Below are 72,089 nucleotides of genomic sequence, written 5' to 3' on the forward strand. Positions count from 1 at the left end.
CACGGATGCCCCACTCCTCCAGCCTTCGCAATGATCTTTGCACCTGCTCAATAGATACTTTAGCCAGACACAACTAGTGGACACGTGTGGCACTGCTTTTAGAAGAAAGAACGAAATTCAAAGTGGATGAACAACAGAGAAATCTAAATCAGATCAAAAGTTCAACAAACAGCCCCAATTCTTCTAGCTACAAAGTCAGGAGGATCATACTCAGTGTATGAGTAACCAATTATACCAAATATATAGGTTGAAACACAGCCATTAACTAAAACCGCCGTGTAGGAGGCATAAAACTAGGTAACAAACAGCCCAACTTTGCTACAAAGATGCAGTTGTGGAAGACATTTTCATGTCACAGATCATACACCATGGCAAGACTGAGCACAACAGCTAGACACTAGGTAGTTATATTGCATTAGTAAGGTCTCGCTAATGCAAAAATTTCAAAACAGACTCGGGTTCTGATTTGTGCTGTTCAAGCTTTTTTGATGAAGCACCAAAAAGTGGGCAACATGCAGTGGTCAGCCAAGGAAACTTACTGCAGCAGATGAAAGACACATCGCTCTTCCCTTTTAAATTGGTAGATGTCCATAGATGTCTGGCCAGGAGTGTTCTTCATGGAAGAATTTTGGCCAAAAACCCATTCCTTCAGTATAGAAACAAAGCCAAATGACTCAACTGTGCAAGAAAACATAGGAACCAAGGTGCAGAAAAATGGCAATAGTATCACGAGTAGGTCAGGTGTAGCAGACAGTCATCCCGGATCCGGCTGTAGAAGGGCATTGCATTTAGCTCTACATTTTTGCATTTCTGTTATGGAGTGATATCCTTCTCCCTCTAGGACCCAACAGTTACCTTCACCTTCTGCTGCTATTTAACACACCTTAAGTTGGGTGCTGGTATTAGCTCACTTTCCTTCTGTCTTGTTGGAAGAGCTAGCAGTTGGCTAGTGTCTTCTTGGAGCCTCATGGAGGATTGTGGGCGTGATATCTCAGTGGTCTTCTCAAGCTAAGTGTAATCCCTCATTTGTCCACCCTCTCTGTCTTTAGTTGTAGTGGGGGCTAACAAGCGCTCACCCTATCTCCTCCCTATCCAGGGCCTATTGCTAGGGTCAGACAGGGATCAGGTTCCTGCTCAGCGATAGGTGCGGAAACTATTTAGGGACATTTAAGGCAGACAGAGTGTTGTTAAATCTGCCTAGGGGTCTCCACTCATCCCTTCCCTAGTGTTTGGGCTTACCTCTCCCTCTCCCTGCTGTTGTGCACCTTACTTCTCCCTTACCCAGCATAACAAGTAGGTGCTCTGGACTGATGAGTCAAAATGTCAAATAGAAAGATGTTTGTTCACCAAGAGGCTTTGCTTAATAGTTTTGCACGGTTCTTCTGGAGTTTACCTCACCATCCGCTTCTCTCAGTTGGCTAATCATCTCTTCAGCTAATTCCTGCTTCCTCATCATATACTTTCATTTGCTTCCTAGCTCAGACATGCAGATGCCAGTTTGCTTACATTTATTGTTTAAGTAAAATTATCTCTGGTGCTGCTCCTTCAAGCAATTATGCAGTTTGTCTGTTCAATACTTCTGCCTGTGGTTAACTATTAGCTTGCTGATTGCCAATGTCTCTGCTATTGGCTATCTGTCTCCTGATAGCATGAAACTCTGTGATTAACCATTTGTCTGCTGCAAGTCCTGAAAGAACTTCCTTCAGTTCTTGTGTAAATCCATAATTTTGGCTCTGTGTCTTCTGGCATATCCTGCTTCACTTGTTTGCTTGCCATCCTGCATAGCTTGCTATCTTGGTCATGGTTTTCCATGTGCCGTCCAGCAAGTTTAGTCCATTGTGCCTCACCCTGACCTCCCACCAAGAGAATCTGCCTCACAGAAAAAAAATGATACTAGTGACTCTCCTCTGTACTCTGCATTGAGTCCCCTCATACTACAGCTGCTATTCCAGCCTTCACATTCTGAGAAATTGTTTTTTTCTGGCCTCAACAGAATGTGAAGACTGCAACCGATCAGGGACACTACAGCTGTCATGTAATTTTCCCTATGAAAAGAAGAAGCCAGAAGATTGGCTGGAGAGAGAGTGTGGTGTATGGAAGAGCAGTGCCCATCTGGTGGGTGAAAATAACTTATCTTGCCACCACCCATAGCCAATTTAGAAAGTGTTCGAAAAATAGTGGATAAATCGTTTAAAGTGAAATATTGATTGAAATCCATTCAAATCTAAAGCAACCAGTACGTAGAAGAGACATCCAAGTGATTGAAATATACAAAAAGTGAATCTGTCACCTGTTCTATGCTGCCATATTTATGCTCTGTGGCATATTATGCCACAGAGCATAAAATTGGTGACAAACCCTGATTCAGGCGCTGTGGATAGCATGTAACAGATCTGATAATATCTGATAAAGCCATAATAAATCATTATGATTTATTTGTGATCTATATCTACACTAAATAATTCTGATATGAAGCCATCAGCTGCAGTCACTATAAAATGATGTCAATTACAAGCAAAATAATCTGTATAGGTTTCTTCAACGTCGAAAAATCATGGTCACCTTAAAGAATTTTTACTAACACGGCAATAAGTGCCGTATTTTTATATACTGTCCTGGAACTTCTGAATGATTGGCAACCCTGACTCCCACTCTCCTGATGCTAATTGACAACTTTCTACCTATACAGAACATAGAAGTATAGTAAGAAAATTGTTAATTAGCCACAGAGGTAGAGGAACCTTGGTTTTAAAGGGTAAAACTTGAAATCGTGAAACCTTCTCATAGAGAAGTATTATTGTCTTTTGGCTATAGATTGGCCCTATTTTCAATCCTTGCTCTCACTTTATTAACCTATTTAAAAGGGAAATTAAATTGACAGAAATCAAGGGATGAGTGAAGGTTGTAAGAAAAATACTTGTATAGTAGATGGAATGCCTACTTTATGTTGCAGCTGCAATATTTCCCTTTTTCAGCTTCCCAACTCCAAACAATACATGTGAAGAGTCATCAATATTTATGTATGTCAGAAATATACTTTGGTCATGAATGTAGTGAAGGACACTTGTATATAACAAATCAGGTGATCAGATGGTTGTAGGGTTGTTTTATTATTATTGGGTTCTCTGAAGTACCTCTCTACTTACTGCTACTTTAATGCTATTTTTACATCTAAAGTTTCCAAGTCTACTACTTTTCTCTCAACCATTATCCATGTTTTCTTTGTTTTCCTGACTAATCAACCTTAATGTTTATTACAAGGTGTGGAGACACGAGGGTCAATAGGTGCTCTTGTTAGGAAGATCACATGGACCAGGGCTTATCCCACTGAACGTCCGCACTTCTTACGTACGAGCAGAATACTACTCAGACAACACAGGGTGAGGGTAACACACCACAATAGTAATTTGTTGGATCACCAACAGTCAACAACCTATATAGTACAGTCCAAGCAAGTACATAAGATGGTGCAAATTACAAAGTCTTACCCTTCCCATGGCTCGATGGAAATAAGCAAACATCTGTGACTTCGGGGCTTCCAGGGCCGACCACCCCAACCAGTGGCACAAAGTACATTGATGTATGTTGCCAGGTGACCTGATTGTCCCAATCTGTATTCTCCAAACATCTTTGAGGGTTCAGTGATGGTCAATGGAGCAGATTTGCATTCCTCCAGCCGTGGTCCCTTAAGCTGAAATTCTGTAGAGTGTCACATCTGTATTCTTCCGATTGGAGCCATAGTGTCTTGGTTACTATCATTAAGAGTCTCAAATCTGTATTCCTCTGGTTGGAGTCATGGTTCCCTTGCTGCTGTTCTGTAAAGTATTCCTGCAGAAGTATAGAGGTCCCTTTTTATACCCACAGGTATCCTCCAAGCCATCATCCACAGGTCACGGGGATGGTGAGATGAGGTCAACTCTCATTGTTTGAGTACTCAATAAATCTGCATAGTTTGTCCTTCACTGTTTGCAGGGCAACCAGCTGCATGGACTGATGCAATGGGTAATCAACACATTAGCAAACATTGATTTTTCAATTACCCTGCAACTCTGTTTTCCAAGGATAGCAGCACAATAAGTTGCAACAAATATTAATTCAAAAGTCATCGTTCAGGCGCATATCAACAATGGCTTAGGTCTCTTGACCTACTAGAAAATACATCTGGCATAATTATGAATAAATGTTGTGTCGTCACACAGGAATGCCCCGTAATATAGCCTAGTAAGGGGAACCTCCATACTTCCTCCTATTATAATATATTTAATCCTGGCTCCTCCAGGAGCATTTACTTTTTCCGGCACATCCATGCCTCCTCTGCACTGCGACACCTGCAACAGCAGTAGAGTGAAGAGGTCACAGCATGATGACCTCATCGTGCTTCTGCACGTTGGGGAGGGGGCTGATGAGCGCTCCTCTGCTCTGTCCCTATCCAAGCACCGAAGTGTTTATCTGTGCTCAGGTCTGAAGGATGCAAATACAGCTGTAAAGGAAATGTGAAGGAGTCACACCTCACCACCCCGCCTGACATTAATATTACATTAGCGGGATCATATGGCAAGTTCTTCCCATTTGTACCAACATGACATTCCGCATGCTCTAGGGACACGTAAGGTCAGCCTGGCACAGTTTTACACAGATACCACCCTGTCCTCACGGGCACAGGGTGGCATGGGGAGTGATAGAAGGTGGCCCACACAGTCAACGATGTGGCACCACACTCACCCACAACCCTGACAGGCTGAGAGGCCCCTTTCACTAGTCCCAGTGAAACAGAACCTTATCAACCCAGTAGGTCTGCCACCAGTTCCTTGTTCAATATATGGCTGGTCCGTTAACAGGGTTATATTGGGCCAGGGACCAGCTTCCAGTAGCATGTGAGATTAAGCCAAGAAATGGACTTGTGGATTCATGGATCAAGACAAAAGAGCAGCCTTTGATTAAATTATATATTTAATAGCCTTAAGGGTACACTAGACAGTACATTATATATACATGTACAGCACCATGGAATCAATGGTGCTATATAAATAAATAATAATAATAATAATATACACAATGGTTATAAATATATAATGGTCCGATATACACATACAATAGAGGTAGGACAAAGGGTGTAAACCGAACCTAAAATCAGTTACCAGTTAGATGAAAGGCCTGGCTAGTGGGGAGGGGCTTCCACATGGGTGGCTTGTGTTCCCCTCAGTGTGTGATTTGTCCTCACATGATGTCCTTGTGACCTCTCAGAGAAAAAGCAATAGGAAATGTAGCACACAAGCATTTAAACCTGTGGGTCACTCCCCTTCTGCACTCTGGGCTGAACCTAAATATTCTCCCCTGGAGCTTTGAAGATAAATCTCCCAAAACCTATAAAAGATTATAACTAATTTCTGGGCAGTCCTAGGGCAGAGGGCCTTTTTACTCATAGAGACTAAACACAATTTTGCTACCTAGCTGCTGGTGGCTTTTCTATATATCTCCCTTCACGTGCGTGTTAGATTTACTCAAGACCCAGACAGGCACTTGCCCTGGTCTGGGGTTCTTGGAAATATATACAATGTACAGCAAGGATGTATAGTATTCCCATAAGTCCTTTATGAAATCCTAGCTGGCTGAAAAAAGGACTCAGGCAGCATGGCCTGGATCCACAGGGGGTCTTCCTGTAGAAGGTTGCCCAGCTAGCTAGGTGGGGGGGATGACAGGGCCGAAACTACAACCGGGGAAGCCAGGGCACTGCCCCAGGGTCCCAACCACCCAAGGGGCCCCAAACTGATGGTAAAAAATTGTATTTTAATACTTTAATTTCTCATAAAATACCCAGGTCCTATATTCCTGTCAGACAATGTCACCCGGAGGACAGGAGAGACTATCATTTCAATAATTTCCAGGAGCTCTGCCAGCTGTCAATGAAAGGAAACTTGCACTGGCCTGGAGAGTCTCATAGCACAAGATTTGTAACAATATCTTAGTCTGGAGATCACAGAGAGTTGGAAAGGCAGGCACAGTGCAGTTACCAATTTGGTAATGTTTAAGTAATGTTATGTTTAACCCCTTCATGACCTTGGGATTTTTCGTTTTTCTGTATTCGTTTTTCACTCCCCTCCTTCCCAGAGCCATAACTTTTTTATTTTTCCATCAATTTGGCCATATGAGGGCTTATTTTTTGCGGGACGAGTTTTACTTTTGAACGACATCATTGGTTTTACCATGTCGTGTACTAGAAAACGGGAAAAGAATTCCAAGTGCGGTGAAATTGCAAAAAAAGTGCGATCCCACACTGGTTTTTGCTTGGCTTTTTTGCTAGGTTCACTAAATGCTAAAACTGACCTGCCATTACGATTCTCCAGGTCACTATGAGTTCATAGACACCTAACATGACTAGGTTATTTTTTACCTAAGTGGTAAAAAAAAATTCCAAACTTTGCTAAAAAAAAAATTGCGCCATTTTCCGATACCCGTAGCGTCTCCATTTTTCATGATCTGGGGTCGTTTGAGGGCTTATTTTTTGCGTGCCGAGCTGGCTCTTTTAATGATTCCAATTCGGTGCAGATATGTTCTTTTGATCGCCCGTTATTGCATTTTAATGCAATGTCATGGCGACCAAAAAAACTTAATTCTGGCGTTTCGATTTTTTTTCTCGTTACACCATTTAGCGATCAGGTTAATGCTTTTTTTTATTGATAGATCGGGCGATTCTGAACATGGCGATACCAAATATGTGTAGGTTTGATTTTTTTTTTATTGATTTATTTTGATTGGGGCGAAAGGGGGGTGATTTAAACTTTTATTTTTTTTTATTTTTTTCACATTTTTTTAACTTTTTTTAAAAACTTTTGCCATGCTTCAATAGCCTCCATGGGAGGCTAGAAGCTGGCACAACACGATCGGCTCTGCTACATAGCAGCGATCTGATATTCGCTGCTATGTAGCAGAAATGCAGGTGTGCTGTGAGCGCCGACCACAGGGTGGCGCTCACAGCTATCCGGGATCAGTAACCATAGAGGTCTCAATGACCTCTATGGTTACAATGGAGAAGCATCGCCGACCTCCGATCATGTGACGGGGGTCAGCGATGCGCTCATTTCCGGCCGCCTGGCCGGATGCGGTAGTTAAATGCCGCTGTCTGCGTTTGACAGCGGCATTTAACTAGTTAATAGAGGCGGGTGAATCGCGATTTCACCCGCCGCTATTGCGGGCACATGTCAGCTGTTCAAAACAGCTGACATGTCCCGGCTTTGATGCGGGCTAACCGCGGAGCCCTGCATCAAAGCAGGGGAGCTGACCTCGGACGTACTATCCCGTCCGAGGTTAGTAAGGGGTTAAGTGAACAAAGTTTAAATATATACTGTTTAAAACTACTTAATATTTAATAAACATATACAGTTATTGGAAAATTGTGCAATATTTGGAATTATTCACCTTATTAATTTTCCAAACAAATTCACTGAATATTTAACTTCTAAAACTTGCATTATAAACAAAATCTATTAAAGGACTTGCGGAACGTGGTGAAGCCTGTGTGTTGTATACAACAATGCGCAGCAGGCTTCACCACGTTCCGCACAACCTCTAGTGATTGAAATGTTGAGGGGCCAACTATGAAGTTTTGCCCGAGGCCCCGAAGTTTATAGTTACGGCACTGGAGGATGAATCCTTTGTCTGATTGAATCAGGTGTCATATTACCACAGCAAGTGCTGAAGGATATTTTACAATTCCATGCCCAATAGTATACAGATAATTGACCTGGAATTGCATCTCCAATATTTTTCACAACAGCTTAAAACAGGAAGATGAGTACGGGAGTCTACCGATTCTCTGCAGGCCGCAAAACATCCCTCGGTGGGTTGCATGCAGCCCACGGGCCATATGTTGTGCAGGTCTAGTTTATTACTTCTTATTATTTTTTTTTAAACCTCTTTTTATCCCTCAGAGGTTCTGAAATGTTACTCTTGTTGATGGATATCTCATCAGCTACTGAAATCCACTAATGGACATGATAGGGCTAACTCTACTACTTAAAATCAAAATGACTTTAATTTTTTTTCATATCTTGAGATAGAATTTTACCATTGACATAACTCAAGTGACAAGAATAAAAGCAGAAACAAAATGGATTTATATTGTCAGAAAAGTCTTAAAGTTTATAAGACTTCTGAAGACCCAATCAAAAGATGGGAAACACTACTCATGTGGATTCCAAGTGTTGTAGTTCAAAGAACTTTGATGTAAACCACTTCTTGCCACAATTGTTTATTTTTTTCATCTCTGTGTTCCTACTGTATTTCTTCCTATAACTTTATATTTTTGCACAGTCATTGTTTTTTGTGGGACAAGTTCCAGTACAATTAGTTTGTCACATAATATATTGATGAATGGAAAGAGAATCTTTACAGTGTAAAATGGAATAAAAATTGCAATTCTGCTCTTGTTTTTGGGTTTCGCTTTGGCAGGTAGAAGACACATGTTGAGTTGACTTTATTTAAGCAATATTATATATATATATATACTGTATATATATATATATATATATATATATATATATATATATATATTATGTTCTGCTAATGTTACAACGTAAGAGAAACATAAAAAAAAATTGGTTTGGTTTGTATTGCCGAATTCTGAGACCCCAAACTTTTTGTTTTTCCATCGTTGGAACCGTGCAAGGCTGTAATGCCAGTGTCCCTGCATGCTACCTCTTCGCCTTCCCAACAGGTATACCATTATGCTCACCACCCCGGCCAATCAGCCACATCCTCTGCTCCATCTCCCATGTCCCAGGGCCTGTGCATGCCAAACAGGTCTCCTGGCAGTGCACTCAGGGTGCACGATCGCTGACTCCTAAAGAGACAGCGCACACTACTGATTTCTCCTCAGCCAATAGCTGGGAGGTACTTAGTACTTAAGGCACCTTCACCTATTGGAAGGTTCCTGAGCAACTTTAGTACATTTGTAAGGGTGGTGGACTGTTCTGCTGTGTTCCCACCCTTGAAGACAACAAGGAGTGTGATGCACCCCATACCTTACAGCACACTGGGACTCTGTTTTCCACTAAAGTGCAAGAGGGTGACCGGACAGCAGCTCAGTCATGACTACCACTCTTGGCAGCTTTACACATTGTAGGTTTGTACTTGCTTCCTTGTTGTTAGGTCCCTGAGACCTTCCTGCCTGAACCTTATCCTGTACCGTCCTGTCTGAACCTGTTCCTGTACCTGACCTTCCAGCATCTAGTCCCAAACCAGAAACTGTCTTGCCTGGTCCTGTCTTGAATCCAGAAGCTGCACAGTCTGAACTCGTACCAGTGGTCATTTTGTCTTGTACCTAGAAACCACACTGTCTGCACCTTCACTATTTTCCAGTCCTGCCTGGGACTCTGAATCTGAATTAGCATACCTTACCCTTGGGGTCAGCTGTAACAGTTCCAGACACTGCCCTTGAGTGGTACCTGGTGGCTACCTGCAGCCCAAGCCTGATCGCACCATCACAGGCTCCAGTGAAAACCAGGTTGTCACTTAGTTACACACCTCCAGGGTAAGCCCGGCCCGTAGCGCAGTGGGTTCATGATCCACCAAGGGCTTGTTTTTTTGGAAGAACGAGAAATATATTTTACTTCTATCATTTTGTCATTTTAGAATATTTGCAGCTTCATAACTGCTTTTGTTTCAATTTCTTTGACAAGTAAGGTAACCATAAAACAGCAATTTAGCCTTTTTATACCTATTACCTGGCACGATAAATAATATGACAGTATAATAGTTCAGACTTTTACAGATGTGATAATACTAATTATGTATATGTTTTATTATTTATATTTTTTTGACTAATGCTAAAATGGGAGGATTTAAGCTTTTACACTGTGTATTACATTTTTTTTATCTCAATGAGATGCTCAAGTATGTGATTGCTTGGCTGTTAGTACAATACACTGAAATACTTCTGTAGTGCAGTGTATTGTCCTGTGAACATTCTCCTGGTAAACTCTGGCAGAAATAAGGACTGCCATGGCTGTTATAACTTGATTAGGTCCCCAGATAGCCTGCCAATTCATTAATGTCCTGCAATTATGTTGTCAAAGAAAGCACTGATGTGACAAAGGAACCCTTTCTGTATATCCACTTAGATTCCATAGTCATTATTGAGGTGCTCAGTTTCTAGATTCACTTCACACAACTCCTTCAGTATAGGGTTAATCATATATTAAAGGGCTATACATTTTTTAAGGTTATATAATTTATATTACACTTCCTATTGAACATTACAAGCAAGACCAACAGTGGCTGTATGTGGAGTTTACACAATGTACAAATGACCTCCAACAGGAACACATTCTCAATGCGATAGTTATCCTGTACATAACCAGAAACCGAAATACATCTGTAACCAATGAAATCCCTGTAGAGTTCATTGAATCCATATTGAGTTTAACTTGGGCCTTTGCTAAAATTGGATTTTAAATCTTAGGTAGGAAAAAAGGGATAGGTCATCATCCTACTCATATATACATTACCGGTATTTCATGTGACGGTGTTGTAATAATAGATGTCACAAAATACAGGTCACATGGTACCCTGAGCTACTGAACTTTACAGGATATATGATCCGCTGGTCATGTGTGAACTGAATACCATTCTATAGATCTGTGTGAAATATCAGGAGTAATCATCAAGTGACCAAGAAACTGATGAAGTTTTACCATTCTATCATAATGCCAAAAGTATAAATGAAATTTGAGTTTTCATACACACCTGAAATAACAGGATATGCTATTTTTTATAATGACAATATTAGGCTTCTGTATTTTGATAACAGATTAATCTTTATAATAGAAAAGGGCAATGGTAGAAACGAGTAAAACACAGCTATTGAAGAAAATGGGCACCTTAAGAAATTCCTCTAACAGACTATATCCAAGTTGTAGGAAGAAACCTTAGATTTAAGAACTTTTAGGACTGTAATATCCAAGCACAGCTCCAAGAAGTTTATGTTTCCTATGGAAGAGAATAAATACAGCTTGTATTGAGCAATAATTGTCTAAAGCAGTAACATGTTCCATGACCTGAGTCTTCTATATTGCACTTAAAGAGAATCTAGGATCAACTGCCCTAAGCCATCTATATGGGCATGTAGATCATAGAAAGCTGAATAAAATGATACCTTTATATCTGTGATCCTATGTCTTATACCAGAATAATTCATGTTTTCTTAATATGTAAATGAGCTGTTAAGATCCATGGGCCGTACATAGATCTCCCAGAGAATCTGCCCCCAGAGTTTATTTTAAATGAAAGGAGGCATTACCAGTGTGAGACATGTAATGACTGACAGTCTGCTCTCCTGATCTACATGCTATCGAGGGAGATTCTCGGGAAGATCTATGTTCATCCTATAGATCTTAACAGCTTCCCTTTAATAGAAAGGTCCTTAAACAGTTAAATCCTTCACTTGAACTGAAGGGAGTAGTTAAATGACTGTGTATTAGGAGAGCATATAAGATAACTTCTTTGTACTATGCCAGTTTTACAGTTTGGGGGTTTCTTTCTTGCATTCAATTACTTTTCTTCTTTTTTTAATCTCTGAGGTGTCTGCTGTTTAATCCTCTCTTTATGGGTTGCATACATCTTTATTTATTACTTTGAGTGCACAAGGGTGTGCTGTTATGAAAAGGCACTTTTGCTCCAAGCACCATTAAAGCTTTTATTAGAACCGATGATCTACATTTATGTATGAAAAGGTAAAAGATAAGAGCTGAGCAAATCTCCTAAAGTTTGGTTTTGGCATATTCGCTCAATCCAGGGGGATAAATACATTTGCTGTGAATTGAGTCTGCAGGAAATGGGTAAAATATGTACTCGCCTCCCCATACCTGTCCCTACACCTCCAGGTGCTCTGATTGTTCTTCTTCTTATCAGCTTCCATCTTCTGGTTCTTCCTGCAGGAACCACAGCTGAATAGGACTCACACAGCCACATGGAACACAACAATACACATCATTGACTTCAGAAGACTCAAAAGAAAAAGGAGTCCAAAAAGGAGAAAACGAGAAATCAGAGGAATAAAGGACCAAAGAATCTGGCAGCAGCAGGTCAAGGATGGGTAGGAAAGAGGGGAAGTGGGATTAATAGGTTGGTCTTTAAATCCTTCACAGCCCTCAGAATCTAGTAAAATGGTAACCACTCGGTCGCAATTTTCCTAGAATCACCCTCTGACCTTTCCCGGCGCCTGCACACTGCAGTACTTTGCTCTGACCTCAACAGGGCAGATAATTACGCCTGCGCATGAGCACGATGCTGTGTGGATGATGCAGGGGCGCTTCATCCACAGAAACCAAGAAGGAGGACGGCAATTGTAAGATGATGGGAGGCGCCGGACCAAGAAGAGTGACACCCCTCGGACCAGACCACCCCCCAGGTGAGTATAATAAAAGTTATTTTTCTTCTCTTACAGGTTGGGTTAGGGGCCAATATACAGCATTATAGAATGCTGTATATAAGCCCTGAAAGGGGATGGCCGTAACTCATATCGGCCAAACCTGGCGACAGGTTCCCTTTAAGGATGCTCTGTTTTGTGTCAATCCCTTTTTCATTTTCAATTAACCAATTCAATTCATCAGCAATCTCATAAGGTTTGTGGTAATTTTAGCTTACCAATGCAGAACAATTTGCTTTTGATCCATACATAATAAATGTTTTGGGACCAACTTAAAATGTAGCATCTCAGTCTCTATAGAGCCCAGTATATATAAATATAAATTGAGATTAATTAAGGAAACTATTTTATAAACTGAATTTATAAGAATAAGTGTACAAATTGAACCAATGGTGAGATATTCCAAAATTGTACAAAGAACGCTGTAGTTTTGCTGCAATTTCAAAAATCCACCATATTTTTCACATGTGACCCCAGCCTAAGCACCGCTTTTCAATATCTATTTAAGTTTGAACATCACCACACTATGTGCAGCAGAAATGAAATTTACCTTTACATCTTTGGCAGATGGCGTTATCTGTTTTATGTTGCTTATGTTATGTTTTATGCTAATGACAACATTTCATACTTTTTTTCCTTTTTTATGTTTTTCAGCAAACTATCTTTTTTCTGACAAAAGGAAATAAAAAATAATGTTCAACATAACCTTGACAAATTCACATCCAAATGTTAATGTTGTCAATGGAATGCAAAAAAATATGCCTTGCATAACCTTTTTTCAAGTCAATGGATTTTTCAATATTTTTTTTTGTAGATTTCTGAACTAAAGAACACATTTTATGCCGGTCTTTCATTTCATATAAATACTTCTTTAATAACATAGAACATGTAGTGCCCAAATTTGCTAAATTTGCTCTTCGAGACCCGATCTCAAGGTCAATGCCTGGATGGAGAGGATTATTTACTTGTGTGGACTGTGAATGAACACTTTCTGTTAGTTCTATTGAATACTGTGAGTCGGTGCTATAAAAATAAGGTAAAATTAAAAATATATAATTTGTATGAAGCCTGATTGCAGCATACGGGTAGTGAGAATTTTTTCCTTTTAGAGAAGGTTGGCTCATTCCTTATAGTTTCTTTTGTGCTTTCCTGTGGATCAGTAGTGCAAAGACATACACCTCCCACTTCATTGTATCAGCTTCATCTTCACTCCAATCATTGAATAACATGAACATTTTTTATATGTTAAGAATTATTTGAAGCTTTGAAGATAAAATTGAAAGGAGAAAAAACAGAGGAGCACCAATGTTGACAACGATATAGTTTGAGGGGTCTTTGCCTGGAAATTTCGGAGAGGCAAAAAAGTCCAGGACATGTGCAACGGGTCTTCAGAACTGGCAACCCCACGGAGGAGAACTATCCTAAGTGTATGCAAATTGCCTCTTCTGAGAAAAAGAGGACTTAACTCTATAGCTCCACCTGTTGGAAGTAGCGATCCTACAACTCACAATCAACCCTTTAACGAGTCGTGCAATATGACTTAGGATAAAAGCCAAATCAGTATCTCAATTTGCAGACACAGTGTTTCGGGCTGTTGGCCCTCGTAAGTGCAAGTTTGTGCCATGAATATACACAGTTAGTTGGCGTCTTTTTGTCCCTCCAAGAAATATTTTACATTTTATATTTTTTCCCTTAACTTTTTTTCTCTTAGTTTTTTTCTCATAATTTTTTCTTAAAAAGTTTTTTCATTTCACCTCCGGAAAACCCGCATGGTGCTTGATTACTTCTATATGTGTCACAGCTGTCCGCAGTGACATTGAACTTATTGTATGGAATCTATATTCTTACAAATTGCATATTTTCTTATGAAATCACTAGTGATCATGATGTCTAGTTGTCTCAACTGCTTTCAATACGTTTATCGTTATCATGTATACTATTGTTCATTATTGCTACGTAATGTGACATTGTATGGAAACCGTTATTTGTGATATGAATTTGTCATGTGTAAGGCATATATTTATACATTGATCTATTTGTTTTTTTGTTTTCAATCCTAGTCTGATGAAGGTCCAAATGTAGGACCGAAACGTTATGAACCTTGGAATTGCATGATCTAAATAAAAATTAATTGCAGACTTTGAGTGCCGGATTTCTTTTGATTTTATATGTAAAAAGTTTGTATTCACTCTTTTAGTCCAGATATAGGAATTCAGATGTCCTCTCTCAAACTAAGCACAAATCTATGAACACTTTTTGGTCATAAAATCCATGAAGCCACTAAGCTGCAGGTCAAGTCGTATATGAACAGTAACCTGTGTAAGTAAGCTCCAGTGGATTACCCTTTGTAGACTTCTGGTTATAAGAAAAAGAAAAGCCCTCATTGGCACCAATGAGGTAAAGAACAATTGTCTGAAAGATGGTTTACATACAGGATCCTCATTAGTGACTAGATGATCCAGTGCATTTGGGCCTTGGAGAGTCATTCTTCACCTGATCACCAAGAGAAGCAGAAGCAAGGATCAGTACAGTCGTGCAGACAGCTCTGTAGAAAGCTGTATGTTAATATTCCAGGTGTGAGTGAATTGATTTGATGTAAATCAAATTCATGTAAAATTTTATGAAATTCACAGTTTCAGGTGAATTCAAATAATCTGCAATTCGATTTTTGCAAATCACCCAAAAATGCCTGCAGAAAATTGCATCAGCGGCAGAAGTCTGATGACCTCCGGTGAAAAAGGGCTTTCATATAATGCCTTGCAGCTGTCACATTGCATAGCATAGCACAGCCAATCAGGAAGGGTTATCATAGCCTGTATAAATGTCAAGGCAGGGAATACAAGAGCCCTATTAGGGTGATATAGGATAGTTAACCCTAGAACGCATACCGATAGAAATCCACACATTCCCGCACCTGGGGCCTTTTAGGCTATGTGCACACTTTGCGGATTCCACTGCGGATTTTTCCGCAGCGGAATTCCAAAATCCGCAGTTTTTACTGCGGATTTATCGTGGTTTTTACTGCGGATTCTTATGTGGTTTTTCATCTGCATTTTCCTATTCGAGCAGGTGAAAATCCGCAGAAAAGAAGTGACATGCTGCGGAATGTAATCCGCTGCATTTCCACGCGGCTTTTTCCGCAGCATGTGCACAGCATTTTTTGTTTCCCATAGGTTTACATTGTACTGTAAACTCATGGGAAACTGCTGCGGATCCGCAGCGGTCAAATCCGCTGCGGATCCGCAGCAAAATCCGCAAAGTGTGCACATAGCCTAAGTCCTGTTTACAATTATCATGGAATAACTCAAATAAAAATACTTTTCAAAATGTATTTTACAATTGCAAGGTAAGGATGCATTCCAACTAGCGCTGGGGTCCGCCAGGAGGGGATCCGTAATGGATCTGACCTCCTGGTGACCCCAGCTAAAGCTGGCGGAATCCTGGTGTTACCAGGAGGTCAGATCCATTATGGATCCCCTCCTGGTGGACCCCAGCGCTACTGGGAACACAGCCTAAGATGTGTATATTTCAAAACATAATTATGTGCATAAAACAAAAAAGTAAGTAAACGGGCACGCCAAATATAGGCATTCTATATGCAATTTTTTATGAAAACATTTTTTGGTTGTAGCAAACTTGGTGCAGGAATATTTATTTGTAACTTTACATATTCCCCCGACAATTCTCGCATATTATTTTTTCGGCTGAATGTTCCTTGCATACATTTTGTCCGCAAGTAGAACAGAAACGCTCCGATTTTCTTTCCTTCTTTGCTGGACAAATATAGCAGCGCTTTCTTTTTTTTTCTCTTTGCTCTGGATGTTCCAGAAAGCATATTCCACATCGGATCATTGCCTCCGTAACTTGCCTTGATAAGCAAATCTGTGTATCACATGTAAACCTAGTACAGGCCTGAAAGGCCCCAGGTGCGTGAATATGAGGTAGTCCCAAAAAAAGGTTGTTATACCGAAATGTCTGTAACATAAAAATATATGAATAACTGGAAATTACTAACAACTTTATACCTGAGGATTACCTAGATTTTCAAAATTCTAACTAAAGTACTTTTACAGAAAATAGAAAATAAGTAACCTGGCAGGCCTGCGAGGCCCCAGGTATGCGTTCTAGGGTTAAAAGACAGCAGAGCTCAACTCAACAATAGAGAAAGGAAGGCAAAGAACTATAATATTGAACAAATGCATTCAGTTTTTTGTTGTACAACTGCAACACTGAAGAAGAAAAGTGTCTGTGAATTATACAAACATTTAATTGATTGGGGGAGGGTCAAATAGGAGAAGTGACCTCTGCTTCCTACCCATGAATATGCTTGCTGGAGGTAAAAAAGCCTGTATGGCACATCACTTGCTTCAGTCACAGCAAAATGCTGTTACCTCTGACAGTGACATCATCAGTTTAAGTCATTGTTGTGCAAGGAATAGTCTGTCTGATGACAAATGACTAAGAAGGATAATTTTTGGATCATTTTTAATTTAAAAAAACATGAAAAGTGTGCACTATTACTAAATGGGCTGTTAATTACTACCGGATTACCATCTGTGTCTGTAGTGAGTTCCATAGATACATCCTATATATGGACAATCTACACATTTAACATTGTATTTTTGTATTGGATCACAATACATTTGCATTATTAAAATGCCCGTGAGTACATCTTGCATGTTAACCAACCCCAAGAAATATTCCCTGCTCTGTGCATGCTATGAAGATAGATACCACTCCAGCAAACTCAAATTCTATCCCAGAAACTGTTTAAAAAGTGCAATGTTAACTGTCAGGTTCTGCACGTCATACAAATAGTTTTGTTGGAAAATGTGTCCTCTTTTTTTATGCAATCAATTTGATGCATAAAATTAAGTAAATTACAAAAACTGATTAAATTGCACAGAAGACATTGATGCATGAAATCATTTTGGCTCATACATATTACTATGTGTTAATTGAGGTGATGAACACATTTAGCTTTGGTTTTTGTTATGGGGCACAAATGAATCCCTTTATTTAATTTCTATTGCTGAGCTGATTAGAAGTGTATTCTGTATTGGCAGATTGAAACATTTTTGATGCAAATAATATACCGGTATGTCAGAAAGGACTGTGAACTGTCAGAATTAATCATTAAGAATTAGGAGTGGTTACATTTCCAAGTTGCTTGGGATCAGCAAACAATTTCTTTACAATTTGTTCATTCCGCAGACACTTTGATTAAAGAATATTTAAAGGGATTGTATCTATGAGATTTTTCACTTTTGTTCTTAGGATGCGACTGGTATGGCAAGTTATTCCCATTCCGACACAATACTAAACACAATAATAGTAGCCATGTCTTTAAAAGCTCATTCACCTTGCATGTAGTTCATATCATCGATCAACTTGACGAAGTCATTTCCATGGCTAGTACAGGACAATGGTATAATCCAATATTTAAGAAACAATATATGAGTGAGTGAAAGATAACGCTAGATTCATGCTATGCTTGACATTCTTCACAGTTTCCCAATCAAATGTATCAGAAGAAAAGGGTCCCTGTAGCAAAGGTAAAAATGCCTTGCACCCCTTATGTCTGCAGTTTTGCCACTAAGCATGTCCTATAATAAGGCCCCCATATACTTGCATTAGATGAATCCACTTACGTTTGCTGCTTGATAAAGGCCTTGTGTAGCCGAAACGTCTCATATGATTTTTTTGTATGTATCAAAAAAGGAACCTGAAGAGCAACATCTGGTGCTTTTAGTTCCTGGATTTTTTTCGGCAAAGTTCCCATATACCATACATTAGGTCAAAGTTGGCCAAACTCCCTAATTACTTCCACTACCTGATGTGTATGGAGATTGCTCGACTCTTGCACGACAGATGATGTTGGGGCAGATAAGTTGACAAACATTGGAATATAAACAGTGGTTTTCAGAGGTGTTTGGCTGTGAAAAGAACACTCAGTTGAGAAATACACCATGTGCATGCCAGGAGACATAGCTGTCTACTGAATATACCATCCATTGACAGTATACTCATATGTATGGCCAACTTTGTGAAGAGGAAGCCTTTACATGACATTTGTGCCAATTTCCATCCTTTTTCTTGCTAATAACACTGTTGATATTAAAGTAGTCCTGTACAGGTCTAACTAGTGGCAAAGAACATAGAACCTGCCAGTGCTGGACCTCCTCTCTCCAAGGGTTAGCATAGCAGAAGCAAGTTCTGCCCTCCTATGGTATACATATGATTTGAAGCATATATAGCAGAAACGTGTCCTTTAGGTAAACCTATGTCGATATACATAAGTATGCCTAAGTATTAACTGCACGCAACCTCCGAACCTCTCACAAGATCTACTTCTCTACTCCAATCTTATCTCCTCTTCCCACAATCGCATACACGATTTCTCCAGTGCATCACCCCTACTCTGGAACTCTCTAACCCAACATATCAGACTCTCACCTACCGTGGAAACCTTCAAAAGGAATCTGAAGACCTATCACGTCCGACAAGCCTAAAACCTGCAGTAACCACCAGTCCACCAAACCACTGCACGACCAGCTCTACCGTCACCTATTGTATCCTCACCCAGCCCTTGTAGATTGTGAGCCCTCGTGGGCAGGGTCCTTTCTCTTCCTGTACCAGTAGTGACTTTTATTGTTTAAGATTACTGTACTAGTTGTTATTATGTATACCCCTTTTCACATGTAAAGCACCATGGAATAAATGACACTATAATAATAAATAATAATGTCTCAACATAAAAAGGAGAGTAAATAAAATGTAAATTTAGCCAAACAAAATGTCAATTTGGCATTTATGGAGAGCTCTCTAGGGCCATGGGGTACTCGGGTCCGACGGTTCTTAAGGGGGTGGTCATGGCAGCAGTGATCTGGTCCGTGGTCCTGGGCGTCCAATAAAATTAATGAAATGAAGGGGAAATAGAGTCTATAGGGAGTTAGTTTGTGATTCCACCTGTGGTGTTTGGCAATGGATGGCTGACGCTGCTTAAGGGGACCACTGGGACCGATGGTGATGCAGCTGGGATTGTTCTGCTCCCCACAGGTGGAGCGGGGCCCCAGGGCTACTGGTATAGTTGGTAAGGGATCGTAGACAATGGGGTGAAGGACTGAGGGTACAGGAAATGACTGGAGGACACAAGGATTGCAGATTCTTTTACCTTTACTTGTTAGGTGCAGGTGCATTCCTGGGTACGGGTGACAGGTGATGATGGGATCCGGGCAGCCTGGAAGCAACTTAGGGTTCACCTAGCCAAGTGGGTTTGGAGGCCTTCCTTCTGTGCTATTCTTTTAGGTCCTTGCTGCTTTAAGCTCTGTTCAAGTTCCTCTCCTGCGTGTTGCTTCTAACCTGTATGGTAGACAACATGGGCCTATCACGGGCAATGCTTTTTCACCGGCAGCCCTGGCTCTTGGTCTGCTGTGGTACCTCCAGGCGTTCAGTGTGGCCAGGGAGCTTGCAGTTCCCTGCCCTCCAGATTCAGCTGTCAAGGAGTATAGCACCCACACAGCCAAGTACTCTAACGTCCTCTTTGTTAGTACTCTGTTCTGGGGTGAGCCTGGCTACAGCTCCACTCCCCAGGTTCTCCTCGACTTGCCTGCTCTCCTCTCCCTCTCAGACTCAGACTCTAACTCCGCCTCCAGGCCAGAACTTATAGGGAAGCTCCCCTGAAACTGGGTGTTAGAGCTCCCCGTTCTGGTCTGGAGTCAGGAAGTTGTTGTATGCTGGCATTACCTGGTAAGGGGACCCCTCCATACTTCCAGGCATGACATCACCCCCTGTGAGGGAGGCAATGCCACTGTAGCAACTGGACTCCTGGGGTACCACATTTACATATGCTGAGAGTTGTATTTTGCATATCTTACATTGTAAAAAGCACTGGAAAACCGGCCTGGATAAGATTTAGCACAATGGATATAAAGAAGGTTTAGATTCTTAAAATGTTGTTCTTCAAGAAGAAGCCAATCCACCAATCTGTAAAGACACAATGCCATTAGGATTTTCTTTGGATTCTTCTTTCAGGATGGAACTTTCCATATTGTTCCTGTAGTTCTTGTTTACTTTAATTCCCTGAAAACCAAGAGTTTTGTCAGGATCTCCCATGTTTGTTTTAATGTTATTTTCCTTTCTTACGTTAAGCCATGTCCTCATCTTCCTTCCTGCCTGGGTATTGTGTGCTACTCAGTGTCAGCTATCATCAAATCTTATTCCTTTCTTACAATTTACTTGATGCTTATTCATCCTCTCATAAAATCAAATCAGTGCCTCGAAAAAAATGTTTTCTTTTCCAGATGTTCCTACTCCACCCATTAGACCAGGAAATAGTAAAGAATAGCTAACATTCAGTGTATCTGATAGAGACTTGGATAAAGAGAAGTTTCATTGAAAGGGAATTTATCACCCACAGTATTTAATTCATTAAATACATATATTGCATATTCGTTTTTCTAATCTATTTTTAGTGTTTTTATTGTATTATTTTTATTTTATTTTATTTATTTGATAATGGAGGTGAACATGTTGTCTTAACTGCAGATAATAGCATGTTGAGGTATGCTTTTCCATATGCACCTGGGCCATACCGCAATTGACAGGATCTCACACATTGATTTATAAAGGGAAGTTTTATATGCATGCTCTGTATTCTGTGCAGAGAGGAGGAGGTAAGCTGTGACCATCATCTATTGTGAATAATGGATCCATTCATGGTGCTATCCTTAAGCCAGATTTATACTTGCCGATTGCTATGAATGAGCATTCCTTGGAATAATTGGGCAATCGTAAAAATTATTGTTCTCGCCAGCACCTCATCCTTTGTAAACAGGACTTGTGATGCAGAGAAAAATGGTAAAGTATATGTATAAAACGATATATTGTGTTTCCCTGAAAGACCTGCGCTGAAAATAAGCCCTAGCATGATCTTATAGGATTTTTGGAGTATCCTTGAATTATAAGCCCTACTTCCAAAATAAGCCCTAATTAAAGCCATGGATGGGATTGGGGGGAGGGAAATGCAGACTGGTCAATTGCCAAGGGCCTTCACTTTCATAGGAACCCCCAGCCTTTCTATTTCAAGGTTAAGACTGCTTAAGGACCTTTTGGTGACATCACGGTCATCTAACTATGATGTCACCAAAGGTCTTTCACAGGAATCTAGAGGAATTGAAGAGGAGACAGGCTGTTAAGTACCATATGTGCAGTGTGTGTATATACATGTATAAGACCCTGTCTTATTTTGGGGGAAATATATTACTGACAGTTCTGTGCGCGTAATCTTGCTATTAACGACCGCCTATGAGGAAACAAGTTAGCTTACTGGTGTTCATTTAACGATGCAAGTCGAATGATGTACACTCACTTGCCCTTGTATTATTATTATTATAGCAACATTTGATCCATGGCACTTTACATGTGAGGAGGGGTGTCCATAATAAAAACAAGTTCAATAATCTTAAACAACACAGGTCACAACTGGTACAGGAGGAGAGAGGACCCTGCCCGTGAGGGCTCACAGTATAGATGTTACCTACCATTGTTATCCTGCCAGTAATAATATGGAGATAACTACTGAACAATACCAGCCTAATTTTTTCTTTAGTGACTATTGTGCAAATTTCAAGGGTTTTCGTTTTAATATAAATAGTGATATAAAAAATTAGGGAAAAAAGTTAAATAGGTTAAAAAATAAATTTAAGATAAAATCTTGATGTATTGGCCTTTATAAACACTACCCTGCTATTGCCCATCTCTATCCCTTACCCTAGAGATCAAACTCATTGCATGAAGCTAAATCCAGTGCAAAGGCAACTAGACGCAAAAGACCAGTTCAACTAATAATAAAATTTTTAAAAAAATTCCATCCCTAATCCACTGTTTGTGTTGAGGTTAGAACAAATAAATGAACCATAGTCATAATTAATTTGCAGGCTACAGTATTTCGCACTGTCCCAAGAGCTCTGTCCTGTGGTCAAGTAATGACAACTACACACACAACTAGTAATATGCTCGTTACTCGGGTTTCTCTGAGCACACTCGGGTGGTCCCCGAGTATTTTGGCGTGCTCGGAGATTTAGTTTTCGTCGCTGCAGCTGCATGATTTGCGGCTGCTAGACAGCCTGACTACATGTGGGGCTTGCCTGTTTGTTAGGGAATCCCCACATGTATTCAAGCTGTCAAGCAGTCACAAATCATTCAGCTGCAGCGACGAAAACTAAATCTCTGAGCACGCCGAAATACTCGGAGACCACCAGAGCATGCTTGGAGAAACCCAAATAATGAGCATACTTGCTCATCACTAACGGCAGCAGGTAAGCAGAAAACACTTGAAAAAACCATGCAAGTCATAAATAAATATATTACATGTTAATGGCAGACAAAATATACCTATTAAATTAAAATGATGTAACAGAGAGTTACTCTAAGGTCGGGGTCACACTTGCGAGTTCAATGTGAGAAACTCGCGTGAGTCTCTCGCATCAAGTCCTGACACTGATGCTGGCAGTTGGGAATGGAGCGTTCGGCTGCATAGAAATACATGTAGCTGCTCGCTCCGGTCCTGAGTGCCGGAAGCAGTGTCGGGTATTGAGGCGAGATACTCGCGTGAGTTTCTCACATTGAACTCGCAAGTGTGACCCCGGCTTAACACTCTGTTCACATCTGCATCCAGGCTTGGACTGGCCTACAGGAGAACAGGAGAATCCTGCGGTGGGCCCCTGTGCAAGAGTGGCCACCACCCTTTTATATACTACAATACATATTCTAGAATACCCGATACGTTGGAATCGGGCTACCATCTAGTATATATATAATCGTCTAAGGTCCACTTCCATCTGTTTGTCTGTATGTCCCAGAAATCCCGCGTCGCTCATTGGTCGCAGCCGGCACAGTCCGGCTGTGAATTGGCCCCTCCCTACTCCCCTCCAGTCAGTGCCCCCTCCATACTCTCCTCCAGTTAGCGCCCACATAGCGTTTTAGCAGTCCGTTAAACAGACTGTGTTACACTGCAGCATAACGCGGTATAACGCAGTCTGTTAACGCTGCCATTAACCCTGTAAGTGTGACCAACTTTTTACTATTGAAATCCAGTAAAAAAAATCCAGCTTCCAAAAACTTACAAATTTATTAAGAATAAAATGCAAAGTCCAGTCCAATAAATTACATGGTAGTGAGTAGCAAACAACGCATTTCGAACAATCGTATGTTCTTTCTCAAAGCTTTGAGAAAGAACATACCATTGTTCGAAACGCGTTGCTTGCTACTCACTACCATGTAATTTATTGGACTGGACTTTGCATTTTATTCTAAATAAATTTGTAAGTTTTTTTTGCTGGATTTTTTTTTTGCTGGATTACTTTGTTCACGTGATAACTACACGATATCCGTGCTTCCCCACAACACATGCCAACAGGTGAGCTGGTATATTTTCTCTTTTTTTCTGCTATATGAGTTTTACTATTGATGCTGCCTATGCAGCATCAATAGTAAAAATATATAATGTTAAAAATAATAAACAAAAAAAATCATTATATTCTCACCTTCCGATGTCTCCGGCAGCCTTTCCCGCTCCTCGCAATGCTCCGGTCCCAAGAATGCATTGCGACAATGACCCCAGATGATGTAGCAGTCTCGCAAGACCAGTACATCATCATGGGTTATTGCCGCAAGGCATTACTGGGAACGGAGCGTCGCAAGGAGCATCGCTAAAGCCCTGGGCTGGATCCGGGGCTGCCGGAAGGTGAGTGTATAACTATTTTTTATTTTAATTCTTTTTTTAACAGGGATATGGTGCCCCCATTGCTATATACTACATGGGCTGTGTTATATACTACGTGGCCTGTGTTATATACTGTGTGGGCTGTGTTATATACTGCGTAGGCTGTATTATATACTACATCGCTGTGCTATGTACTACGTGGACTGTGCTATATACTACGTGGCTGTGTTATATACTACGTGGGCTGTGTTATATACTGTGTGGGCTGTGCTATATACTACGTGGGCTGTGCTATATACTACACGGGCTGTGTTATATACTGCGTGGGCTGTGCTATATACTATATGGGCTGTGTTATATACTGCATGGGCTGTGCTATATACTACGTGGGCTGTGCTATATACTACATGGGCTGTGTTATATACTGCGTGGGCTGTGTTATATACTGTGTGGGCTGTGCAATATACTATGTGGGCTGTGCTATATACTGCATGGGCTGTGTTATATACTGCATGGGCTGTGTTATATACTGCATGGGCTGTGTTATATACTGCATGGGCTGTGCTATATACTACGTGGCTGTGCAATATACTACGTGGCTGTGCTATATTCTGTGTGGGCTGTGTTACATACTGCGTGGGCTGTATTATATACTATGTCGCTGTGCTATATACTACATGGGCTGCGCTATATACTATGTGGCTGTGCAATATACTACATGGCTGTGCTATATACTACGTGGCTGTGTTATATACTACGTGGGCTGTGTTATATACTGCGTGGGCTGTGCTATATACTACATAGGCTGTGCTATATACTACGCGGGCTGTGTTATATACTGCGTGGGCTGTGTTATATACTGCATGGGCTGTGCTATATACTATGTGGGCTGTGCTATATACGGCATGGGCTGTGTTATATACTGCATGGGCTGTGCTATATACTACGTGGCTGTGCTATATACTATGTGGTTGTGCAATATACTACGTGGCTGTGCTATATACTATGTGGCTGCATTATATACTACGTAGCTGTGCTATATACTACTTGGCTGTGCTATATACTACGTGGGCTGTGTTATATGCTATGTGGGCTGTGACACTCTTTCGCCCGGGGCCCTCAAAAACCTGCAGCTGGGCCTGGCTTCATTGATGGGTCACGCCCGGCCAGCCACGAACAATCAGCAACAGATGCAGTCCAGCCGCGAATTGGAGCGGGATTTGAACCACACTTCGCTAATTGGTCGCACCCGGCCGGCTGAATCCTGTGTATTCATTGCATTATTCTGAAATCTTCATAAATAAACTACATACATATTCTAGAATACCCGATGTGTTAAAATTGGGCCACCATCTAGTATATATATATATATATATATATATATATATATATATATATATATATATAGTATTTATATGTATATGTGCAGGAATGTGTTGCAAAGTATAAAATAAGAGGTATAAAAAAAGAGAAAAATCCAATCATTTCAGACTGAGCCGTTCAGCACCTATTCGCTGTGGATCTTGTAAGTGCTGTCTGCTTCACTTCACAGAGTTTATCAGCACAGTTAGGCTGTGCCTGGCATAGCAAATAAATTATTACTGCTAATCGATTTGCCAGCTTCCTTCAGACCTATTTATGAGACTCTGAACTAAAGTCTTTTTGAGTACAGAGCAAGCTGAAATATTAATATGAACATATCTACTTTATAATATGTGTGTGCATATATACCAGTGTATAAATATATATGGTATATACACTTGTACTGTATATGTGTGTTTATATATATGTAAAGCTTATTGAAACCTCATTGCAAATTAGGCTTATTATCTACATTTACAAACTTTCTGATGCTAATAATAAAACAATCAAATAAGAACAATGTAAATAGTAAAAAGTGATTTCTGCAAATTCAGCACAAAATGTAATTTTTACAGACTACTGCAGTCTCAGAATTATTTAACCATGACGAGCATCTTTACTATTTAGAGACCCTTTGACTGTTATGAACTGCTGCAAATTTGATGCATAGCCAGACAAAAGCTTCTGGCAGCATTTCTGAGGAATCATAGGGAATTTCTCATGGACTTCCAGTTTAGTAATATTTGGGATTTACATGCTGCAACAATTATCTTCAAATCCCACCAAATAATTTCTATGGTGTTCACAGAAGGCATGGTGTTTTCTCCCAAGATTTCCTGACACTTAAATTAAATTATTTTTGCCCTCCACATGCTGCAGGTTTCCAGTGCCAGAGGACGCAAAGTAGCTCCAGAACATTATTGATCCGCCTCCATGCTTCACTGTAAGCAGGGTGCAATTTACAGTATATTTGTCATTCTTCCCTCTCCGGACATGCTGGTGATCCATGAGCCCAATATATTCCACTTTCCATGTTTCATCATTCAACAGAACAGAATTCCAAAAAATTTGTGGGTTATTTACAGTGGGGGTAATGAGTATTGAAGACTCTCCATGCATGTATCGTGACTATCACACAGCCGCGACACATGCAGCTGCGGAGCCGGACAGCTGATCAGCCGGAGTGATCCTGGAAGCCGGGTTCCCTCTGCAATATATTTGGTAAGCGCTATAGCTTGCCGAATAAGCCCTGACTTGATCAAATTCTCTCATCTCTAGCTATGATCTCTCCTCTTAAATGGACCCTCTAACCTGGGACTGAAAAGTGGTAGCTCTATTTTGCCTCTGCTACTTCCTCTTCTTAGATCAGCAGTCTAAGCTTCCGGCTTCGAAGATGGCCACCATGGCGGCATAGGTAGTGCAGTGACAGGCTTAAACAACACCTCCACAGCACTGGAATTGCAGGGAAAGCTTTAATTAGACTTCACTGCCTTACACATGCCACACCAGAGGCCATCTAGAAAGCAAAGAAACAGAATGCTGATATGATCTGTGGAGACAGCATGAAGCAACGAATGGCCAACGTTTAGAAAAATATAATTACTTTTATCACTCCACCTCCATTCAATGATTCTTTGTCCAATTCTCTCCCTTATGTAAGAGTTACCTGACTCTGCCATTGACTCAAATAGCGAGCATTTCCGGAATTGGAATTGGAGATGAGCAAGGACTGGCTAAACACCAGAATCGAGCTACGACAGATCAATGTGGATACATTTTTCTTCTATTTTTTCTTATTAGACTTTTAGCATTTTTTACTTTTTGGGCAGCCTATCTAAGTTCTAACTATGATTTCTTCTGTAGATTTTTATTTCATGTTTGACAGTGTTGTCCAAAAACTCCCTTTATACCAACATCCATGTATCTTTTTGTTTCATCAACTTGTGACTACATGTTGGGTGTTATGGCCTGGTGGTTACGGAGCCGTACTGAGATGACCTGGTGGGCAAAACCAATCATGGACAAGCTCAGCGGAGGTGGCAGCTCCACTGACAGTAATCACTGTTATGACCTAGTGATTACGGAGCAGAACTGAAATGACCTGGTGGGTAAAACAAATAAAGTACTAGCTCTGGGGAGGTGGTAGCTTTACTGACCACAATCCCTACTCCTAACACCAACACTAGAAATAGCCGTGGAGCGTGCCTATCTCTGCCTAGACGCCTCTTCACAGCCTAAGAACTAGCTACCCCTGAAGATGGAAACGGAAAACTATCTCGCCTCAGAGAAACCCCCAAAGGAAAGATAGCCCCCCACAAATATTGACGGTGAGTGGAGAGGGAAATGACAAACTCAGAAATGAAACTAGATTTAGCAAAGGAGGCCACTACTATCTAAATAGACAGAGATAGAAAAGGCTACTGTGCGGTCAGTATAAAAACTAAAAGTCCACGCAGAGTTTACAAAAAATAACCTCCACACCGACTCACGGTGTGGAGGGGCAAATCTGCGACCCCCGAGCTTCCAACTAGCTGGAATAATTCATAATGACAAGCTGGACAAAAGAGACATAACTTAAACTGAACAGAAGGTCATAAGCAGGGAAACACCCAAAAACTAGCAGAACTTATCTTAAGCTGAAATGGACTGGCCAACAGAGAACTTCCAGGAAAGGACTGAATCCACAGGAAGAAACATTGACAGCTGGCATCAACTGCAGCCTAAAGCCCAGTTAAATAACAAGGCCAGGGCACCGATTAGTGAAAGCAGCTGCTAAGTTCCACTTGAAACCACCAGAGGGAGCCCAAGAGCAGAACTCCCAAAAATACCATTCATGACCACAGGATGGAGCCCAAGAACGGAATTCACAACAGTACCCCCCCTTGAGGAGGGGTCACCGAACCCTCACCAGAGCCCCCAGGCCGATTGGGACGAGCCAAATGAAAAGCACGTACCAAATCGGCAGCATGGACATCGGAGGCAAAACCCAAGAGTTATCCTCCTGGCCATAACCCTTCCACTTGACCAGATACTGAAGTTTCCACCTTGAAAGACGAGAATCCAAAATCTTCTCCACCACATATTCCAGCTCCCCTCAACCAACACCGGAGCAGGAGGGTCAACAGAGGGAACCATGGGCACCACATATCTCCGCAACAAAGATCTATGGAACACATTATGAATGGAAAAAGAAGCTGGAAGGGCCAAACGAAAAGACACCGGATTGATAATTTCTGAAATCCTATAAGGACCAATAAAACGAGGCTTGAACTTAGGGGAAGAGAGCTTCATAGGAACATGACGAGAAGACAACCAGACCAAATCCCCAACCCGAAGCCGGGGACCAACGCACCGACGGCGGTTAGCAAAACGTTGAGCCTTTTCCTGAGACAATGTTAAATTGTCCACCACATGAGTCCAAAACCGCTGCAACCTGTCCACCACAGAATCTACCCCAGGTCAGTCCGAAGGCTCAACCTGCCCTGAAGAAAAACGAGGATGAAAACCGAAGTTACAAAAAAAAGGCGAAACCAAAGTAGCCGAACTAGCCCGATTATTAAGGGCAAACTTGGCCAACGGCAAGAAGGTAACCCAATCATCCTGATCAGCAGACACAAAGCATCTCAAATAGGTTTCCAAGGTCTGATTGGTTCGCTCCGTCTGTCCATTTGTCTAAGGGTGAAATGCCGAAGAAAAAGACAAATTAATGCCCATTCTAACACAAAAGGACCGCCAACACCTAGAAACAAGCTGGGTACCTCTGTCAGACACAATATTCTCCGGAATACCATGCAAACGAACCACATGCTGGAAAAACAAAGAAACCAAATCAGAGGAGGAAGGCAACTTAGGCAAAGGTACCAAGTGGACCATTTTAGAAAACCGGTCACAAACCACCCAGATGACAGACATCTTCTGAGAAACAGGAAGATCAGAAATAAAATCCATGGAAATATGCATCCAGGGCCTCTCAGGGATAGGCAAAGGCAAAAGCAACCCACTAGCACGAGATCAGCGGGGCTTAGCCCGGGCACAGGTCCCACAGGACTGCACGAAGGAACGCACATCCTGTGACAAAGAAGGCCACCAAAAGGACCTGGCAACCAAATCTCTGGTACCAAAGATCCCAGGATGACCGGCCAACACCGAACAATGAATCTCAGAAATCACCTTACTAGTCCATCTATCAGGAACAAACAATTTCCCCACAGGACAGCGGTCGGGTCTATCAGCCTGAAACTCCTGAAGCACCCGCCGCAAATAAGGGGAGATAGCAGAAAGAATCACCCCCTCCTTGAGAATACCAGTCGGCTCAAGGACTCCCGGAGAATCAGGCAAAAAACTCCTAGACACTAGACAGGGCATCAGCCTTCACATTCTTAGATCCCGGAAGATACGAGACCACAAAATCAAAACGAGAGAAAAACAAAGACCACCGAGCCTGTCTAGGATTCAACCGCTTGGCAGACTCAAGGTAAATCAGATTCTTATGATCGGTCAAGACCACAACACGATGCTTAGCTCCCTCAAGCCAATGTCGCCACTCCTCAAATGCCCACTTCATAGCCAACAACTCCCGATTGCCGACATCATAATTACGCTCAGCAGGCAAAAACTTTCTGGAGAAGAAAGCACACGGTTTCAACACAGAGCCATCAGAAATTCTCTGAGACAGAACAGCTCCTGCCCCAATCTCAGAAGCGTCAACCTCAACCTGAAAAGGGAGAGAAACATCTGGCTGACGCAACACAGGGGCAGAAGTAAAACGACGCTTAAGCTCCTGAAAGGCCTCCACAGCCGCAGAGGACCAATTCACCACATCAGCACCTTTCTTGGTCAAATCGGTCAGAGGTTTAACCACAGTAGAAAAATTAGCAATGAAGCGGCGATAAAAATTAGCAAAGCCCAAAAATTTCTGAAGGCTCTTCACAGATGTGGGTTGAGTCCAATCATAAATAGCCTGGACCTTAACAGGGTCCATTTCAATAGCCGAGGGAGAAAAAATGAACCCCAGAAAAGAAACCTTCTGAACTCCAAAAAGGCACTTAGACCCCTTCACAAACAGTGTATTAACACGGAGAATCTGAAATACCATCCTGACCTGCTTCACATGAGACTCCCAATCATCGGAAAAAAACAAAATATCATCCAAATATACAATCATGAATTTATCCAGATACTCCCGGAAAATATCATGCATAAAGGACTGAAACACAGATGGAGCATTAGAGAGCCCGAAAGGCATCACAAGATATTCAAAATGGCCTTCGGGCGTATTAAATGCTGTTTTCCATTCATCACCCTGTTTGATGCGAACAAGATTATACGCCCCTCGAAGGTCAATCTTGGTAAACCAGCTAGCCCCTTTAATCCGAGCAAACAAATCAGAGAGCAAAGGCAAAGGGTACTGGAATTTGACCGTGTTCTTATTAAGAAGGCGATAATCTATACAGGGCCTCAAGGAGCCATCCTTCTTGGCAACAAAAAAGAACCCCGCTCCCAACGGTGATGAAGACGTGCGAATATGCCCCTTCTCCAAGGACTCTTTTACATAACTCCGCATAGCGGCATGCTCTGGCACAGACAGATTGAAAAGTCGACCCTTAGGGAACTTACAGCCAGGAATCAAATTAATAGCGCAATCACAGTCCCTATGAGGAGGCAGAGGACTGGATTTAGGCTCCTCAAATATATCCTGGAAATTCGACAAAAACTCAGGAACTTCAGAAGAAGGGGACGAGGAAATTGACATCAGGGGGACGTCACTATGTATCCCCTGACAACCCCAACTAGTCACAGACATAGATTTCCAATCCAGCACTGGATTCTGTACCTGTAACCATGGAAACCCCAGCACAACCACATCATGCAAATTATGCAACACCAAAAAGCGAATATTTTCCTGATGTGCTGGAGCCATGTTCATGGCTAACTGTGTCCAGTACTGAGGTTTATTCTTGGCCAATGGCGTAGCATCAATCCCCCTCAAGGGAATAGGGCTCTGCAAAGGCTCCAAGGAAAAACCACAGCGCTTGGCAAATTCTAGGTCCATTAAGTTCAGGGCAGCGCCAGAATCCACAAATGCCATTACAGAAAAGGACGACAATGAGCAAATCAGGGTAATAGACAAGAGAAATTTAGGCTGTACAGTACTGATGGTAACCGACCTAGCAACCCTCTTAGTTCGCTTCGGGCAGTCAGAGATAGCATGAGTAGTGTCACCACAGTAAAAACACAGCCCATTCTGACATCTGAACTCCTGCCGTTCTGCTCTCGTCAAAATCCTATCACTTTGCATAAGCTCAGAACTCTGCCCAGAGGACACCGCCATATGGTGCACCATCTTACGTTCACGTAGGCGCCGATCAATCTGAATGGCCAGAGACATTGATTCATTCAAACCAGCAGGCGTGGGAAACCCCACCATAACATCTTTAAGGGCTTCAGAAAGACCCTTTCTGAAAATAGCTGCCAGGGCATCCTCATTCCATTTTGTAAGCACAGACCACTTTCTAAATTTCTGACAATATATCTCTGCTGCTTCCTGATCCTGACACAGAGCCAGTAAAAAATTTTCTGCCTGATCCACAGAATAAGGTTCGTCATAAAGCAGTCCAAGTGCTTGAAAAAATGAATCTACATTGAGCAATGCAGGATTCCCTGGCTCAAGGGAGAATGCCCAGTCCTGCGGGTCGCCACGCAGCAGAGAAATAACAATCTTCACCTGCTGAATGGGGTCACCAGAGGAACGGGGTCTCAGAGCAAAAAACAATCTGCAATTATTTTTAAAGTTCAAAAACTTAGATCTATCCCCAGAAAACAAATCAGGGATAGGAATTCTAGGCTCAGAAACAGGAGTTTGAAAAACATAGTCTTGGATACTCTGTACCCTTGCAGCGAGATGATCAACACGCGCAGACAGACCCTGAACCTCCATATCAGCACCAAGCTCCTGCACCATCCAAAAATCAAGGGGAAAAAAAAAGACAAAACAGGCAACAAGAAAAAAAAAACAATGACTCAGAACTTTCTTTTCCCTCTTTTGAGATGCATTTAACACATTGTGGGCCAGCTGTACTGTTATGGCCTGGTAGTTACGGAGCAGTACTGAGATGACCTGGTGGGCAAAACCAATCATGGACAAGCTCAGCGGAGGTGGCAGCTCCACCGACAGTAATCACTGTTATGACCTAGTGATTACGGAGCAGAACTGAAATGACCTGGTGGGTAAAACAAATAAAGTACTAGCTCTGGGGAGGTGGTAGCTTTACTGACCACAATCCCTACCTCTAACACCAACACTAGAAATAGCCGTGGAGCGTGCCTATCTCTGCCTAGATGCCTCTTCACAGCCTAAGAACTAGCTACCCCTGAAGATGGAAACGGAAAACTATCTCGCCTCAGAGAAATCCCCAAAGGAAAGATAGCCCCCCACAAATATTGACGGTGAGTGGAGAGGGAAATGACAAACTCAGAAATGAAACTAGATTTAGCAAAGGAGGCCACTACTATCTAAATAGACAGAGATAGAAAAGGCTACTGTGCGGTCAGTATAAAAACTAAAAGTCCACGCAGAGTTTACAAAAAATAACCTCCACACCGACTCACGGTGTGGAGGGGCAAATCTGCGACCTCAGAGCTTCCAACTAGCCGGAATAATTCATAATGACAAGCTGGACAAAAGAGACATAACTTAAACTGAACAGAAGGTCATAAGCAGGGAAACACCCAAAAACTAGCAGAACTTATCTTAAGCTGAAATGGACTGGCCAACAGAGAACTTCCAGGAAAGGACTGAATCCACAGGAAGAAACATTGACAGCTGGCATCAACTACAGCCTAAAGCTCAGTTAAATAACAAGGCCAGGGCACCGATTAGTGAAAGCAGCTGCTAAGTTCCACTTGAAACCACCAGAGGGAGCCCAAGAGCAAAACTCCCAAAAATACCATTCATGACCACAGGATGGAGCCCAAGAACGGAATTCACAACAGTTGGGCTTCTCTCTTATCTTCATATGTCTTATGTTGTGTTATATTATTCAACCAATCAATTGCTATTGACAACTTATACTTTGAGAATACTGTCTATGAAGGCTTATTCCAATTGCTGTAATGCTGCTGCATTCTAGTTTCCTTATTACAGCCACATATTCCTGCCAGAACATGGATCTAATGAATCCAACTTAGGGCATCAGAGGGATTTGTTATATGGATGCTACAATGAGGCTTCATAGTGACCACCTGAGTCCTTACATATATACTGTCATCCTTGCAGTACTGGTACAGACTGAGATAATATTACCATTGACATTGGTTGAGTATACATGTTAGTCCATCAGACCTTGACCAGGTCCCACTCCGTGCACAATAAAAATACACAAAAACCCAGATCAAGTGTGGAAAAAAGGAGTGTCTGTATCATACATAGAATAAACATAAATTTTATTTAATCACTAGTGTTGAGCATTCCGATACCGCAAGTATCGGGTATCGGCCGATACTTAGCGGTATCGGAATTCCGATACCGAGATCCGATACTTGCCGCGTATCGGATACCGGAATCGGAAGTTCCCAGGATTCAAACTGCACAAATTTGTACGAAATCAGCCAATGAGAATGATTCCAAGTGTGGGCACATCCTGTTTAGCATGGAGGGCTTGAAACTACTGGCAAGGCTGTGATTGGCTGCTGAAATGATGTCATGATGCAGTTTAAAAGTCGCTGGCGCCATTTTGCGCTCACTCTGCTGTGAATTCAGTTAGTGACAGGACGCTGTTTGCTGACTGAGGGCCAGTTTTGAGATAGCGATTTGCTTAATTGTTCTTTTCCAAGGCTAATTTAGCAACCGCTATGTTCACCTGCTAATCACCTTGCTTTTGCCTTGTAGCGCTGTTTTCACAGCGATCTGCAAGGTCTCTGTGTGTGTGTGTGTGAGTGCAGCCCACTCTCTAGTCTGAGTGCAGCCATAGGCCATCCATAGCTGGTTGTATTCAGTTCAGGGAGGGTGGTTCATTGCCTCATACTGTTCTTTGTTTTTTTTTTGTTTTTTTTTTAAGTAGTGCAGGCTGCTGCACATTTTTTCAAATAATTCCTATTAGTGACTTTCCACCCGTCTCCAGCTAACTTGTGGAAAAACACTACATAGGATAACGTAGAGGAGGGTTTTTGGGCTTTGCAGCGCCGTTTACGGCTGTCTGCACGGTCTCCGTGTGACTGCAGCTCGTCCTGTAGTCTGTGAGCAGCCATAGCCTGGTTGTCTCCAGCTCAGGGTTCTTCACTGCGTCATACCGTAAAATAAATTTTCCTTTTGTTTTAAGTAGTGCAGGCTGCTGTACATTTTTTCAAAAAATTCCTATTAGTGTCTTTCCACCCGTCTCCAGCTAACTTGTGGAAAAACACTACATAGGATAACAAAGAGGAGGGTTTTTGGGCCTTGCAGCGCCGTTTACGGCTGTCTGCACGGTCTCCATGTGACTGCAGCTCTCTCTGTTGTCAGTTCAGCCCCAAAAAAATAAATAAATAATAAAGTTCACCAAACACACCAGTGACACCACTTTACATTTGTGTAGGCCACATTAGCTCATATTAAAGTCTAGTCCACACTTTAGAAAATTAGTGTTTCTTATACCTGTTAGGAGCTCTTTAGGAATAAGCACACAAAGCCGTTAGTACTTTTCTGCTTATCTTTATCAGTCAACCAAGATGAAGAAGGCAGTGAGTAAGGCACGTGGGCGCGGAGCAGGGAGAGGACGTGGGGATTCTGTGCCTGCTGCGGGCACCGGTTACTCATCAGCACCCACTTTCACCAGGGAACAGTCGTTCATGCGCAGCTTTGTCACAGAGCACCGTACACCGCTGCTGCGTGAAGACCAAATTGAATCCGTTGTCGGATGGATGGCAGCTAATGCATCGACTTCAATTAGTGCCACATCCTCTCAGACACAGAGCACTGGAGAGCAGCCATCTGTCTCTTCACCACCTGCCAAATTGCCCAGGCAGACAGAGATCCCAGGACAGGAGCCGTCTCTACTTCTGTTCTCTGAATCATCTCTTGGCTTGGAAACAGGGGGCCAGCCAAGCAGCATTGGAGAAATGGAAGAAGAGGCAGGGTGCAGTGATGCCCAACCACTTTTTCTCTCTTCCTCTGAAGAGGCGGGTGGGCCAGTGCCTCTGGTCACCACATCGCAGGCCGCATCCGCTGATGACACTCAGGTGCCACTTTCTGGTGCGTGCTCTGCTGCTGAGACTACCCAGGAGGAGCAGTTGGGGGCCGAGGGTAGTGTAGATGATGAGGTCCTTGACCCATCTTGGCGTGAGGGACAGGAAGGTGGTGGGAGCAGCTCTGAGGAAGAGATTCCCGGTACGGCCCAAAGAGGGAGAGGGAGGGGGAAGACTGCGGATCCTGCAGCCTCCGCTTTGGCACCTGTTAGGAGCATGTCTCTTCCAAAAGCCAAAAAGGGCGCTCCCAAGACTTGCATTGCCTGGTCCTTTTTTGACACAGTTGCAGATGACATTTGCTATGTCAAATGCAAGGTGTGTCATCACAAAGTCAAAAGAGGTCGAAATGTCAGCAACCTCAATACCTCCAACATGTGGAAACATGTGCGCACCAGGCACGCGGCGGAGTTAGAAAAACACACTGAAGAGCTAGGCCAACCAACAGCGGCAGCTACCACCTCTTCAGCTCGTGTTGCCTCTTCCTCCAGCTTACACGCAGCTGGTTCGGCTTCCTCCCAGGATCGCTGTGGAAGAACCTCTGGCCCTGTTGTCCAGAGACCCGCTGTAATTCCACCCGCAGCACCTCTTTCCCAGTCATCCACACACTCCCAGCCCAGTCTACAGCCATCGGTAGTACAGGCATGGGAGAAAAGGCGGCCTTTCTCGTCAAACCACCCACGAGCACAGGCTCTGACTGCAGGCATTGCCAAACTTCTGTCACTGGAAATGCTGTCATTCAGGCTGGTGGAGACTGACAGCTTCCGTGACTTGATGTCATTGGCAGTCCCCCAGTACAATGTGCCCAGCCGCTTTTACTTCAGCAGGCAAGCCGTCCCTGCCCTGCACAAGCATGTGGAGGGACACATAAAACACGCGCTACTGAATGCCGTCAGTAGCAAGGTCCACCTCACCACCGATGCGTGGACCAGTCAACATGGACAGGGGCGATACCTTTCCCTCACTGCCCATTGGGTTAATGTCGTTGAGCCGGGTACAGATCGTGCGAGTGGCGCAGGACGTGTCCTGCCCACTCCAAGGATTGCAGGAATCCATTCTGTACGCATTGACTCCTCCTCTTACACCAGTTCCTCAGAATCATCGCTGCAGGAGCCGTCACAGTCCACCTCCACATGGACCCGTGATGAACGTTTACCTGTTACGACCGACATGAGCACAGCCGTGGCCAAACGTCAACAGGCCGTCTTGAAATTAATTTCTTTGGGGAATCGAAGCCACACAGCGCAGGAGCTCTGAAATGCCATCAAGCAGGAGAGCGATGTGTGGTTTGTGCCAGCGAATCTCCAACCAGGCATGGTAGTGTGTGATAATGGCCGAAATCTGGTGGCAGCTCTGGGCCTCGGCAACCTCACTCACATCCCATGTCTGGCACATGTGCTCAATTTGGTCGTGCAGAGTTTTTTGAGGGACTATCCGGATCTTGATGTGCTGCTGCACAAGGTCCGCCTAGAGTGTGCTCACTTGCGGCGATCCAGCACGGCAAAAGCGCGCATTGCGGCTCTGCAGCGCCGACACCACCTGCCGGAACATCGCATCATATGTGACCTACCTACCAGGTGGAATTCCACGTTACATATGTTGGAGCGGTTGTGTGAGCAGCAGCAAGCTGTAATGGAGTACCAGCTGCATCAGGCGCAAAGAAGTCGCACTCCACGCCGTACAGACTTCACAACCACAGAGTGGGCCACTATGAATGACGTCTGCCAGGTTTTGCGTCCCTTTGATTATTCCACGCAGATGGCGAGTGCAGATGATGCACTAGTCAGCATGACTGTCCCCCTTATCTACCTGCTTGAAAAATCACTGCAAGCGCTAAGGGATGATGTTGTGGAAGAGGTGGAGGATGAGGATTCATCATTTCCATCATCTTCTGGACAGTCAGCGCCACGTGGTTCCTCACAAACGCGTAGGCAGGGGACAGTTTGTGAGGAGGATGAGGAGGAGTCAATGGAGGAGGAAGACATCCGTCCCGAGGAGGGAGTTACACAATTGTCCAGTACTCAGTGTGTACAGCGAGGGTGGGGTGATGACGAGCGGGCAGAGATCACGCCTCCAGCAGGGGACAGCATTTCTTGGGCAGTTGGCAGTCTGCAGCACATGGTGGATTACATGCTGCAGTGCCTGAGAAATGACAGCCGCATGGCCCACATTCTCAACATGTCTGATTATTGGGTGTTCACCCTCCTCGATCCTCGCTACCGGGACAATGTAGAAAGCCTCATCACACCGTTGAACCGGGAGCGAAAAATGTGGGAGTACCAAGACACACTGGTGAATTCCATCATCTTCTCCATTCCAACTGAGAGAAGTGCTGCTAGTGCATTACAAAGCAGCTCAGTGCATCCAGGCAGTGGTGGAGGCTCTGCAGAAAGAGGGAGCAGAAGCAGTGCCTCTGCCCAAGGCAAGACCAGTATGGCCCAACTGTGGCACAGTTTTCTGTGCCCGCCACAAAAGTCTACACCATCACAGACGGCTCCAGTCAGCAGGAGGCAACGGTTCCGTCAGATGGTGACAGACTACATGTCTTGCCCTCTTGCTGTACTCCCAGACGGCTCTTCACCTTTCAAGTTTTGGGTCTCAAAGCTGGATACATGGCCAGAGCTAAGCCAGTATGCATTGGAGGTGCTGGCTTGCCCTGCGGCTAGTGTATTATCGGAACGCGTCTTTAGTGCTGCAGGTGGTGTACTAACTGACCGTCGCATGCGACTATCCTCCGATAACGTTGACCGGCTTACTTTCCTGAAAATGAACAAGGCCTGGATCTCGAAGGAATTTGCCACTCCTCTTTCTGATTAAATAATTAGGTGACTGTCTACGTTATCCAGGTTTCCTGTTGTGTTCATCTTTCTACCACCTGAACTTAAATTCCTGGGCTCCAACACCGCCAGTTGAGGCTCAGAAGTGCCGTCTGCACAGTCAAAACATACGACCCAGTGTTATTGGGTTTCAGTAACGTCAGCTGATCCCCAGCTGTGTAGCCGGCAATGTGTCCTGCGACCGCCACGCTGACACAACAACTGAAATGTAAGGGAACCTGTCCCCCCCCCAAGGCGTTTGTTACTGAAAGAGCCACCTTGTGCAGCAGTAATGCTGCACAAGGAAAAGGTAGCTATTTTCATTATGCTCCTTGCACACGCAGAACTTAACACTTATAAAATGTGTCCACTGATACCGTAAAACCGTCCCGGATGTGGGACTTTCCTTCGTAATATGACGCAGCACAGCTGTCATTCCTACCCCCTCGGCGCCGTGCCCTGGCTCCTCAGCGTTGTTTGATTCCGTCCCGGAGCCTGCGCTGTTATGTTATCCCTTGGCCAGGCACACTTAGCGCTGCCCATCTTCTGACATCATTTGGTGTCAGGCTGGCTGCGCCTGTGCGGCCGCGCTGGCCGAGAGCCCGCCTCGCATTGTCTTCTGATTTAATCCCACTGGGGGCCTGAGATCCATGGACATGCGCAGTGCATATCTGAACCTCCGCCTCTCACTCATCTCCCTACGCCTTCTTCAGACTGTGCGCCGTCAGCTGATCCCTAATAGCATGCCACGGCCGTGACGCCGCACAGTCTGAAGAAGCCGTAGGGAGGGGAGTGAGAGGCGAGGATATGCACTGCGCATGGCCACGGATCCCAGGCCCGCGGTGGGATTACATTAGACGACACTGCGAGGTGGGCTCTCGGCCAGCGCGGCCGCACAGGCGCAGCCAGCCTGACACCAAATGATGTCAGAAGATGGGCAGCGCTAAGTGTGCCTGGCCAAGGGATAACATAACAGCGCAGGCTCCGGGACGGAATCAAACAACGCTGAGGAGCCGGGGCACGGCACCAAGGGGGTAGGAATGACAGCTGTGCTGCGTCATATTACGAAGGAAAGTCCCACCTCCGGGACGGTCTCACGGTTTCAGGGGACACATTTTATAAGTGTTTAGTTCTGTGTTTGCAAGGAGCATAATGAAAAGAGCCACCTTTTCCTTTTGCATCTTTTGTGCTGCACAAGCTGGCTCTTTCAGCTACAAACGCCTTGGGGGGGGGTTAAAGGTTCCCTTTCGACTTTCTCCAATCAGGCTTCGGCCTACATTGTGTTCCTCTGCTTCTCCTGCTGTCCCTGGGCTCCAACACCGCTAGTTGTTGCCTGGTAGTGCTGTACGCACAGTCAACAGTCGCTCCTCTGTTATTGGGGTTCAGTAACGTCAGCTGTTCCCCAGCTGTGTGTGTGGCAATCCCTCCTATCTCCTCCACCTCCTCCTCCTGCTGTCCCTGGGCTCCAACACCGCTAGTTGTTGCCTGGTAGTGCTGTACGCACAGTCAACAGTCGCTCCTCTGTTATTGGGGTTCAGTAACGTCAGCTGTTCCCCAGCTGTGTGTGTGGCAATCCCTCCTATCTCCTCCACCTCCTCCTCCTCCTGTCCCTGGGCTCCAACACCGCTAGTTGCTGTCCAGAAGTGCTGTACGCACAGAGCCAAACACCTCGCCAATGTGTTAGTGGGGTTCAGTAATGCCTGCTGCTCCCCTGCTGTGTGTGTGGCAATCCCTCCTATCTCCTCCACCTCCTCCTCCTGTCCCTGGGCTCCAACACCGCTAGTTGCTGTCCAGAAGTGCTGTACGCACAGAGCCAAACACCTCGCCAATGTGTTAGTGGGGTTCAGTAACGCCTGCTGCTCCCCTGCTGTGTGTGTGGCAATCCCTCCTATCTCCTCCACCTCCTCCTCCTCCTGTCCCTGGGCTCCAACACCGCTAGTTGCTGTCCAGAAGTGCTGTACGCACAGAGCCAAACACCTCGCCAATGTGTTAGTGGGGTTCAGTAACGCCTGCTGCTCCCCTGCTGTGTGTGTGGCAATCCCTCCTATCTCCTCCACCTCCTCCTCCTCCTGTCCCTGGGCTCCAACACCGCTAGTTGCTGTCCAGAAGTGCTGTCCGCACAGTCCCAACACTCGCTCCTCTGTTATTGGGGTTCAGTAACGTCAGCTGTTCCCCAGCTGTGTGTGTGGCAATCCCTCCTATCTCCTCCACCTCCTCCTCCTGCTGTCCCTGGGCTCCAACACCGCTAGTTGTTGCCTGGTAGTGCTGTATGCACAGTCAACAGTCGCTCCTCTGTTATTGGGGTTCAGTAACATCAGCTGTTCCCCAGCTGTGTGTGTGGCAATCCCTCCTATCTCCTCCACCTCCTCCTCCTCCTGTCCCTGGGCTCCAACACCGCTAGTTGCTGTCCAGAAGTGCTGTACGCACAGAGCCAAACACCTCGCCAATGTGTTAGTGGGGTTCAGTAACGCCTGCTGCTCCCCTGCTGTGTGTGTGGCAATCCCTCCTATCTCCTCCACCTCCTCCTCCTCCTGTCCCTGGGCTCCAACACCGCTAGTTGCTGTCCAGAAGTGCTGTCCGCACAGTCCCAACACTCGCTCCTCTGTTATTGGGGTTCAGTAACGTCAGCTGTTCCCCAGCTGTGTGTGTGGCAATCCCTCCTATCTCCTCCACCTCCTCCTCCTCCTGTCCCTGGGCTCCAACACCGCTAGTTGCTGTCCAGAAGTGCTGTACGCACAGAGCCAAACACCTCGCCAATGTGTTAGTGGGGTTCAGTAACGCCTGCTGCTCCCCTGCTGTGTGTGTGGCAATCCCTCCTATCTCCTCCACCTCCTCCTCCTCCTGTCCCTGGGCTCCAACACCGCTAGTTGCTGTCCAGAAGTGCTGTACGCACAGAGCCAAACACCTCGCCAATGTGTTAGTGGGGTTCAGTAACGCCTGCTGCTCCCCTGCTGTGTATACGGCAACCTGTACTGCGACCGCCACGCAGGCACAACAAGTTAAATTTAAGGGAACCTGTCCCTCCCCCCCCAGGCGTTTGTTACTGAAGGAGCCACCTTGTGCAGCAGTAGTGATGCAAAGGGAAAAAGTGCCTCTTTTCGTGGTGCTCCTTGCACATGCTGAACCTAACACTTATGAAATGTGTCCCCTCACACCGTTAAACCGTCCGGTAGGTGGAACTTTCCTTTGTCATGTGACGCAGCACAGCCGTCATACTTACCCCCTTGGCGCCGTGCGCCGCCTCCTCAGCGTTGTTTGAATCTGTCCCGGAGCCTGCGCTGTTAGGTTAGCCCTTGGCCATGCACACATTTTGCTCTGCCCGTCTTCTGACATCATTTGGTGTCAGGCTGGCTGCGCCTGTGCGGCCGCGCTGGCCGAGAGCCCGCCTCGCATTGTCTTCTGATTTAATCCCACTGGGGGCCTGAGATCCATGGACATGCGCAGTGCATATCTGAACCTCCGCCTCTCACTCATCTCCTTACGGCTTCTTCAGACTGTGCGGTGTCAGCTGATCCCTAATAGCATGCCACGGCCGTGACACCGCACAGTCTGAAGAAGCCGTAGGGAGGGGAGTGAGAGGCGAGGATATGCACTGCGCATGGCCACGGATCCCAGGCCCGCGGTGGGATTACATTAGACGACACTGCGAGGCGGGCTCCCGGCCAGCGCGGCCGCACAGGCGCAGCCAGCCTGACACCAAATGATGTCAGAAGACGGGCAGCGCAAAATGTGTGCATGGCCAAGGGCTAACCTAACAGCGCAGGCTCCGGGACAGATTCAAACAACGCTGAGAAGGCGGCGCATGGCGCCAAGGGGGTAAGAATGACGGCTGTGCTGCGTCACATGACAAAGGAAAGTTCCACCTACCGGACGGTTTAACGGTGTGAGGGGACACATTTCATAAGTGTTAGGTTCAGCATGTGCAAGGACCATAATTAAAAGAGCTAAGTTTACCTTTTCCAGCATTAGTGCTGTACACGATGGCTCTTTCAGCTACAAACGCCTGGGGGGGGTTAAAGGTTCCCTTTCAACTTGCTCCAGTGCAGGCTTCGGCCTACACTCCGCTCCCCCTGCTCCTCCTCCTGCTGACCCTGGGCTCTAACACCGCCAGTTGGGGCCCAGATGTGCTAGCTGCACAGAGAAAAACACCAGCCAATGTGTCAGTGGGGTCCAGCACCGCCAGCTGTTCCCCTGCTGTGTAGCCGGCAACGTGTCCTGCGACCGCCACGCAGACACAAGAACTGAAATTGAAGGGAACCTGTCCCCCCTCCCCCAGGTGTTTCTATGTTTTACAGCCACCTTGTACAGCAGTAATGCTGCATGTGTGCAAGGTGGCTCAGAAACTTATTCTCCTTGCCCATGTGGAACTGAACACGTCTAAAATGAGTCCTCTGAGACCATTAAAACGTCCCTCAGGTGTGATTTTCCTTTGTATTGACACGCAACAAGCTCCTTGGTAGCGCTGCCCGTCTTCTGGCATCATTGTTTGGCTGGCTGCGCCTCTGCGGCCGCCCTGCCCCACACAACGCCCCTCGGTGTCTTATTTATTTTGACTGCGAGGGTGTGATTGACGGGCATGAACGGTGCATTTCTTCGCCTATCCCTCATCTCCTTCCGCCTTCTTCGGACTGTGCGGCTTCATGGCCGTGGCATGCGATAAGGGATCAGCTGACGCCGCATAGTCTGAAGCAGGTGTAAGAACCCAAGCGAGAGGCGAACATATGTACTGCGCCAGGCCATGAATCCCAGCCCCGCAGTGTTTTAACAATGTTAAGACACTGCGGGGCTGGGATTCATGGGCATCGCGAACCGCACCGGCCGACATCAAATGTTGTCAGAGGACGGGCAGCGCTAACAGCGCAGGGCCAAGGGATAACACGACAGCGCAGACTCCTGTGCAACAAATAACGATGCTCAGGAGGCCGCGCAAAGCACCAAGGTGGCATTTTTGTCAGCTGTGCTGCGTCTCATTACGAAGGGAACTCACGCCTCCAAAACAGTTTGACTGTGTAAGGGCCTAAATGTTATACGTGTTCCTTTCAGCGTGTGCAAGGAGCAAAATTAAAAGAACAACCTTTGACTTGTGCAGCATTACTGCTGCATAAGCTGTGGCTCTTCTAGTTTGTAACCCCTGAGGGGGGGTTAAAGGTTACTTTTAAAATCGGTTCAATTAGGCTTCGGCCTACACTCTGCTCCACCTGCAGAGCCCGGGCTCCAACACCGCTAGTTGCTGTCTGGAAGTGCTGGCTGCACAGAGCCAAACACCTCGCCAATGTGTCAGTGGGGTTCAGCACCGCCAGCTGTTCCCCTGCTGTGTAGCCGGCAACGTGTCCTGCGACCGCCACGCAGACACAACAGACCCAAAGCTGCCGCCAGTGCAGGCTTTGGCCTACACTCCGCTCCCCTGCTCCTCCTCCTGCTGACCCTGGGCTCTAACACCGCCAGTTGGGGCCCAGATGTGCTAGCTGCACAGAGAAAAACACCAGCCAATGTGTCAGTGGGGTCCAGCACCGCCAGCTGTTCCCCTGCTGTGTAGCCGGCAACGTGTCCTGCGACAGCCACGCAGACACAAGAACTGAAATTGAAGGGAACCTGTCCCCCCTCCCCCAGGTGTTTCTATGTTTTACAGCCACCTTGTACAGCAGTAATGCTGCATGTGTGCAAGGTGGCTCAGAAACTTATTCTCCTTGCCCATGGGGAACTGAACACGTCTAAAATGTGTCCTCTGTGACCATTTAACCATCCCGGAGGTGTGACTTTCCTTTGTAATGACACGCTGCAACCCCCTTGGTAGCTCTGCCCGTCTTCTGGCATCATTGTTTGGCTGGCTGCGCCTCTGCGGCCGCCCTGCCCCACACAACGCCCCTCGGTGTCTTATTTATTTGGACTGCGAGGGTGTGATTGACGGGCATGAGCAGTGCATATGTTCGCCTGTCCCTCATCTCCTTCCTCCTTCTTCAGACTGTGCGGCTTCATGGCCGTGGCATGCGGTAAGGGATCAGCTGACGCCGCATAGTCTGAAGCAGGTGTAAGAACCCAAGCGAGAGGCGAACATATGTACTGCGCCAGGCCATGAATCCCAGCCCCGCAGTGTTTTAACTATGTAAAGACACTGCGGGGCTGGGATTCATGGTCATCGCAAAGCGCAACGGCCGACATTAAATGATGTCAGAAGATGGGCAGCGCTAACAGCGCAAGGCCAAGGGATAAAACGACAGCGCAGACTCCTGTACAGCAAATAACAACGCTCAGGAGGCTGCGCTCAGCACCAAGGTGGGATTCTTGACATCTGTGCTGCGTCCCATTAGGAAGGGAACTCTCGCCTCCAACACAGTTTGACTGTATAAAGGGCTAAATGTTATACGTGTTTCATTCAGCGTGTGCAAGGAGAAAAATTAAAAGAGCAACCTTTGACTTGTGCAGCACTACTGCTGCATAAGCTGTGGCTCTTCTAGTTTGTAACACCTGAGGGGGGGTTAAAGGTTACCTTTGAAATTGGTTCAATTAGGCTTCGGCCTACACTCCGCTCCCTCTCCTCCTCCTGCTGACCCTGGGCTCTAACACCGCCAGTTGGGGCCCAGATGTGCTAGCTGCACAGAGAAAAACACCTCGCCAATGTGTCAGTGGGGTTCAGCACCGCCAGCTGTTCCCCTGCTGTTTAGCTGGCAACGTGTCCTGCGACAGCCACGCAGACACAACAGACCCAAAGCTGCCGCCAGTGCAGGCTTCGGCCTACACTCCCCTCCCCCTCCTCCTCCTGCTGACCCTGGGCTCTAACACCGCCAGTTGGGGCCCAGATGTGCTAGCTGCACAGAGAAAATCACCAGCCAATGTGTCAGTGGGGTTCAGCACCGCCAGCTGTTCCCCTGCTGTGTAGCCAGCAACGTGTCCTGCGACAGCCACGCAGACACAACAGACCCAAAGCTGCCACCAGTGCAGGCTTCGGCCTACACTCCCCTCCCTCTCCTCCTTCTGCTGACCCTGGGCTCTAACACCGCCAGTTGGGGCTCTAGGAAGACAAGCTTGAATAGGTCCCCATCCTGGTTCCAGTACCGTCAGCTGGTTCCGGGCAGAGCCTTTGGCTTAGGTGCCTCCCTCTGGGTATCCGAGTTCCACCAACGTCAGGTGGTCCTTGGTAGTGCTTTCAGGCACGGGTACCTCCTGCTTAGTAACCGGGTTCCAGTAACGTCAGCTGGTCCTCGGTAGTTCCATTGGCTCTTGGACCTTCGGCTACTCATCCGGGTTCCAGTACCGTCAGCTGGTTCTCGGCAGTGTCTTTTGCTCTTGTACCTTCTGCTCCCCATTCTGGTTCCAGTACCGTCAGCTGGTTCCGGGCAGAGCCTTTGGCTTAGGTGCCTCCCTCTGGGTATCCGAGTTCCACCAACATCAGGTGGTCCTTGGTAGTGCTTTCAGGCACGGGTACCTCCTGCTTAGTAACCGGGTTCCAGTAACGTCAGCTGGTCCACGGTAGTTCCATTGGCTCTTGGACCTTCGGGTAGCCATCCGAGTTCCAGTTCCATCAGCTGTTTCTCGGCATTTTCTCAGCCTTCTTGTACCTTCTGCTACATTTCCAAGTTCAAGACCCTAAAGACGATGACCCGGAAGACCACCCCTAAGATGATGACAACACCAGAGACAACAACCACCGAGATGACGACGACCCTGGAGACGATGACCCTGAAGACGACCCCGATGACGACGACCCCGGAGACGACGACCCTGGAGACAACGACGACAACCTGGAAGACCGAGAAGCAGAAGAACAAGAGGCTGCAGAACAAAGAGCAGAAGAACATTAAGCATAAGACTAAATATCAGAGCAAAAGATATTATTTAAATTATAAGCAGAAGAAGACTAAGCAGTGTATGGGGGTGAGTCCGTTCCTCCTCGTGGTGCCCCTGGATAAAGCCTGATGCTGCAGGCCAAAATGAACGCGGACAAATGTAACTCTTTTGTCACAGGCAGAACGGAAGGTGTAATCTTCAAACTTTTATAGATAACAACTACGGGAATGCCTGTCACAAATAAGAATATGATGAAGAAGTTGAATATGAAGAAGATAATAGTTAAATAAAAAGAATATGAACAATGTAACAAAAAAAAAAAATAGGTAGAAGATGAAGAAGAAGATGAATAAGGTGAAGAAGTTGATGTCAAAGAAGCTGATGATGAGGATAATGAAGAAGAAAGTGTCGGAGAAGTAAAAAAGAAGGTGAAGGGCGTGGAAGTAGTGAAACATCAATATCTGACAAAATAAGTAAAAAATTAACATAGTCAAAATCTTTCTAACGCCGAACGTCATAAAATAAATAAAAATCCTGCTATTCTATTTGATTGGGCTAAACCTCTGTGCCTTTAATGTCTCCGCCACCTCCCCCAATACATCCTACATTATTCTTTGTTGTTTTCCTTCATGTAGAATTAACCTACAAGGAAAGAAAGGGTTTATTTTAATTCCGATATTTTCGTCCCATTGACTTGCATTGGGATCGGGTATCGGTATCGGATTAGATCCGATACTTTGACGGTATCGGCCGATACTTTCCGATACCGATACTTTCCGATATCGGAAGGTATCGCTCAACACTATTAATCACAACACAGAATAATCAAAGAAATATAAAATTAGTTAAAAAGATGCCTCATGTCAACATGGAGACACAGCAGAAAAAGTGTATTGGACATAAAATCCTTTCCATAGATTAAATAATCAGATGATTAAGGTAAAAAGGCATACAAGACTATCATTTATCCTGTGGAAACAGCAACAAAAAATCTGGTTGCCAGCTTAAAGTGAGTGTAATCAGAACAGAAAATGCACAGTGCTGTAAGTCTGTCTAGCAGTATACCTTTTTGCTGCCGAAATCATAGATGTGTAAAACCACAGGATCATGCATAGTGATGTCTGCCAGTATACGTGGATAAGGGTAAACTGAAATCACATAGTGGTTTGCTACACAAACTACATTCATTGGCAAGGATTGGAATAGTTTTAACCCAGTATCACAAAATACCTGGCAAGTACAGATTATGATAAAGAATTTAAAGTATATGACTTTTTTACATGTTAGAGGGCAAGTGCTAGATGACTGCTGCATCTGCAACACCCGCTAGGGTCGTGGGGAACTTGGAACTGGGTTGCACGGTTCTTAAAGGGGTGGTCATGGCAGCGGTGATCCAGTCCGTGGCCCTAGGTGTGCAATAAAAGGGATGAGGGAATGTTTGTAGGGGATTGTTCGTGACTGGTCAAAGGTGCAGTCCGGAACACAGGTAACAGGTGGTATTGGAGATCCGGGCAGCCTGGAAGCAATTCAGAATCCCCCTAGCCAGGTGGGGATGGAAGCCTCCCTGCTGCACAGTTCTCTGGGTTCCTGATGCTTTATTCTCTATTCAAGACCTTCTTACTGTTTGTCCATTAAATGGTACACTACCTGCATGGCCTGGCAGCTTGAGCCTGTTCAGGTGTCACTCCCTCGAGGTGAATCCAGGCTCTGATCTGCTGCTGTGCCTTCAGGTGTCAGTTGGGCCCAGGAGACCTGCAATCTCCGGTCCTCCGGTTTTAGTTGCTGGGCCTGCAGTTAACAAGCAACCGTGTCCGATCTTTGGCGCTCAATCCTGGGGTGAGCTCAGTCGCAGCTCTCTTCACTTGGTTCCTCTTCCTCATACTAGCTCTGACTGACTGACTAACCCCGCCTCCAGACCTGAACTTATCAACGAAGCTCCCCTAAAACAGGTGTTAGAGCTCCCCCTTCTGGTCTGGAGTCAGGAAAGTGTTGTACCTGCTAAGGCAATCCCTTCTTGCTTCCAGGCATGACATCACCCCCTGTGAGGGAGGCATTGCCACTGTGGCAGCCGGACTCCGGAGGAGCCACATGTCTCCCACCCCAACGTGCATTTCGCCCATTCTTCTTTCACGTCCCCGGAAGGAAAACCAATACTGATTCTCAAATGAGATTGCTAGGGAAATGGAAGGGATCTGTACTTTCTGGAAGGATGACATCCGCAATTGAATATAGTATGATGATTTATTGTTAACGAGTTTCAAAGGCTAATAATAGGCTGTTATGTATGGTTGTCCTGAGGAAGTAGTCGGCGTGACTCTGAAACGTGTTGATAATAAACTATCATACTATATCCGATTGTGGATGTCATGCTTCCAGTAAGCGCAGATCACTTCAATTTCCCTGACAATCTCGATACTTTTTATGGAAGCTGCAGCATCTGTTTTTTTTTCAGTGGTTGCGTCTCACACAACCTTGTAAGTGAGCGTATCTTACTCGTTCTTGTTTCGTTTATATTAGGATGAGATCCAATTGCACTCTTCTGTTTTATCCATTATTGATTCTTGACAATCCCCAGAAGCTCCCATTCTGTTTGCCCAATTCCTTTTGGTCTCTACTTTATAGCTAGGAAATGTCCGCTCAGTTATTGGCCACATAAGTGAGCCACCTCAGCCGGTGATTAGTTAAATGGTTATTTCCTGTTATTCCCAGGGTACCAAGTTGGGAACAGAAAGTAAAGGACAAATGGGTTCAGGTAAATATGGGGAAAAGAGCTGCAAGGATTGGTGAGGATGAGCATGGCTTCTTTAATGCTTTTACCAATCTGAGGCCTTTAAATAATATTTTTCATCCGCTGGACAACCCCCTTTAATTTCTGACAAAGCTAATCTGAGCTCAGTGAGTCTCTACTTACATTCAATGACAAACGCAAACAGACACATGAAAAATTAACAATGACAATGTTTGGTCAATTGAAGGCCAAAGACATATCAAACTACATTATCCATCTTCAGTGAAGACAGATCTATACCAACCACCAATTATCCCAACATAGCACCAGCTGTTGCGGCTGAATAACAGCCGGCTGTCATTATGCAACTCTACATCCCTCACATTTCAAAATGATCACAATGAATTACAAAGGCATTAAATAGAGGAATAATTTATGAATTATAAATGCTAGTTTGCAGCCAAGGGATTCATTGAAGTTCATAGATGCACACATTTACATAGAACCGAACAGATATTTCATTGTGTGTTCCGTTTGGGCAACAAGTTTGCGATAAGGCTTTTATCGAATCTGCGTGGAGTGTGGAGTGGCATGACTTTCTCACAACAGGGGCCTATAATTATCGACACGCGCGCAGCCATTAGATGGACAATGTCGCCCCTATTCAAAACAATAAGAAGTGAGTGTATATGCACTTAATGATGCATCAAATTCCATTAACTTGTCACTTTGTTCAAGGGGCCAAATGTTGTCAATGCCGCAGCCTTGTGTCAAAATGTTTGAAATAATTGCTTTCTAGAATGTTCTATTGCAGAGGTTTACTCAACATGAAACCTGTCAGATTTCCAATATAAAGCAACAAGTCCCAAGTGACTTTAAACCCAGAAATGTTTTAAATGGAGTTTAGAGGTGCATTTAGAGCCTTAGGGAATATATACAGTTGCAATCAAAATTCTTCTGCAAATTGGGTTTATTAGAAAAATTTACAAACTTTCTACAAATTGCAAAAAAAAAGTCAAAAACAACACTGTAAGTAGCTCAAAACAACTAATGTAATAATTAGTTTCTCCAAATGCAACACAAAATGTCACTTTTTCAGATTACTGAGTTTCATAATTATTATCCTCTCCATTTCAAGTGTTTTTAGCACTTAGTAGGGCCCCTCTGGCTGTTACGTCCTGCTGCGGACGTGATGTGTAGCCACACACCAGTTTCTGGCAGCATCACTAAGGCTACGTTCACATTTGCGGTCCTCGCCGCAGCGTCGGGCGCCGCAGCGGCGCCGCATGCGTCATGCGCCCCTATATTTAACATGGGGGCGCATGGACATGCGGCGCACTTGCGTTTTGCGCCGCATGCGTCGCTGCGGCGCCCGCGTCGGTGCGCAGAGGACGCAGCAAGTTGCATTTTTGCTGCGTCCAAATTCAATGAAAAAAACGACGCATGCGGCGCAAAACGCAGCGTTGTGCATGCGTTTTGCTGCGTTTTTATTTGCGTTGTGCGTTGCGGCGCCGACGCTGCGGCGCACAACGCAAATGTGAACGTAGCCTAAGCAATCTTGGCCCATTCCTCATGGGCAATAGTCTTCAGTTCACTGATGTTCTTGGGTTGTCAAGAGAGTAATGAAGGGGTGAATAATTTTGAGACAGCAAAAATAGTTGGAAAAATATTTTGTGCTGAATTTGGAGAAACCACTTGTCACATTAGTACGCATTATTATATTTATTGCGCATCGAGATTTTGTAATTGTTCTGTTCTGATTGGTTTATTGAAACCAGCAAAAGTTTGTAATTTTTGCTAATAGACCTATGCTAATTTGTAACGGGGGTTAAATAATTTTGTTTGCAATTGTCCTACTGAGAAGCTTATAGATCTCAGATGGTACAAGTGCTTCTCACTAAATTAGAATATCACCAAAAAGTTCATTTATTTCAGTTCTTCAATACAAAAAGTGAAACTCGTATATTAAATAGTCATTACAAACAGTGTGATCTATTTCAAGTGTTTATTTCTGTTAATGTTGATGATTATGGCTTACAGCCAATGAAAACTCAAAAGTCATTAGCTCAGTAAATTAAAATACTTTATAACACCAGCTTGAAAAATGATTTTAAAATCCGAAATGTATGTTCAGTAAATGCACTCAATATTTGGTCGGGCTCCTTTTGCATCAATTACTGCATCGATGCGGCGTGGCATGGAGGCGATCAGCCTGTGGCACTGCTGAGGTGTTATGGAAGCTCAGGTTGCTTTGATAGCAGCCTTCAATTCATCTACATTGTTGGGTCTGGTGTCTCCTCTTCCTCTTGACAATATCCCATAGATTCTCTATGGGGTTGAGGTCAGGTGAGTTTGCTGCCAATCAAGCACAGTGATCCTGTTGTTTTTAAACCAGGTATTGGTAATTTTGGCAGTGTGGACAGGTGTCAAGTCCTGCTGGAGAATTAAATTTCTATCTCCAAAAAGCTTGTCGGCAGAGGGAAGCATGAAGTGCTCTAAAATTACCATGGTGAGATTTGTTACTATAATTTACAATAATGCCATCTCTTTGGCCAATTTCAATAGAAACCCCTTTGAACAGTTCAATGGCTTCCTGTCATATAGGGCCCAGGTTCCTTATATAGATCTTAATAATGTAAGGAACGTGCATCTAAGGGATGTCCTTGCTTGGCCCAGAGGAGAACTTTTTGCATTGACAAAACAATATTTAATGACACTCACCTTGTCATCTAGGACAAATTACACATTTTCTAATCTGCACTTGGAAAACAGTTTTTCTGTGAATTGTCTGATAAGTGACATAAAACATTCAATTATGAAATAGTGACACATATAATCACGACAGCCCCAGCATTCCCACAGTCTCATGATTTATTCAAGACTTCAATGACGCCTGAGTTTACCAGAATAATCCGAGAAGAAGAAAGTTCAAAGTAATATTTGTACTTGTAAATAAACTAAACATCAATTTTTTTTGTAGTTCCACAGACCTACAACATAGGAGCTGCCTGATTTTCCGAAGGTTAGTACAATGAAATTAGATATTTTACCTTTTCCAGATTTAACTAAGTGTAAAATTCTGTTCTGAGCCATGTTCTCAATTTCAGATGCTTCAATCTTGAGCATTGATAGGAGTACAAAAAAAGCATGCGTGTTCCTTGCACGTTGCTGGATAATTTATAAAGAGAAGGGGCTTATTGTCGATCTACTTTCTTATGACTCAGGCACTGTAGCAATTGTAAGGCAAAATAATCATGGACATAGTCTGTTAGTTTAATGATACCATGAGATCAAAATGGGCTTTAATTGTGAAACCCTGAGCTTGACATTCTGTTTTTAGCAGAGTCCAAGGAACTCACTGATATTCACTCTTTAACTCCTCTACAGCTATTTGGACAAAGTTGCATCAGTAGAAAAGTTAAGGAGTTGCCAAACAAGCCAAGGTCAGACTCAGTGAATCGCTAGATAAAGACAGAATAAGAACCAAACAGCAGGGTTGGGGATACATGGGTCAGAATGCAGAAGAGGAAAGAAGAGTAATCAATAGGGACAAACAGGCTGAAGACAAACCAGAGTGGTCATCCAAAGGTCATTCCACAAGAGTAGCCTACTAATAGCTGGGTCAGAACATAAGTAAATATGCAAGATATTAAATGACATATAATTACTGGCACTGGGCATAGAAAACATGGAAAGGGACCTCCAGGACCACTGATTGGCCAGAAAATTCATCCACTGGTTGGTTCCTCTTTTTGGCTGGAATCTTTGATTGCCCATAGCCAGTGCCACTCTACTTGATTTGATGGCCATTTGTAGTAGTGCTGCCGGGAAGACCAATGTGGTGGTGACTATGAAAAAAGAATGACACAGGAACATAGTGAGCTAAATGTAATATAGAGAGCGAGTGTTACTCGACTGTTCCAGTTCCAGAGCCGAATACTACATCATTCCTCTCTTCTGGGAAGATCCACTATTACACTAGCAACAAGCAAATTCCAATTAAGTCATTCTGTCAGGTCATTTAATCACTCTTCAAGTGACAGGATGACTCCAAAGTATTCAAGCAGATGGTGTTCCTGCTGCTATTTGACTGCCACAGTGTCCATTACTCAAGCTCTGCTATATTAGTGTCTACTATTCCAAATAAGCTACACATCAACTTTACTGCTCAGCTCTGCTACATCCTAGTCTCTACTACCCCAGCTACACTGCTTAGTACCCACTACTCTGCCCCAGTCTTTATTATTCCCGTTTCACTGCTCATCGCTGCTGTATCAGGTGGTACTATTGTGTTACTGACACCTGCTGCTCCAGCACCTCTTGCCCGTACTGCTCATAGGAAACCTGTCATCATTTGTGTAAATGCCATTTAATGCTTATTAAATCCATCCCTTGCTTGTATTCGGACTTATAAATCCATACCTTGCTTAACATTTGGAGTTGTTAGCAAAATCCAGCTTTGAAATTTTCATCACAAGTTCACTGGGCTGATATTGCACTTCCAGCGCTCCTGCCTCTCTCCCTATTTTTCTTTCTGTTGCCGGCCTATGATCTCTGATGGAGAGGTCACTCTTCTCTCAGTGTTTTTCCTCCCTTGGCTGTTTTTGCTCAGTGTCGTCTCATCATAGGGGCTGGCACATGTGCAGTAAGCTCCCGATGACATTTCGAGAGCAAAACTATCGATCTGCGCATGCACAGCCCATGCTAATGAGACAATCCAGGACAATGGCATCTGCGCAGAATCTCAGACAAGTGAGGCAAGTTCCCGAGAGAAGAGTTACAGGTTCAACAGGGACCGGAGGCCAGCAATGGACAGAGAAATAGCGAGAGAGGCTGGTGAGCTGGATGTCCAATGTCCACCCCTTCACTTGCGATTAAAACTTCCAGACTGTATTTCTCGACAATTTCCACATGAAATCTTTCAACTAATGTATGGATTTAATAGGCATTAAAGGGCCTTTACCCACATACCTTTAAGAACTGCTTATCCGGCCAAGAGGCTCCAAGGATCCAACTCACCATGTGAGACATAACAATAAGAAGTGCACATCTGTGGTATCAAGCGTCCTTTCTTGCTGTCTATGGAATGTTACCTGTAGTCCTCTTAAGATGTAATATTTTTCTCATAGGATTTCCTTAGCTTTAACCAAACATGTTGAGGTTGATATCCACGTTTACATAGGGACCAGCATTGAAACTAGCATACTAAAAAATGCTGATGTAGCCAGCAGAGTAACTGTAAACTTGTTGTGGGCCCCAATGCAAAAGTTCCAACAGGGCCCCCAGTTATTGAAAGTCTTTTATAGTAATAATCTTTTCATGATGACACATCACCAGCGGGCTTGAGACAGCCACAGGGAGATAATTGCCGCAAGTCAAAACAGCTCCAAATTATAGTTTTCTTGGTATCATTTTTATTCAATATCCATTTTAAGATGGGACACTCTTTTGGTCACTCTTTATTCTCCATTTCAAAGATACATTAAAAAGTTGAAAGTAAGACTTATCACATACAGAGGAAATGTGTGCCACCGTTGTGTTATAGGAACATTTTTCCAGAAAGGAACTCTGAAGAAGAAATACTTTGAATGACACTCTTCAGCGTGATGCAGTATTGTACGCTCAGACAGTACAAGGCAAGACTTGATGGAAAACTGTGCTTCTGTTCATAGAGTAAGTTTATAATATGTTTTTCAATAATCTTACAAATCTACGGAGTCTTTTCAAGGTTATTTTCTTCCTCTGTATGTAATTTTGCACAGTAACCTATTATTGTGTTGAACTGACACAGCCCACATGTAACCTGACAGCAGGATTGCAGAATTCAGAATTTACAAGGTCTGTCTTTTTGTGCTTTTGTCTCGGAAGGAGTGGTTGCTTCTCAGAAGATGATGCATTGGTGAATTTTTTTTCTACCACCATAAAACAAGATCCCGACAAAAAGCCTTGAGCCATCTCTTAATTCTACAACAGACTCAAATAAACAGACGGTACCAGGATAACAGTGGAAGTGAATTCCTACTTCTAGAAAAACATTTTCTAAAATATGGAGTTTTCAATACATTTCATTAGCAAAGACAAACGTCTGGTCCAAATGCATGAACTTGTGACCATGAATGCCATAGCTGTGATTTTAATTACTTATCTACAATGCACTGGAGCCTACAGCACTAACTCTTAGAGTTTGTCTGTTAGCCATCGGCGTACCTACATCGATTTTTAAGGAGAAGATACTTCAGGAACGTGTTGGCTGTTTTTTTCCTGAAGCGTCTTGTTTGTAACCTTTCCATCGTCGCTTTGCTGTGGCTTTGCCGCTGACGTCTTCAGTTTTTAATTTTAATTCTAAGTTGTGGCACCGTTCAAGTGAAAGTCGACTGTAGAATCGTCAAGTCACTTCTTTTAGCCACTTCACGGCTTTCGAAGCCTGAAGTGGTTAAAAGAAGTAACAAAATACAGAACATGTGCACTACAACTCATTTTGACATTGCTGTGCATATGTTCAATATTTTTAATGTTTATAGAGCGCTTTTTCAGGTGGGTTACAGATGGTATCCACCTGATAAAGATTCTGTGTGCACAAACCCTTAAAGAGATTGCTCAATATCATAAGTCGGGTATTGGATTTGCCTTAAATTATTAAGAATAATGACCCATATACTTTTTTTATGCCAAGTTTCATGTTGTTTTATGCTTTTCATAATGTGCCCTGGCAACAGCTCTGCTCCAACAGTCATCACTTCCTTTCAAAACTCCCTGTTCTTTCTTACTACATTTCCCAGGAGTCATTGTGCTGGTAAACATGCCAGCAGGGAGCACAGACCTGTAACTCAGCCTACACCCACCCCTCCCCCAGCGTGACACATAGAAGTAATGCATAAAGCACCAGCCCTGCCAAAAAAGATTATCCCCTACTGCACCTCACTTACGGATGGATGGGATGAATGCAGGCTTGGACTGGCCCACAGGATGAGCAGTACTTGGCACAATATACATGAGTCACTATGTACAGACAAAGACAGCATCTTATTAATTTAATAATCTTCATTGTTATATAAATTTGTACTTGAAGATAATGTCACATTTGCATGTAGCTGAAAAGTGGAGTTGGTTACTGGTGGGCCTATGGAATTGGATGAATGGATGGATTGGGAGAGAATGGATAAACGGGAGAGATAGATTGGGTAGATGGGTGAGAAAGATAGAGCAGATGGATAGGTGAATTAGATTGAATGGATGGGATTGGATGGATGGATGGATGAATGGGTGAGATAGATAGATTGGATGGATGTGTGGGTGAGATAGATTGGATGGATGGGTGAGATAGACTGGATAGATGGATGAGAGAGATAAATTGGATAGAAGGGAGAGAGATACAGTGGATGAAATAAGTGTTGAACACATCACTAATTAACTGAGTAAATATATTCCTAAAGGTGCTATTGACATGAATTTCTCACCACATGTCGGTAACAACCCATCCAATCCACAAAGGCAAAGATCTCAACCCATAGATGTCCATAAATTAAGTTATCTGTAATAATGATAAATAACACAATGAAAAAGTATTGAACACATGAAGCAAGAGAGGTGCAAAAAGCCATGGAAAGTCATGACACCTGCTGAAATCTATCAGTAATGAGAAAGCAATCCTGCCACTTGGTGGAAAAATTATCTGGTTCAACTGATAGCATAGAAAAGGGTCTTTCATTACCAAGATGCCACACATGAAACATCTCATGATGGGTAAAATCAGGGAGCTGTCTCAACACCTTTACAACCTTCTTGTTGCAAAACATACTGATGGCATAAGCTGCAGAAGAATTTCTAAACTAGTGAAAGTTTCAGTGAGCACTGTTGAGGCCCTAATCCTGAAATGGAAAGAACATCATTTTACCATAAATTGGCTTCAACCAGGTGCTCCCTGCAAGATTTCAGCCAGAGCAGTAAAAATAATTATCAGAAGAGTTGTCACTACTCAAGACTCGACTGCTGAGCAAAAGCATGTTCAAGTGTGTTTAAAGTTTGCTTAACCACATTTAAACACGCCTGTGAAATACTGGCAGAATATAGCAAAATGGAGGCCAAAAGGCCATGCTTTCAGTGAAGTTTGGAAGTAGAAATATCATGTCGTGGGGGTGTTTTTCAGCATATGGCACTGCCAAACTTGATATAACTGAAGAAAGGATGAATGGCAAAGACATTCTTGATAAAAATCTGCTGCCATCTACCATGAGGATGAAGATGAAAGGAGGATGAACATTTCAGCAAGACAATGAATATAAAGCAGCTAGAATGGCCCAGTCGATAGAAATTTTGTGGAAGGAACTAAAGCTCAGAGTTCATAGAAGGAGCCTGCGGGACCTTCAGGATTTGAAGAATGTTTGTGTGGAATAATGGGCCAAAAGCACATCTGAGCAATGCATGTGACTAGTTTCTCCATGAAGGAGATATCTTGAAGCTGTCATCACCAACAAAGGCATTTGTACGAATCATTAAATAAATTTCAATATTGGTCTGCAGCAGTGGTCGATATAGGCAGAAAAGGGCCCCTGTGCAAAAACAGTATGTGGGCCCTTTGTAGTCCAATAGTCCTGTCTATACTTGCTCTTCTGGTAATGGAAGTGGGCCCTCTTACTTTTATGGCCCCTGTGCAGCTGCACAAGTTGTACCAATGATATTGTCCGCCCTGGTCTGCAGGGAGAGCCGCCTCCACAGCAGCCGCATGCACAGAAGAAACAGTGTGAACTCTGCTGAATGGAGCCTCAGCCTCGTCCATTCGCACTGTAAACTACGCCAACTAAACAGTTTCCAGAGCCTGCAACTGAGGGAGAATCTGATATGACATCAAGTAGTGGCTAATACCTTCAATATTGTATTTCTTTAAACAAATTTGAGTCAAATAATCGCTTATCTTTATACTGATAATGTCTGGTAGATCGAGTTTATTCATAGAGAGGGCACTTGACCATCATTAGCTGAGGTCAGACTCTATAATAGAGTTTAGCTCTGATTAAAATATTCAAAAACACTTGAAATTAGATTTCTGTAATCATTTTCAGTCTTTTTTTGTAAATTAAAAAAATTCAGGTAAAGTAGAAAAAAATAAAATAAAATGATCACCAAACTTTTTAAGCACTTTCTAACAATCACTGTGAAGTTTATGGTGAATCAATAGATGTTAATATTTACATAGATACAAGGTTGTAGACTTAAAACACGGATAGAAATTGCACAAAACCAATGTATAAAATCATTTTTAAATGCACTACAATTATGGAACACGAGAGAAAACTGATGCATTGTGTTATACCTGGAGAAGTGTCTGAAGGGCTGATGCATGACTTTGTAATTATTTTTAATCTCTGTGTCATGTCTCACCTCCTGTGACAATTCACCAGTGGCTACATGGGTATTGAATATTCCTGGAAAGCTCTTTACATTAATGATTCAGAGCTAAATAAAGAACAAATTAGTTTTTTAAATTCATTCGTAATGGGAGTTTGTCTCTTCTGAGATCCATATCAAAGAAAGCGCCAATCCATTTAGGGGACCTTGTACATTTTTCGTTTTAAAAATCCTAGGGATCATTTTGGAGAAAACTTCCTGTTTTACAAACAAACATGAAGCGTTTGGAGCACCCCTTGCTGGCCGTATAGTCCGGTTCACCCTTCTCGCCAACAGTTCCATCTCTGCTGCTTTGCTTACTGGATTTATTTGGGCTGGAGCAGTTTCTGCTGAAATTCTGAACATGCGATAATTGTCACACTACAGACGCATGTGGAGAACAACTTTCCTCTTGGAGTTGCCTGTCTTCTTACCCAATGAGGTTTCTGTTGCATATTTGCTAAAAATCTCATATATGTTCTTCTGGACTTGACCCTCAGATTGACTGATCACTGAAAATCACTTACATATTCTTCTGGACTTGACCCTCAGATTGACTGATCACTGAAAATCTCTTACATATTCTTCTGGACTTGACCCTCGGATTGACTGATTACTGAAAATCTCTTACATATTCTTCTGGACTTGACCCTCGGATTGACTGATCACTGAAAATCTCTTTCATATTCTTCTGGACTTGACCCTCAGATTGACTGATCACTGAAAATCTCTTTCACATTCTTCTGGACTTGACCCTCGGATTGACTGATTACTGTTGTGAACTCTATTTTTGGGCTCCCTCTAGTGGTCACAAGTGGTACTGTGTAGTGTTGTCTTTCTGCAGGTTGGCTGCATCAGCTGGTTCGTTATCCTTGGTTGGTTTCCTATTTAACTCACCTGGATACTCAGTTCCTTGCCTGCTATCAATGTATTCAGTGCTCTTCAGATTCCTTGTGACTACCTTGCTCCCAGTCTCTCCAAGTCAAGCTAAGTTCTTGTTTGTTCATTTTTCTGATTATCAGCGTTCATCATGTTTTTTTGTCCAGCTTGCTAAAATGTGATTTCTGTGCTTGCTGGTTGCTCTAGGGGACTGAGTTTCTCCCCCCACACCGTTAGTTGGTGCGGGGGTTCTTGAAATCTCAGTGTGGATATTTTGGTAAGGGTTTTTTACTGACCGCATAGATCCCTTTTCTATTTTCTGCCATCTAGTATTAGTGGGCCTCATTTGCTGAATCTGCTTTCACCCCTGTGTATGTGCCTTCCTCTTACCTAACCGTTATTATCTGTTGGGGGCTTCTATATCTTTGGGGATTATTTCTCTGGAGGCAAGAGAGGTCTTTCTTTCTCTCTAGGGGTAGTGTTGTGATCCTAATGGCAGAGGATCTCAGGGTCTTCAGCAAAGTCTGCAAACATAAAAACTAGCTCTTAGGGAGGTGGTAACTGAGCTGACCACATACCTGATCCTAGCCCACAACTAATAGCAGCCGGGGAACGTACCTACGTTGGTTCTAGACGTCTCGCGCCAGCCGGAGATCTAACTAACCCTTTCAGAGAAAATACAGACCTCACTTGCCTCCAGAGAAAGGTACCCCAAAGTAGATACAGGCCCCCAACAAATAATAACGGTGAGGTAAGAGGAAAGGACAAACGTAAGTATGAACTAGATTCAGCAAAGAGAGGCCCACTAAATAATAGCAGAAATATAGAAAGCGGACTTATGTGGTCAGCGAAAAACCCTACAAAAATATCCACGCTGAATATCCAAGAACCCCCGTACCGACTAACGGTATGGGGGGAGAATATCAGCCCCCTTAGAGCTTCCAGCAAAATCAGGAATCACATTATGAACAAGCTGGACAAAAAACAGAATAATACAAATAACAAAAAAACAAGAAAGCAGGACTTAGCTTATGTTGCAAAAATCAGGACCAGTAGACAAGAGCAACCAGACAAGGACTGATTACATGGATGCCAGGCAATGGACTAAGACTCCAGGAAGTTTAAATAGAAACACCCAGAGTGTTAACGAACCAGGTGACTACCAACCTGGGGAAAGAGTATACAAGAGCCATACCGTGAGTGACCACAAGAGGGAGCCCAAAAGTATAGTTCATAACAGTACCCCCCCTTTAAGGAGGGGTCACCGAACCCTCACTACGACCACCAGGGCGATCAGGATGGGCAGCGTGAAAGGCACGAACCAAATCGGCCGCATGAACATCAGAGGCGACCACCCAGGAATTATCCTCCTGACCATAGCCCTTCCATTTGACCAGATACTGAAGCCTCCGTCTAGAGAGACGAGAATCTAAGATCTTCTCCACCACATACTCCAACTCGCCCTCAACCAAGACCGGAGCAGGAGGGTCAACAGCAGGAACCACAGGCACAATGTACCGCCGCAACAAAGACCTATGGAACACATTGTGAATGACAAACGACACAGGAAGATCCAAACGAAAAGACACCGAATTAAGGACCTCCAAAATTCTATAAGGACCAATAAAGCGAGGCTTAAACTTAGGAGAGGAAACCTTCAGAGGGTATACAAGAGCCATACCGTGAGTGACCACAAGAGGGAGCCCAAAAGTATAGTTCATAACAGGGTAGTTAGTTCCTCAGGCTGGCTCGAGACGTCTAGGAATTTTAGGCACGTTCACCGGCTACCTCTAGTGTGTTTGGATAGGTTCAGATTTGCGGTCAGTCCAGTTTTCCACCTCCCTAGAGCTTGTCCTATTTTAGTTACCTTGCTGGAGTAATTTGTGATCCTCAACCACTAAGGATCATAACAGATTTCTCTCTTTGATTATCATCTTTGCTTGACCCTTTAGACTTGGACCCTGCCATTCACCGACTATACATTAGGATTAGTAATGAGCAAATGTGCTGGGATCCGGTGCTATCTGACCATGCTCTGGTGCTAACCGAATGACTTCGGCATGCTCGAATAATATGTCTCGCGGCTGTTCAACAGGCCCAACACATGCAGGAATTGCCTGTTTGTTAGCTCGGATAACACCTTATACCAGTACGTTTGCTCGTCACTAATTAGGATATGATTTTGCCATCTTAACACTTCTTCCCTCAACTTACTCCACCAGCCAGGAAAAGCAAGCTTCTTCTATAGGAGAGAAGAGGTCAACACTGAGGCGCCCTAGGGACTTGATAAACATGGCTAATGGCAATATTGTCCATGGTAGCCTTTTCAGATGATGGATTAATAACAATTACAGTATATAAAATAACCGAGACAAAGAGCAACATTTTCTGCTCTGGTGCAATTATCGACTTACATAATTGAATCCTGGAAAAGAAGATCAATAAGTCCTATTAAGAATGATAAGATATAAACATAACGTATACACAATTCTTTTTTACATTGTAGAAGGTCTAGAAAAAAGTTTTACAAAAAGTGACAATGAAGAATTTCAGTATGCCTTAAAGGACATTCTAAACATAGTGTGCTTGGGACACATATCATCCGAAAAGCATCTGATATAAAAAAACAAAAAAACAAACAAACCTGGAACGAGAACAAAATTTCCATCCTCTACCGACCAAAAAGTTCACTAGACTTATCTTCTCATTTAAAGGTAAACTGTCAAGAGTAATTGGGTCATAAGACCAATTACATTGCTGGTTGTAATAGACTCCTAGTTGTACATACTGTAGATTTGGAATTACTGAGAAAATGAACTTTGATGGTTTATGCAAGTGAGGCCACAATAGCAATAAAGGCAGTCTCTTTCCCAACAAAACTCTCAGCGTTATTTCAAGCATGGCATCATTTCTATTGGCTTTATTGACACTTCTTTAGCTCTGCTACCTAACTGCTTTAATGAAATCTCATGCATGGACCGACGTTCCTGGCACAACTATTTCTTAGACAGTAACAAACTAATCCGCAATAGAAACAATTGGAGTAAAGTTGAGTTTACACCACCCGATAGCTGATCAGCTACTTGTTTGCTGATGATGGGAGTTTAATAACCTGTTTACACAGGCAGATGACGCTTCAGATTCGCACAGAACAATCAGTAGCATATCATTTTGTGCATAAAGGCTGACGTTGTTTTTGGCAGCACAGATTTAGTTTACACAGGATGATTTGCTGTGGAGAACAATAATATTTAAAGAAAGTCAAAAGACCATTTCACCCCGCAAACAAGCATTTTGCTCATTCTTCGTGTGATAGCAACCTGTCCATGCTGCACAATTATTGTGAAAAGAACATTCCTGGAAACAATCGTTCCAGATGGTTGAGCAGTGTAATGCACCTTATAGGAATATATATATACAGTATATATACAGGGTGAAATAAGTATTGAACATGTCACCAATTTTCTAAGTAAATATGTTTCTAAAGGTGCTATTCAAATGAAATTCTCACCAGATGTCGGTAATAGTCTATCCAATCCACACAGGCAAAGAAATCAAACCATAGATGGTCATAAGTTAAGATATGTTATGTGCAATAATGATAAATTACACAGGGAAAAGTATTGAACATGTTTACTGAAATGTATTTATGACTTCTTGCAACAACCTTTGTTGGTGAAGACAGCTTAAAGACACCTCCTGTATGGAGAAACTAGTCGCAGGCATTGCTCAGGTGTGATTTTGTCCTATTCTTCCACACAAACACTCTTCACATCCTCAAGGCCCCGTAGGTTGTTTCTATGAACACTGAGATTTAGTTTCTTCCATAAATGCTCTACTTTATTCAGGTCCTGTGATTTGCTGGGCCATTCTAGCAGCTTTATTTTCTTTCTCTGAAACCAATTGAGAGTTTCCATGGCCGTGTGTTTGGGATCATTGACCCTCGTTTCATCTTCTTGAGCAAGACTTGAAAATCAGCTATATACTGTATAAAAGACCTAGAGACATATATTTATTGTGCCAATTTACCAAAGAAAACTATATACTGTATATATAATTCAACATGCAGATTTTGTTTTGTTAGCTAGGCAGACTGCATCCTCTGAATTACCATCTGTCTCAGCCTTCAACCTAGTGCCTGACATTAACATGTTTTCAGTTTCTGCAATATGGGAACATTAGTCTCCACAGTTTGGACCATGTAATGGTTTATGGCATTCTGGCATTCCCAACAACCATGGAGCATTAGCATAAAACCCTGTGTTTTTTACTCCATTGCCAGATCAGATAGGATTTAAAGTCACCGCAATGAGAACATGGGAATGATGTGGACCGATTGACCTATTGTGGTCTGAGCATTGGCTCCGTTTCTTAGGCTGTGTCCATTCACTTTAACGCTGAATTCAGACGTCAGTGAAATAAGGTCTGAGTACTTACCATGATGTTTGGACCAGTTGTGGATCCCCTACCCCAAGCTTAACAGCCTTATATATGCCTATGAAATTGTTGAGTTTGGATGAGGGGACCTGAGACCTGTCCTGACATCATAGTCCATATTCAGAAAGTGTTGACATCTGGATTCAGTCTAAGGTCTCATTCACACGTCTGATTTTGCCACAATTTTTTGCTTCCCAAAAAAAAGCATAATTTTTACAGTACCAGAAAGTGAATTAGATTTCTGAAATCTCATACACACGCTTATTTTTTTCCGTCAGATTTGAAGCATCAAAGCATTTCCAATCTGCAGTATGACAATTATTTTAGCGTTTTTGCAGCATTTTTTCACACTTTCAAATTAATAGAAAAATGGATCAAAAATACATGTAAAAATGTGCCTATTTTATGCAGTGTGTTTCCTGCAAAAATTCTGAATTTTGGTGCAGAAAAATCTGCTGCAAATACTCAACATGTGCATGCAGCCTAATAGAGGTATTCCAAAATTAAATATTTAAGTATTTGCTAAAACAGACATGTCAAAAAAAGCTGCCAAGTCCTCTTTAAAATATCTTCAGTGATAAGTAGTCATTTATGTAATTTTTCACAGTCTGGGTAACTTTTTAGTTTACTCTAATGACACTGTCATTCAATAATAATTCAATTACCTGAATGTTTCTTTAATGCTGTGCCTCATTTATCGTTTCCTCTCACGGTTGCTAAGAAATGTTATGCTCTTATTTAATTATGCACCATGTCTTATTTCACCAAATGCAGAATATAAAGGTGCAGGTCTTCCTTAATCACAAGATTAATATCGGGGGTGGTAGGAATATATCAAGTCACACAATAATCGGAAAACATTCACATTCATCATGAGATTAGATTCACAATTCTGATAAGAAGACATAAGACTTTTACACAGCCGTATTTCCTATCAGGCTATTTTAATTAATAAGTTTATTATATATATTATACAGTAGATGTTTTCTTAGATACTCTGTGTGCAGAATTATTAGGCAACTTGTATTTTTGATGATCCATTTTATTATTGAACAACTACAGAACTGTCGGTCGATCCAAAAGGTGAATAAACCTGAAACCTGAATATTTAAGAAAGTATGTCTAAAAGTGAAGATTTCGCTTTTTTTAGGAGAAAATCTCTGTGTGCAGAATAATAATGCAACTAGATGAAAAATTCAAATTTTTGTATCGAAATTGTTTATTTTCATCTGTTAAAGTGAGGATAATAACCAAACAACTCAAAATGTACAAAATTACATTTCTAACATTTCCATAAAAAATATCCGTGACCAGGATAGTCTCCCTTCTTTTCAATAACAGTGATAAGTTCCATACACAGAGTTTGTCAGTTTCATAATCTGTTGATGATCAACTTTTTGGGAAGCACCAACCACAGCTTCCCAGATATTGATCAGAGAGGTGACTGCTTTACTTCATTAAAAAATCTACCTTTGGCCACGTTCACCCATTCAGTATTTGGTCAGTATTTTACCTCAGTATTTGTAAGCGAAACCCAGGAGTGGAACAAACACAGGAAAAGCACAATAGAAACACGTCACCACTTCTGTATTTATCACCTACTCCTGGTTTTGGCTTACAAATACTGATGTAAAAACTCACAGAATACTGAATGTGTGAATGTGGCCTTTTAAGAAAGGCGCACAAGTTTTCAGCAGGATTTAGGTCAGGAGAGGAAGCGGCCATGTCATTCTTCTTTCATCCTTAATTCCTTTACTGGACACCAATCACTGGAGTATTCGATGCTGTGATGGAGCATTGTCCTGAACAAACATCCTGGTTTTCCTGAAAGATGTAGACTTTTTCCTGCACCTCTGCTTGATTAAAGTGTCTTCTAAAAACTGAAAGTAGATTTGTGAGTTGATTTTGAGTCCATCTTGAACCTGAAAAGGTCCAACTAGCTCATCTTTAATAATCCCAGCCCTTGGCAGTTTTCACCTCCACTTTGCTGGCATGTGAAGTGGAGGTCTGTGCTTGTTACTGATCCAGCCCTGGGTCCATTCATCAGGTCCGTCAAGAATTACTCTCATCTCATCAGTCCATAAAACGTATGAAAAATATGTCTTCATTTATTTCTTGTCCCAGACTTGGCAGTTCCACTTCTGAGTCTTGTTCAGTGATGGTCAGATTTAGCCTCCTCATCTCGTCGTAACTCAGAGCACCGAACATCTTGTACTTCTGTGTTTTTACTCAGTGGTGGTCGAGTTTCAGCTCTCCTTACCTCAGCCATGTCTCTGAGCACTGGACACCTTGTCCTTCTTGGCCTCCAGTGAGGCTGCAGTTCTACGACAGTTTTGTAAAAATTAAAAATCAATAAGGACATCTCCAGAGAGGGGACATATCACCCTCACATTGAACATATGGGATTAATTATACCTGGGGAATTGAGAAATTAATTATAAGCGGGGAAGTGAGAGAGAGCTGACACTTCAACATCCATTAAAATAGGGACCTCTTGCAGGGACCAGGTAATTACAACTACAGAGATCTGCTCCACCAATACTTAGATTTCTTTACACGGAGGCAGCAAAGTACACTTCTGAGGTAAGAGCTTGCTCTGTTCAAAGGGCATGTCTGAGATACTTTGGAGCCAGTGGTCAGTGATGAATATTGGGGTTTGCATTGATCCGATATTTATGGGAGATACATTTTCGGTGTCATAATGAAGGGACTAAGGGGTAATAGACGCAGTAATGCTTAGTTTCCGGCTGATGTAGGATAGTAGAATGGTTAATGCCTAGTGACTAGTAGCTTAGACATCTTTTATTTGCTTACTTTAGGGCGGTTCTTTTCGTGGCCGGGAGTGAAAATAGATGCTCCTGTGCCGACATTCAACTGTGAGCAGTAGAATTCAGCCTCCTGATGCGCCTAACTAATAAATTGTGGTGGCGAAACGCAGTGAGGTGAACAATATATAGCAATGGTAGTGCTATACAATGGGGAACTATTCATATGCCAGTGAATGAGAAATTTTGCCAGATTTATTGAGGACCATGTCATTGCACTAGCGCTTTAACCTGTATTGATACTATTGGAAACGAAGATAGGTATTCTGGCAACACAAGGGCATAGTGCATTCTCTCTTAGTGAGTTAAATAAGGTATTGGTCTGAGTATATGGGACCAATAGTTTCTTATTATCAGTCTAACTCACTATTACATTGATATATCACAAGGGATGAGAGAAAAATGGCAAGAGTACAGAGACAATGATATGATACATGTGTGACCTTTGATACACAAAATGATCCATGACTGGATATAGTGAATAGTGGCACGGTGGTCTTGGTTCCTAATATTTTAAACAAGAAAAAAAGGTTATATTTTATTTTAGTAGTCCACCTAATTAGTGATAGTGCCAATAAAAACTGAGACATGTCTGTTTTTGATCCACATCAAGGCTCAAACTTGGCCATTCAGAGGAAAAAAAATGAAAATCATACGGATGCCATCCATGTTTATTCCATGTGTTGTCTGTTTTTTACTGATAAATGGATAGGACAAATTTGGGATTTTATTTATTTGCCTATGAAAAAATGAATTTCACTCTGATCACAAACATGAACAAGTGCTAAAAATGGATGAAAATGGGATCCATCATGGATGTATGAACAAGAACTTATATTCATACAAATCAATACCAGTTAGGAAGAGAATGGACTCTGTGGCTATGATGAAATGTTTTATGCCTGATAAATAAAACTATTCTCACAGACACAGCCTCATACAACATACAAAAGGACCAATTTTCTTCTTTGTGCTGGATGAGATTTTTCATCAGTGTCTGTCTTTACCATCAGTGTATAGTCAGTGTCTCCAATTTTCAGAGATTTTCTCGCATGCTGAAAAAAAGGGAAAAAATGGCAAAGCTTTTATTACTGATTGCAATGGTCTTTTCTGTGGTAACATATGGATTAGAAACCTGTGGACAATAAAGAAAAAAGACAGAAGAAGAATCTGCGCTTATGAAATGGATAAGGGTGATATCAATACCATGGATGGCAAATCAATTTTGGAACAAATCAAGCCAGACATGTCACTCAAAGCAATGATCCCCAAGATACGGCTTGCCTACTTTGGACACATCATATGAAGACAGAGATCATTGGAGAAGGACATCATGAATAGAATAGAAGGATGAAGGCTAAAAGGAAGACCAGCAACCCGATGGCTTGATGCTATCAAGATAATGGTGGAGATGACCCTGGGTGACCTATCTAGGCTTGCAGAAGATCGATCTTCCTACAGATCATTCATCCAACCAGTTGCCATGGCTTGAGCCTAAGGCCAATAAAACAAATTAGAAAACAATGTAAAGACTGATTCTGAGATTTTCCCAGACCCATAGATTTATACTAGTGACTGTGATCCATGACTTGGATCAAAAACAGACATGTACCCATCTTTTTTTGAGGACCCACAGTCTGACAATAAACATGGATATGTGAACAGCATGGATACAACACGTATATGAAAATCGAATGTCTGATTGAGGTTTAAGTCTTCAATCAAAACTGCCATACAGCATCAAAGACAAACCAAACAACTAGAATACAATCTACAAAACATGACAAATATCGTGTCTCAGAATAAAGAAGAATCTTGTGTGACTTTCACACCATCCCAACCATATCTGTTAACGCCAAATACTTTGCAATGAAAATCTTGATCTGGATAATGACGGCTGGAAGAGCTAATGAAATCCATAAACAACTGAATGCAATATTTGGAATAATTCCACTTCATTAAAATGCAGCACATTAGCAGATAAACAAAAAGCAAAAAAACAACAAAAAAAACCATGAAGATCACAATCTCCGTTCCAGCTATGAAGGCCGGGTTCTTATCACACACAAGTGTTGAAAGGCATTGTCTTGTGAAATATATTTCAGCCTGAATTACCAAAGTTTGAAGATTATTTGACTTTGTCTTCTCTTTGTGAGAAGGAAAAAAATAATAATTATTTGTTCACAGCCTTGACAGACGTTGGATGCGGTAAAAAGGTTTATGACAGAAATCCATTCCAGGGGAGATGCAAGGTTTCTGTGATGTGATTTAGATCTGGTTTACACATGGCAGGATGCTCTCAATCTTTTTAACCTATGTGATGAAAATGATAATTGCTGTGGAGAACGAGGGATGTGTGTTTGTATCTAGAGCAAGTCGCACGCAGGTGGAGTCTGGCGGTCGTCAGGCACTGACAAATATGTATGAGCTGCTGGGGATGATGAGGGCAAGCATGAAAGATACAGAAAAACTCAAGAAAATCATACAAAGACAGACGTTCAGGGAGAAATAGAAAAGGCATCGTAGACACAGATAGATAATAGTTGATAGATAGATAGATAGATAGATAGATAGATAGATAGATAGATAGATAGATAGATAGATAGATAGATAGATGATGGACAGATAATTAGATAGAACCTAAAAGGTGGAACAGCACAATATTTACTGTCGGGTGCACAGGCCTTCACTGCAATTAATCCATTATGCAAAAAGATCCAATAATAATAGAAAAAGAAGGCAGCATTTGAGGCTTGAGAAAGACTCAACAGAAGCTGAAACGTCGCCTGCCATGTGGGTCTGAATTAAACCACAGTTTTAAACCTAAAGAAAGGAGTGCTGCCTTCTTTTTCTATTATCTACTATATAATTGTCTAAGGGTCACTTCCGTCTGTCCTTCTGTCTGTCTGTCTGTCACGGATATTCATTGGTCGCGGCCTCTGTCTGTCATGGAAATCCAAGTCGCTGAATGGTCATGGCAAAACACCCACGACCATTGCCACAACCAATCAGCGACGGCCATAGTCTGGCAGCGAAATGGCCACTGCTTTACTGCCCTGCAGTCAGCGCTGAGCGCTCACACAGAGTTAATGCCAGTGTTAACGGACCGCGGTGTAACGCACTCCGTCGCAGCTATTAACCCTGTGTGACCAACTTTTTACTATTGATGCTGCGTATGCAGCATCAATAGTAAAAAGATCTAATGTTACAAATAATAATAATAAAAAAAAGGTTATTCTCACCTTCCGACGTCGCGCGCTGTCCTCGGCAGTGCAAGCGGCAGATTCCAGTGCCAAGGATGCTATGCGAGAAGGACCTGCCATGATGTCACGGTCATGTGACCGCAACGTCATCACAGGTCCTGCGCTCATACCAACCCTGGGACCGGAAGCTGCCGCGTGCACCGCACACCGGCGCCAGGACTTCAAGGGGCCTTCGGAAGGTGAGTATATGTTTATTTTTTATTTTAAGTCTTTTTTAACCATTTTTAACCATGCATATAGTGCCCACATTGCTATATACTACGTGGGCTGTGTTACATACTGCGTGGGCTCTGTTATATACTACATCTCTGTGCTATATACTATGTAGCTGGGCAATATACAACGTGACTGTGCAATATACTACGTGCTCTGTGTTATATACTATGTAGCTGTGCAATATACTATGTGGCTGTGTCGGTTCTGTTATATACTACGTCGACTGTGCAATATACTACGTGGCTCTGTTATATACTACGTGGCTGTGCAATATGCTACAGCCTGTCTGTCAAATTGCACCAACCCTGCAGCACTACAGTGGTCCTACCACTTCTCCTGGTCCTTGTTGCAGCTGCTCTTTTCAGTATCTATGGGACTATTGGAGATATGCCATTCCATTCAATTCCAACCACTTTGAGGTTGATATTAGAAATAATATACAAATATACACCCGTCTTTCCTAATTGGTTCTTTTGTCTCAACAAATGCTGATATAAACAATTTAAAAACTAAAAAATTATTTTGCTATCTCTGTAACGGGAGTGGTAGAACCACTGTGCCGTGGTCCAAGGAGAGCCTGGAGGACCATAGCTAGGTGAACACCTGACTCTTCACTAAACTCTTCACTCCTCATGGTGGTGTTAGGCTAGGCTCCCGATGGACATGAGATGCTACACCAAGGCAGACCTCAGATGCACAAAAAAAGCATGTCTCTACGATAGGATATCAAAATGAGATGATATCAAAAGGTCACCAATATTTTTTTCAAAGACAACCCTTTTTAATAACCCTCCTGCTATACCCCCGATCCTGGAAGCGACAGGTAAACAGCCTCTGATATATACAGCTCGGCAGCAGCACCTCATATATATACAGCCCAGCAGAAGCCTCTCATAGATATACAGCCCAACAGAAGCCTCTCATACATATAGAGCCCAGCAGCAGTCTTTGATTTAGACAGCCCAAACTTCTACTCTATACATAGATACATATGTACATATTTTAATCTTTAACGCCCTTTCAGGACTTCAAGGGCTGACAAGGTCAGATATACTGCGTGAATTGGACTTTAGTGACATCATTAGTGATTTTGCAGGACGAAAATCAAGGAAAGTGCCCGAATTACAAAAAATGAATGATTTTACTTGAATTACTCTGCATAAATGATTTTTGTAAATAAACTTGCGTTTGTTTCATTTTGTGTTTTTGCATTACATATTGCAGCACCTTGAAAAATGGGCCTCCCTCCAAAATGGGCCCTGGGCCACCCACCTCTTAAATCCGTCCCTGCTTTAAACACTGGTTAACAGAACTGGATTATATCCCAATACGTGGAGATATACAAATCCTATAACTAGAGTTTATAGAAAGGAAATATCTATCTTAATGAGCAATTGTCATGTTTCAAGATTTTTGCATAAGATGTTTTTTATACTCCACACTGAGCTACGCAGGTATAAAACTAATGGAAATTCCCTACATTAATGAAGACAGAATGTAGAAATGTTACCAATCTGCTTGCGGCTTTGCTTTATGTTTGGGAAAGATGTCCAAGTTTTTTAATGTTCTGGAGCCTACATATTCCATCCCACGTACCGATGGTTCATAGCCCACAAAAGCATGAGGTAACGGTATAGAGTAACGTCAACAGTGAATTTCTAAACCTGATTGGGGGTTTCCAAGAGCCTGTCGTGGAGGACGATTAGTAATGCTTCATACCAGGGCTTATAAAAGCTTGTTTAAATAATAAGGAGATCCCAGAGTTTTGCATTCCTCTTCTAGTCATTAAACAGCAACTAAACTTTTAGTCTTTTAACAATTTTGTCCAGAATGTAAAGTTATGAAACTCTGCCAACCACTTTATTATTTGTCTTCATTCGTCCGTATATATATTGTGTCATGTGAAGTTTAAGCTATGTCTTGCAGTTTTGAAGTGCATTAGGTAGTCATGTGATAAAATGTAAATTGCAATGTATTGTGATGTAGAGTGTAATTGGTATTGTTAGTATAATATCCATAATGCTGGTAGT

General features: G+C 43.2%; 1 long non-coding RNA gene across 1 annotated transcript; it reads left to right on the forward strand.

Annotated features, from left to right (window-relative positions):
* The first annotated feature begins 21,574 nt into the window (after positions 1 to 21,574).
* Positions 21,575 to 55,047, forward strand: LOC143783418 (uncharacterized). The gene is made up of 5 exons (XR_013217155.1): positions 21,575 to 21,637; positions 52,036 to 52,077; positions 52,443 to 52,498; positions 54,601 to 54,728; positions 54,924 to 55,047. It is a non-coding gene; the product is annotated as an uncharacterized LOC143783418 (long non-coding RNA).
* Positions 55,048 to 72,089: the final 17,042 nt, after the last annotated feature.

This window comes from Ranitomeya variabilis, chromosome 6 (genome assembly GCF_051348905.1).
Source record: "Ranitomeya variabilis isolate aRanVar5 chromosome 6, aRanVar5.hap1, whole genome shotgun sequence".
Taxonomy (NCBI): Eukaryota; Metazoa; Chordata; class Amphibia; order Anura; family Dendrobatidae; genus Ranitomeya; species Ranitomeya variabilis.